The 60,000-nt window shown below is 38.8% G+C and overlaps 2 protein-coding genes across 4 annotated transcripts in view; both read right to left on the bottom strand.

Annotated features, from left to right (window-relative positions):
* Positions 1-10,134: 10,134 nt before the first annotated feature.
* On the bottom strand, positions 10,135-44,415 carry mfsd6a (major facilitator superfamily domain containing 6a). The gene is made up of 8 exons (XM_079807738.1): positions 44,162-44,415; positions 36,284-37,249; positions 29,002-29,597; positions 23,680-23,777; positions 18,835-18,996; positions 18,652-18,750; positions 14,793-15,073; positions 10,135-10,521 (listed from the first exon to the last, which is right to left on the bottom strand). Exons 2-8 carry the CDS (start codon positions 37,223-37,225, stop codon positions 10,342-10,344), a joined length of 2,358 nt encoding a protein of 785 aa, XP_079663864.1. The 5' UTR covers positions 37,226-37,249; positions 44,162-44,415; the 3' UTR covers positions 10,135-10,341.
* A 10,218-nt stretch (positions 44,416-54,633) lies between these two features.
* LOC307121020 (uncharacterized protein) overlaps positions 54,634-60,000 on the bottom strand; it is an 8,012-nt gene continuing 2,645 nt past the window's right edge. For 2 of the 3 annotated variants that reach the window (XM_079808395.1, XM_079808397.1), the window contains 2 exons: positions 58,056-58,165; positions 54,739-55,898 (listed from right to left, as the gene is read on the bottom strand). In XM_079808395.1, the coding sequence (XP_079664521.1) occupies positions 54,866-55,898; positions 58,056-58,165 (1,143 nt within the window). In that variant the 3' untranslated portion in view covers positions 54,739-54,865. Of the gene's footprint in view, positions 55,899-58,055; positions 58,166-60,000 lie in introns of all 3 variants that reach the window. The other variant, XM_079808396.1, reaches the window with a different exon arrangement.

The following is a 60,000-nucleotide window of genomic DNA, read 5'->3' as shown; positions in this document are numbered from 1 at the left end:
ATAACATATACATATGAACAGGGTTTTGTCAGGATATGGGCCTTCACGAGAACTGAGATATGACGCCCCTGAACGAAACAAAATATATAAACATAAGCAGTGACGTGTGTCAGATTACCATGGCGATGTCAGCGTTTGTGCAGTGCGTGGATCCTGTATACCGTGGCTTTATTTGGCAGGATTAGGTGGCGTGCCGTTGGCGTGTTTTAAGATTGTGGATGCCACAAAATAACCCTCAGTGTGAAATGGATTACCGGCTGGAGCTTTAACCACAGATTAGATGACAGTAGTTTACAAGCAGACGCGCCAACATCAGCACACGCGCACTCATACACACACACACACACACACACACACACACACACACACACACACACACACACACACACACACACACACGTGTCTGGTTATTAGCCCCCTTATGCAACGCAAGAACACCTCCACTGACCTTCAGTGCCCGATGACAACCGTCTGGGAGTGTGTGGGGGCGAGAGTGACAGACAGAGAGAGAGAGAGAGAGAGAGAGAGAGAGAGAGATCATGCCATCCTCTCTGAACTGTCAACGCCACAACAATGCCCACCCATTTCATACAGCACCCTTTCACTCACACTTGATGCTATGGGGGTTTTCAAAATCGCTAATCCTACATTTTAAATTAACCCGTCCCACAATGATTTGATGATTTTCACCTGCCAGACAATACAAGAGGGGGAAAATCACATAGATTTTCTTCATTGAAGGTGTGACCCAAGCCATATCCAGGAGCCAGAATATCCAAAAGACTAGGGCCAGTGAGCCAAACCCACGCCAGAACACCTTAGCAACGGCATAGCAACCATCCACAACACCTTAGCAGTGTGTCATTTCGCATTGTTGCATTTTGGAAAAGTATGTATTTTGGTAAAAAAAAAGAAAGAAAGAAAGAAAAATATTCATACTGGAACTAATATATAAAAGTTAAATTTTCGTCACAAAAATATTGAAAAAGCCGAAATAAAACCTTTTTTTTTTTTGTTGAGATGATGTGAAAACACCTCCTTGGTACACTTTCTTATATATACCTATACACACACACACAAACACACACACACAAAATATATATATATATATATATATATATATATATATATATATATATATATATATATATATATATATATATATATATATATATATATATATATATATATATATATATATATATATATATATATATATATATATATATATATATATATATATATATACATACATACACTCACCTAAAGGATTATTAGGAACACATACTAATACTGTGTTTGACCCCCTTTCGCCTTAATTCTACGGGGCATTGATTCAACAAGGTGCTGAAAGCATTCTTTAGAAATGTTGGCCCATATTGATAGGAGAGCATCTTGCAGTTGATGGAGATTTGTGGGATGCACATCCAGGGCACGAAGCTCCCGTTCCACCACTTCCCAAAGATGCTCTATTGGGTTGAGATCTGGTGACTGTGGCGGCCATTTTAGTTCAGTGAACTCATTGTCATGTTCAAGAAACCAATTTGAAATGATTGGAGCTTTGTGACGGTGCATTATCCTGCTGGAAGTAGCCATCAGAGGATGGGGACATGGTGCTCATAAAGGGATGGACATGGTCAGAAACAATGCTCAGGTAGGCTGTGGCATTTAAACGATGCCCAATTGGCACTAAGGGGCCTAAAGTGTGCCAAGAAAACATCCCCCACACCATTACACCACCACCACCAGCCTGCACAGTGGGAACAAGGCATGATGGATCCATGTTCTCATTCTGTTTACGCCAAATTCTGACTCTACCATCTGAATGTCTCAACAGAAATCCAGACTCATCAAACCAGGCAACATTTTTCCAGTCTTCAACTGTCCAATTTTGGTGAGCTCGTGCAAATTGTAGCCTCTTTTTTTCAGATAGCAGGACCCAAGGTTTCCCAGCAGAACATTGCCCAAAGCATCACTGCCTCCGCCACCACGCCTTCTTCCCATAATGCACCTGGTGCCATGTGTTCCCCAGGTAAGCCACGCACACACACCCGGCCATCCACATGATGTAGAAGACCACGTGATCATCAGACCAGACCTCCTTCTTCCATTGCTCCGTGGTCCAGTTCTGATGCTCACGTGCCACTGTTGGTGCTTTGGGCGGGGTCAGGGGTCAGCGGCTGTGCCACCCCATACACAACAAACTGAGATGCTCTGTGTATTCAGACACCTTTCTATCAGAACCAGCATTAACTTCTTGAGCAGTTTGAGCTCCAGTAGCTCGTCTGTTTGATCGGACCACACAGGCATCAATGAGCCTCAGCCGCCCATGACCCTGTGGCCGGTTCTCCACTGGTCCTCCATGACCCTGTGGCCGGTTCTCCACTGGTCCTCCATGACCCTGTGGCCGGTTCTCCACTGGTCCTCCATGACCCTGTGGCCGGTTCTCCACTGGTCCTTCATGACCCTGTGGCCGGTTCTCCACTGGTCCTCCATGACCCTGTGGCCGGTTCTCCACTGGTCCTCCATGACCCTGAGGCCGGTTCTCCACTGGTCCTCCATGACCCTGTGACCGGTTCTCCACTGGTCCTCCATGACCCTGTGACCGGTTCTCCACTGGTCCTTCATGACCCTGTGGCCGGTTCTCCACTGGTCCTTCATGACCCTGTGGCCGGTTCTCCACTGGTCCTTCATGACCCTGTGGCCGGTTCTCCACTGGTCCTCCATGACCCTGTGGCCGGTTCTCCACTGTTCCTTCATGACCCTGTGGCCGGTTCTCCACTGGTCCTTCATGACCCTGTGGCCGGTTCTCCACTGGTCCTTCATGACCCTGTGGCCGGTTCTCCATTGGTCCTCCATGACCCTGTGGCCGGTTCTCCACTGTTCCTTCATGACCCTGTGGCCGGTTCTCCACTGGTCCTCCATGACCCTGTGGCCGGTTCTCCACTGGTCCTCCATGACCCTGTGGCCGGTTCTCCACTGGTCCTTCATGACCCTGTGGCCGGTTCTCCACTGGTCCTTCATGACCCTGTGGCCGGTTCTCCACTGGTCCTTCATGACCCTGTGGCTGGTTCTCCACTGGTCCTTCATGAGCCTGTGGCCGGTTCTCCACTGGTCCTTCATGAGCCTGTGGCCGGTTCTCCACTGGTCCTTCATGAGCCTGTGGCCGGTTCTCCACTGGTCCTTCCTCTGAGCACTTTTGATAGAGACTGACCACAGCAGACCGGGAACACCCCACAAGAGCTGCAGTTTTGGAGATGCTCTGACCATCACAATCTGGTCCTTGTCAAACTCGCTCAAATCCTTACGCTTGCCCATTTTTCCTGCTTCTAACACATCAACTTTGAGGACAAAATGTTCACTTGCTGCCTAATATATCCCACCCACTAACAGGTGATGAAGAGATCATCAGTGTTATTCACTTCACCTGTCAGTGGTCATAATGTTATGCCTGATCGGTGTGTGTGTGTGTACGTGTATATACACACACACACACACACTATATAAAACCCATTTTGGATACATTGTGAAAATACCCAAACAGCAACATTTGTGGAACATTTTGTTTAGGTTAACAATCTAAGTTACATAATAACACCCCCCCCCCCCCCCCCCCCCTCAGGAAATGTAAAAGTCTAGATTCCTCTTATTGTCACCGCTAAAGCCCCCTCAAGACTATTGAAGTGAATGTATCACTTGGAAAACATCAGGACTACCTTCCACAGTTTTGACATTTCAAAGGTTTTATCTCGACATGAAAGCTTCCGCGTGCGACGTGAATAATGTGACATTTCTTCATGAACAAAGAAACGAGAAGGGAACAATGGAAACTCTGAGATCTGACAAACAAAGGACTCATTAGACGAGAGCAACATAATTGAAGATAATAAACTCAATCACCCCTTTGAAATGCAGTAAACACATCAGGCGTGATGATTATCATTCGGAGTCTTTGATGTTTGGCCCTTCAGCTTTGAAAATGGGGCCCATGAGAAATAGCCCCGCCCACAACTCCGCCCACCACACTGGAGGAAATCCTGACTCAATACATCAGTCCGAGATAGAGAAAATAAGCCATAGAGTCAACATGACTCGGAGTGAACTGAAACCCTGGCAGGCATCTCTGCACAAACCTTTCCTTGAGTTTGGCATTTGCACAAATCAGCCACAACCCACGATGGCAGCGAAATGTAAATATCTCACTTTATCTCAACACCCATAGTTTGACTAAACTGTCTCCAATTACACGATTCAAACAATATCTGCAGTCCAGTTCCTGTTTGTCTTTCACATACCAATGAGCACGACTCACTTTTCTTGTATTTCAGCCCAGCCTGCATAACAAATTCATAATTTCGTCTGTTTATATGACATCTTCTGTGGCCTATTCAATGCATTTTACTGTAATTGTATCATGTTCAGACAACCATCAGTGGTTTTCCTTGGCATAACACTTCCCTTTAGAGGTCAGGATGGCCATTCAGCGACCGCTCATGAGGACACTTTTTACACCATCCACATGACTTCCCTAGTTTCCCAATAAACCCTTTCCTCTAGGAATGTCGGAATAGGCGGCGACTGCCCACACTCGGCTGGCGTGTGGGAACAGTGTTTAAGGGCCGCTGAAATTTTCACACAGAATGCCACACTATTCTCTGGATCAGCACAATCTCAGTCGGAGGTTAGAAAATGGTGATTCAAATGAATTGTGAAAGGCCAATTTACACTGGACAATCACTGAAAACATGTCACTTCTCAGACATGCCACGAGCCATTATACCTTTTAGCGGCATCTGGTGGTGAGGTTGTGAATTGCAACCGCCCACCCCTCCCTTTCGAAGCTACAGTGGCCGACACAGAACAGATGTCGTCGTCGGAGAGAGATCATTCAGTAGGAGAAATAGCCATAGAATCACAACTAAACTCTTTCCCACAATTTCTCGCAAGACTGAACAAAACAAAAACAAAAAAGCCAACATGAATCAAAGCAAAAAACAAGACTTAACTGGACAAAACAAACAAATAAACAACAAACAAAAAAGCCAACATGAAACAAAACAAAAATATTGAACTAAACAAACAAGAAAGGCAACATGAAAAAGGACAAAAAAACAGTAAGTATACTAAACAAACCAGAACCACAAAAACTAACCCAAACAAACTATACAAAACCATACTACAACGAAACATTCAGTAGGTAAAAGCAGCCAGAGAATCACTACTACAGGCTCTTGGATAAATGCTGTTTTTTGCCCCAATTTCCTGCAAGACTTAACTGAACTAAACCAACAAGCAACAAACAAAAACAGCCAAAATGAAACAAAACGGAAAAAAACCCAGCCAAATGAAACAAAGCAAACAAACAAGACTTAAATGAACTAGACAAACAAGCAACAAACAAAAACAGCCAACATGAAACAAAGCAAACAAACAAACAGCCAACATGAAACAAAACAAACAAACAAAAACAAATGACTAAACTAAACAGCAACAAACAAAAACAGCCAACATGAAATAAAGCAAACAAACAAACAAAAGCTGCCAACATGAAACAAAAACAAACAAACAAACAAACAAACAAACAAAAGACTAAACTAAACAGCAACAAACAAAAACAGCTAACATGAAACAAAACAAACCAACAAAAACAGCCAACATGAAATAAAGCAAACAAACAAACAAACAGCCAACATGAAACAAAAACAAAAACAGCCAACATGAAACAAAACAAAAGACTTAAATTAACTAAACAAACAAGCAACAAACAAAAACAGCCAACATGAAACAAAAACAGCCAACATGAAACTAAACAAAATACTTAACTTAACTAAACAAACAAGCAACAAACAAAAACAGCCAACATGAAAAAGCAAAAAACAACACTTAACTGAACTAAACTAACAAGCAACAAACAAAAACAGCCAACATGAAACAAAGCAAACTAATAAAAACAGCCAACATGAAACAAAACAAACAAACAAACAAACAAACAAACACAGCCAACATGAAACAAAGCAAACAAACAAACAAACATGAAACAAAGCAAACAAACAAACAAACATGAAACAAAGCAAACAAACAAACACAGCCAACATGAAACAAAGCAAGCAAACAAACAAACATGAAAAAGCAAACAAACAAACAGCCAACATAAAACAAACAAATAAACACAGTCAACATGAAACAAAGTAAACAAACAAACAACAGTCAACATGAAACAAAGCAAACAAACAAAAACAGCCAACATGAAACAAAGCAGGCAAACAAACAAACAAAAACAGCCAACATGAAAAAAGGACAAAAAAAGCAACATGGTACCAAAACAGACAAAAATAACCCAAACAAACCACAAAACTAAACACGGGAACATTGAGCAGGTAAAGCAGCGGGAGAACCACCACTAATGGGTCATGTTTTCTTCTCTGCATGAGAAGCAGAGTCAGTGTGTTCAGTCTGAGTGTAGCTGCTGTCTACAATAGTTCAGATATGTAGAAGACCAGCTGTACTGCAGTCTCTTCACACCACTCCCTGCGATAACTATTACACTAGTAAATCCCACTGAGCTATTAATGTTCAAGCAGAACCTGAATTAAAAATAAACATCATCAAAATGACTGACTATACTATTCTGTTTAATCAGAACCAAACAACATCTGCATGATTAATGCAACAAAACACCAAACAAACTAAACTAAACCAACATGAAATAAAACACAAATGGGCAAAAACAAACAAAAACAACTGAACTGAAATAAAAATGAAAGCAACTCAAACAAAGCAAACATATCCCTGACACTTCAGATTAGCAAACAAGCATTTTGTCGTCATATTTCTTTACATCTTTATCTCGTTCAAATATTCTGATATCATAAATTGCTTTGAAGCAGTTTTCCGACATTTGGCAGAGCGTTGTTGCAGGGCATATTGCGTTAGTGACAGCGAATCCCACCGGAGATGAAATCGCTGCTGTGAGTGGGTGTGCGCTGCAAATAAGGTGTTTGATTACACCGAAAGAAATGAGTTCTGGGAATAAAAAAATAAAAAAGTCTAATCCTTGTAAATGGTGAGAAAACATTTTAGCAGGTAAAGTCTCTCTGGTCATCACCTATCAAAGCAAAGCATTATGGTCTGGTTTACATGGGAACAGGATGTCTGGCATCCAATGTTTGAGTGAGTGAGCGTGTGTGTGTGTGTGTGTGTGAGTGTGTGTGTGAGTGAGTGAGTGAGTGTGTGTGTGTTCGTGTGTGAGAGTGAGTGAGTGAGTGTGTGTGTGAGTGAGCGAGCGAGCGTGTGTGTGTGTGTGTGTGTGTGAGTATGTGAGTTTGTGTGTGAGCGAGTGTGAGAGTGAGCGAGCGAGCATGTGTGTGTGTGTGTGAGCGTGTCTGTGTGTGAGTGTGTGTGTGTGTGAGCGATTGAGTGTGTGTGTGTGTGTGTGTGTGAGTGAGCGAGCGTGTGATTGTGTGTGAGTGTGTGTGTGAGCGTGTGTGAGTGAGTGTGTGTGTGTGAGCGAGTGAGTGTGTGTGTGAGCGAGTGTGAGAGTGAGCGAGCGTGTGTGTGAGTGAGCGTGAGTGTGTGTGTGAGCGTGTGTGAGTGAGTGTGTGTGTGAGCGAGTGAGTGAGTGTGTGAGCAAGTGTGAGAGTAAGTGATTGAGTGAGCGAGCGTGTGTGAGAGTGTGTGAGCGTGTGTGTGTGTGAGCGTGAGTCAGTGAGTGTATGAGTGAGTGTGTGAGCGAGTGAGTGAGTGAGTGAGTGAGTGTGTGTGTGTGAGTGTGTGTGTGAGCGAGCGAGCGTGTATGAGTGTGTGTGTGAGCGTGTGTGAGTGAGTGTGTGTGTGTGATCGAGTAAGAGAGTAAGTGAGTGAGTGAGTGTGTGTGTGTGTGTGTGTGTGAGCGAGTGAGTGAGTGTGTGTGTGTGAGTGTGTGTGTGAGCGAGCGAGCGTGTATGAGTGTGTGTGTGAGCGTGTGTGAGTGAGTGTGTGTGTGTGATCGAGTAAGAGAGTAAGTGAGTGAGTGAGTGTGTGTGTGTGTGTGTGTGTGAGCGAGTGTGAGAGTGAGTGTGAGTGAGTGAGTGTGACTGAGTGTATGTATGTGTGAGTGAGAGTGTGTGAGTAAGTGAGCGAGCGAGCATGTGTGTGTGTGTGAGTGTGCGTGTGTGAGCGAGTGTGTGTGTGTGTGTTTGAGTGCGTGTGTGAGCGAGTGTGTTTGTATGAGTGTGAGTGTGTGTGTGTGTGTGTATAGCTAATTGTTGACCTGGGGCCTATACCATGAAGCCGGTTTAGCTGGCTAGCTAGATATGTTTAAAGGGTTAGTTCACCCAAAAATGTAAATTCTGTCATTAATTACTGACCCTCATGTCGTTGGACACCTGTAAGACCTCCGTTCATCTTCAGACACAAATGAAGATATTTTAGTGTAAATCTGATGGCTCTGAAAGGCCTCCATTGGCACAATGCACGGTTCACTCTCAAGACCCTTAAAAGGCACTAAAGACGTCGTTACAAAGTCCATCTCACTACAGTGGTTATAAAATAACTTTATGAATCAGTGAGTCGATTCATGATTCGGATCGCGTGTCAAACTGCTGAAATTTGGCGATTCAAACTGCTGAATCGACTCACTGATTCATAACGCTTCGAATCTTCATGAGGCTGTGTTTTGAAATCGTCATCACTATATAAGTCGTTATTTAGGGTTTTTTTGCGCACAAAAACTATTCTCGCCGATTCATAAAGTTATTGTAGAACCACTGTAGTGAGATGGACTTTGTATCGACGTCTTTAGTGTCTTTTAAGGGTCTTGAGAGTGTAAAGTGCCATTGTGCCAATGGAGGCCTTTCAGAGCATCAGATTTACACTAAAATATCTTCATTTGTGTCTGAAGATGAACGGAGGTCTGACGGGTGTCCAACGACATGAGGGTAAGAAATTAATGACAGAATTTTCATTTTTGGGTGAACTAACCCTTTAAGCTTAGTTTGTACCAATCCTGAGTTTTAGGCACCATTAAAGTGGTTTGGCTTTTAGCAGTGTTCATCTCCATAGTAACTTACGCTCCACGGCTAACCTGCTCCAGGGCAGGTTATGTTCTGGATAAGAGATCTCAAACTGAAATTAGACCAATCAGCTGTGAGCAAAGTGACACGCCTCTGATGCAATAAAGCCACTCCCCCTGTTTCTACTCCAAATTAAAGGTCACTATAGCAAATGGTTTTTAAAGACTTAAGTGTCTGGCTTTTAACAATGCTTATTTATTATAATAATAATTTTGAATGACTTAGATATCATTTCAGTAATTATTATACCCGTAATCAATTACACATGTACCATTTTAGTTAATCAATCATTAATAGGCACATAGTTCAAATTAATATAACTAGCCTATACAAATAAGCTTTAAAATCAATAAATAAAGCTATAAAAATGACTACATGTGAGCTTAAATGTTCAATTCTCTCTATATATCAACTAAACTAACTTCATAACGTTTACTTGCATTGACTAAGTAAGATTTTTCTTAAAGTTGTCCACTTTCATAGACAGCTCTTTTCTCCTTCCTGTGTAAATTTGTTTAAATTCTTAATATTTTCAATCATGTAATATTCTGCAGAAGAGAGAAATGAAACTTAGTTTGACTGATCCACAGCGTGTGATTGGCTGTTCACTGCTGATGTCACAGCTAAACTCAGGATCAAAGTCTGAGTTGACAGAGAAAGCTGATGATCAGCATCATAGGACCAACAAAGCCTGAATAGATCGGTTTGGTTTTGCCAACCTGAAACTAATCCTGTAACCCTGAGTTAGTTAATCTAGCATCATGGTACAGGCCCCGGGTCAAGTGAGATGATGATCTAATGCTGGTGTCTTTAATGATGAGGGCAACACGTGCAAAAATAAAAACACAATAAAATCCCCTCGCAAAAATTTCTCCAACTCTTTTACGCCTACATTACAAGCCGCAGGTGAAAGCAAATGTGTTATTTACAACAATGCAATGATGCAGTAATGACGTGATGATATTTCATCTGCACAAGTTCACTTATACTTATAGTGTTAGTATACACAGTTATCATAAGCCTCATAAATGCCCAGGCACTGCTGCCCTCTACCTGTGGAAGAAAGTCAAAACAGGCACACGTTACAGTTTAACACCTGCCAGGCTTTATTTAAAGCTTGTGCAAAACACCTGGAAATAAGTTAAAAATCATACAAAGGCACTTATACAGCAAAGTACATTCATCTTCCGTGTAGTTCCCCAAGTAGTTTTTTTTAAAAACTCTTCAGAAAGAAAACCAATTGAAGTCAGTGTGATAAAATACCCACAGGTCACTGAGTCAGTTTGTGGCATCAGCTGTTTGGTTGTAATACAGACTGTGGTGGGAATTCCAGCTGTGCAGTGGCCCCTGGGGGCCCGGGGTCCTCCTGGGACTGGTGTATGCTGGGAAAACTTTCCTGCCGCAACACATCGCTAAAGACTGGAGGTGATTGGTCGTCTTCTCTGGAGTCTGAGGGGACCTCATCTGTGTCCTAGTAAGAGAAACACACATTTAATGACGCTGATTCACTTCTGATGACACAATAAAAATAGGGCTGGCAAAAGATTAATCGCGATTAATCGCATCCAAAATAAAAGTTTGTGTTTACATAATATATGTGTGTGTGTACTCTGTTCATTATTATTTATATATAAATACACACACAAGCATGTATATATTTAAGAAAAAATATTATTTTTATATATAAAACATTTATATTTATATAGATTATATAAATGTATATACATGCAAATATTTCTTAAATATATACATGAATGTGTGTGTATTTATATATTAATAATAATTAACAGAGTACACACACATATATTATGTAAACACAAACTTTTATTTTGGATTAATCACGATTAATCTTTTGACAGCCCTAAATAAAAAGTCTGCTCAAAAACAAGAAAACATGCATAACTTAAAGGAACACGCTGACTTTTTGGGACTTTAGCTTATTCACCGTATCCCCCAGAGTTAGATAAGTCCATACACACAAGAGCTGCAACTAACGATTATTTTTTCTGTCGACTAATCTAATAATTCTTTTTTTCTGGATTAGTCGACTAATCTAGCAATTATTTTCCGCTTAGTCGACTAATCTAGCAATTATTTTCCGCTTGGTCGACTAATCTAATAATTATTTTTTTCTGGATTAGTCGACTTATCTAACAATTATTTTTCCGGTTAGTCGACTAATCTAGCAATTATTTTTCCGGTTAGTCGACTAATCTAGCAATAATTTTTCCGCTCAGTCAACTAATCTAGCAATTATGTTTCCGTTTAGTCGACTAATCTAGCGATTATTTTTCCACTTAGTCGACTAATCTAGCAATTATGTTTCCGCTTAGTCGACTAATCTAGCGATTATTTTTCCACTTAGTCGACTAATCTAGCAATTATGTTTCCGCTTAGTCGCCTAATCTAGCGATTATTTTTCCCGTTAGTCAGCTAATCTAGCTGTTATTTTTCCCCCACGATTAGTCGGCTAATCTAGCGCTTATTTTCGCTTAGTCGACTAATCTAGCGCTTATTTTTTGGTTAGTTGCTAATCTAGTGCTTATTTTCCCGATTAGTCAACTAATCTAGCGATTATTTTTCGTTAGCTGCTAATCTAGCGCTTATTTTTAGGTTAGTTGCTAATCTCAACTACCCCCCCCCCCCCCCCCCCCGTCGACTAATCTAATAATAATTTTTTTCTGGATTAGTTGACTAATCTAGCAATTATTTTCCGCTTAGTCGACTAATCTAGCAATTATTTTCCGCTTAGTCGACTAATCTAATAATTATTTTTCCTGGATTAGTCGACTAATCTAACGATTATTTTTCCGGTTAGTCAACTAATCTAGCAATTATGTTTCCGTTTAGTCGACTAATCTAGCGATTATTTTTCCACTTAGTCGACTAATCTAGCAATTATGTTTCCGGTTAGTCGACTAATCTAGCGATTATTTTTCCGGTTAGTCAGCTAATCTAGCTGTTATTTTTCCCCCACGATTAGTCGGCTAATCTAGCGCTTAATCGACTAATCTAGCGCTTATTTTTTGGTTAGTTGCTAATCTAGTGCTTATTTTCCCAATTAGTCAACTAATCTAGCAAATTTTTTTCGTTAGCTGCTAATCTAGCGCTTATTTTCCGGTTAGTTGCTAATCTAGCGCTTATTTTCCCGATTAGTCAACTAATCCAGCTATTATTTTTCGCTTAGTCGACTAATCTAGCGCTTATTTCCGGCTAGTCGACTAATCTAGCTGTTATTTTATTTATAGTTTATTTTGTCACTTCTTGAGCAGTAGGCTAGCTGGAGCCATTCACCTCCAGTCTTTGTGCTAAGCTAGGCTAGCTGGAGCCATTCACCTCCAGTCTTTGTGCTAAGCTAGGCTAGCTGGAGCCATTCACCTCCAGTCTTTGTGCTAAGCTAGGCTAGCGGTGGGTGCGTCAGACAGAGTTATGGCACACACTGAGATGAGAATGGTGTGTGTGGACTTATCTAACTCTGGGGGATACGGTGAATAAGATAAAGTCCCAAAAAGTCGGCGTGTTCTGTTAAAACTAAAGGGCATCATCGCAGAATTTTACCAAATAGCATAATGCGATTATTTTATAGGTTGATTTTTCATTGTACAGATGCTATTAGTTCAGCTAACTAAACTTTTTTTTCCCAATAATGAAAGTTTGTGTAAATAGTTTGTAGAAGAAATCCAATTTATACTTAAATGTTGCTTATTTGCATGTGTACTGATCCATTTTTCCCCAGAGACAATAAAAAGAGTGCTTTAACTATTGTAATGCTGAATTATGATGATGAAATAACACAAATGTGGACAATTTCGCTGTGAAAAACCATCCAAAAGTATTTTTGGTTTTGGTGCAGGATAAAATATTTACAAATGTTGTTGTTTAGTCACACTGAACTTGATTTTTTTCCTAAGTAAAAAAACGATAAGCAAAAAAAATGCGTTACCCTACTTTGTATTTTATACTTCATAATTTAAGTTGCATCAGACAAGACTTCAGTTCAAATTTGGGCTCAGTTTTTTTTAATACTTTTATTTAGCAAAGATGCATTAAATTGATCAAAAGTGACATTAAAGATTTGAGGAGGGAGGGATCATATGCTTTCAGTGCTATCAGGCTAAAGTTAGCATTTACCCAGGGGTCTGTTCTTCGTACGTCGCTAACTCCGTTAGCTGGATTTGGCGTGATCTTGGATTGTTTGGTTCTTCAACGCAACAGCTCTGTAAGATTAAACCTGCTCAGGAGCGGCTTATTTTATGTAAACAGGATTAGATTGCATCTTTTTAAGGGGGCGTTGATACTTAAAATTTGCCCCAACCACTGCTACTTTATTACAAGAGTTCCTTACTGAACCAGGGGCAATAATAATCATTTTAAATAATAACAATAATATAAAAATGCATTTGAAAATAATATTATAATGTTGTGTATAATACTATAGACATTTATTTGTGTAAAATTACTTTATTGGAGTCCTACACACGTCGTACAGTTACTCTAAGCCGTGCATTAATTTGAGTGGTGACAGATATTATGGGATGGCTTGATGCGGCACGTAACAAATCTGCTTCAAATTGAATAAAAAAATTTAATTAATTGCTAATTACAACATTGAAATAAAAATGTAAAGGGTGTACAAATACTATAAAATCGTGAATATAAATAATATAAAAATAAGGAATAAAAAAAAAAAAAGCACATTTCATTTATCTATTATAACTTTTATGTTGGTTTGGTCGTTTGGCTGTTTCCTTATAAAAGGTCCAGAAATTCATGTTTTTTTTTGTGTGTGTAATTAGTTAAGTTTTTTGCCAGGCAGCGTTTTTAATTATATGATGTCATTACGTTGTGTTGACGCCAGCCAATCGCTGCATTGCTAATCATGGTTTCGAGTATCGATGTGAACACAAGAACAAGCAGTAATCTCAGATAACTTAATCCAATCCGCAAATTCGTTTGAAGAACCAAATTAGCCAGAGATCTGGGGCCAGTTGCATAAACTAAGCCATTATGTTAAGACAGTGTCTTAAGATCTAGTATGAGCCACTAGCAGTTAGGCAAATGGCATTCAGTCTTACTTTTGTTTCAAATTAGGCCAGTCTATGTTTTGTAACTGATTTTAAAAAATTATGTCTTGAAGAAAAAACATTATTTCTAACTTGTAAGACTAGTCTTAATGCAACCGGTCCCAGTTATCAGGATTAGAAGATCTGGGATTTGTTAAATCATCTCAGATGTATTATGTGAGGTACGAAGAACGGACCCCAGGTCTACGGCCCCTTTAAGATTTCATGTTTTTTATGTTTCTTTTTATGTTTTTTATGTTATGTTTCTTGAGCATCAAATCATCATATTTGAATGATTTCTGAAGGGTCATGTGACACTGAAGACTGGAGTAATGATGCTGAAAATTCAGCTTTGATCACAGGAATAAATTACATTTTAATATATATTACAACAGAAACCAGTTAATTTTAAATTGTAATGTTTCATAATAATACTGTTTTTACTGTATTTTTGATTGAAAAAAATGCAGCCTTGGTGAGCAGAACAGACTCTAACTTAACTAACTTTTAAAAAAATACATAAAATATTTAATAATTTTCAACTAAATATATGCGTTCTCACCTTTCTGCCAAAGAATGCATAAAAAAAAGAGAGAAAACACTCAACATACAACATACCATTTTGAAAACATTTAGATTCATATTCATTATCATAATTTCCCATGATCCTCTGTGCTACCTGAAGGGGCTGGACCTCAACGATGGGGTGTGTCTTTGTCATGACGACCATCTCTCTGATTTGGTAAAAGAGTAGAACGACGGAAACCATCGGCAACCCGGAGGGAACCCAAGCAGGCTTATTCAGATCCTCCTGTTCTTCCTGGTGCCTCGTTTTCCGGGCTGGAAGTTTGGGCTCAGGTCGAGCTGGTGCCACCACGTCTGTTGTGTGCTGAACCAGGTCGATGGTCGCTATGGGAACAGGACTGAATGGGATAGGAATGTTCTCAGCTAGCATCTCCTCTGCGGGGGGGGGGGAAATGTACACAATTTAGAATTTTTTATTTTTTTATTTAACAACTTATGGTTACATATTCTACATTTTATTCAACTGTGATTGAAAATACTTTAAAAAATTAGGTTACACAAACCCATCGATTCACTTCAGAAGGCCTTTATAACCCCCCGGAGCTGTGTGGAGCACTTTTATAATGGGTGGATGTACATTTTTGGGCTTCAAATTTTGGGCTGCCATTATAAAACATGGATTAGCCAGGACATTTTTTAATATAACTCAGATTGTGTTCGTCTGGAAGAGGCATATACACCTAGGATGATTTGAGGGCAGTGTTGGGGGTCACGCATTACAAGTAGGGTTGGGCATCGTTTTGATTTGAACGATTCTGATTCCGATTCCTAGTTTCGATTACGGTTCTTTTCGATTCTCGATTCCGATTCTTTGAGGGGTGGAGTCACAACATGTCACAGACATTTTTCTCAGAGGAAAATTGTATTTTGATTCAATAATGAGTTTTAGTTTTGGGACTTTCTCCGCTGGCATTTTCACTTGCTTTGCTGCAAAGGTGAATGGAGTTTCACACCGAGTCCCGGTTTAACAATAGCATTAACAGCAGTCATATTAGGACTGCTACTAGCGTGGGCAATTTGCGTATAGCTACATTTATCTACGAGGGGGAAAAATAATTTCAGTAACGTTGTTGTTCACCACAATTCGCAATTTGGTCGAGGGCTTTGTTATTACACTACAATCACTTACCTGATTATGACGAGGTGGGATAATGTTAGTTCACCCTGAAATGAAAATAAAGCCATCTTTTACTCACCCAGCTGTTGTTCAAATGCGCGTGTTCCTGTGTGTGCGCACTCCAAGCCGCAATATTGTCATGACAACCGGTACACAATATTCACTTAAGGAGGTTATATTATTAGTATTATTTCTTATCATATACGTTATAGAAAAGACGAGAATCGCGTTTTTTTCTATTGAGCTTGATTTCTCAAAGTGGTGCATGTGTGTGTGTGTGTGTGTGTGTGTGTGCTTATCCTGGGTGCAATGACAACAGTGCGAGTTATTATAGTAGGCATGAGCGCCTCATAGTGCACACAGAGGAGCGCGCTCAGAGTAACGGCCGAGCTCAGTGTTTTGACTGAATAATACGGTTTCTTTCTCGCAAAACCTTACAGTGTGCCCCCTGAACACTTTCCATATGGCGCGCGTCTCCCTGTATCGTTGCGTGATACATTTGTTTATTTTTTGTAATGTTTTAGCTGATCGCCATTCACTGCCATAATAGGAAGGAGCGCGTGCAGGAACAGTATTTTAAATGTCATAGGACATAGGGCACTGGGACAACATCAGGGTAAGTAAAAGAAGGCTTTATTTTCATTTCAGGGTGAACTATCCCGTTAATAACGTTGGTTAGCGCAGGGTTGCCCGAGGAGGACAGACCTGCGCAGCATTTCAAACACGCTACACTCGTTAATTTATACACCACATATTTGTAGTGCATCCTCCCGTGCAAGAAATAAGTTTGTTATATGTGTTGCACTGTGCCGACCCAGGCTTTTTTTTTTAAGTGAAATAAAGCCACACTTTTGAGCGCCGCTTACCGTGCTCCATGGCTGCAACAGAACAAACGGGCGCGGCAAGCACTTCCGAAAACTTGCGCGTTTGGAACCGATGATCGGAAATCAAAAACAAAATTTCTAAACGATTCCAATGGCATCGTTATTTTTTAAACGGTTCCAAGTTGGAACCGGTTCTCGATGCCCAACCCTAATTACAAGTAACTTGAGTTACGTAATAATATTACTTTTTCTAAGTAACTAGTAAAGTAACGCATTACTTTTCAAATTTACAACAAAATATCTGAGTTACTTTTTCACATTAAGTTGACTGACAGCTCTCCTGTCCTCATGTTGAGAATAATAAGTGCAGAGGCGTGTGTGTGAACATGAGGGTTATTGTAGTTCTAGACTAAATGTGAGCATTTATTTATCTCACTTGCACAATAAAGATTCTGTACTCCTCAAAATGAATAAAATCAGTCAAATGCAAAACCAGAGTACTATGCAAACAGATAATTAAAAAGATAATTAAATGTTAAATAAAACAACTATTTTTATGCATAATCTACCTTTATATTTAATTTACCAATGTCTTGCTGCTGACCTTTGATGATGAAAATTACTAGATTTTTTGTTTTTATTGGTAAAAATGTTTTCTCCTGCGTCCTATTCTCCCATTATCCAGAGCTGCGCCCTCTACTGTTCATGCGGGAATCTGCATTTTTACCTCAGCCTGGGGCTTATTATTTAAATTTTGGTATGAAGAAGTCTTTACAAAAATATAACTTTTTTGTTATAAAAAAACAAAACTAGCCCAGCCCAGGTGAGAAAAAGTAACGCAAAAGTAACGTAACGCATTACTTTTCTTAAAAAGTAACTAAGTAACTCAATTAGTTACTTTTTAAGGGAGTAACGCAATATTGTAATGCATTACTTTTCAAAGTAACTTTCCCCAACACTGCTTGAGGGCGAGTAAACCATGGGGTAATTTTTTTGGGTGAACTATCCCTTTAAGTTAAAGGGTTAGTTCACCCAAAAATGAAAATTCTGTCATTAATTCCTCACCCTCATGTCGTTCGACACCCGTCAGACCTCCGTTCATCTTCAGAACACAAATGAAGATATTTTAGTGTAAAGCTGATGCTGAGAAAGGCTTCAGATAGGCCTCCATTGGCATTCAGTACATTTACACTCACAAGACCCATAAAAGGCGCTTAAAACGTCGTTACAAAGTCCATCTCACCACAGTGACTCTACAATAATTTTACGATGCGACGACAGTTTTTGTGCTAAAAAAAAAATCAAAATAACAAGTTTATCCAACTTGTTCTTGTCTTCCGTGTGTGTCTCCACGACGCATGCGTGAGAATATGAGCAGATCCGGCGTTCGGACAAATGACCCAGAAGCGATTTGTTTACGAGCAGAGGAAGACGCGCGTATCTAAGCTGTTGAATTCTACATTGATCGTGCTTTAGGTCTCGCCGTAGTGCTCAAAATGGGGTTAAAGTGTGTATTTCATGGATTCCCGAACGCCGGATCTGTGTCATATTCTCACGCATGCGTCGTGGAGACACACGGAAGACAAGAACAAATTGGATAAAGGTGTTATTTTGATTTTTTTTTGTGCACAAAAACTATTCTCGTCGCATTGTACAATTATTGTAGAGTCACTGTGGTGAGATGAACTTTGTAACGATGTTTTAAGTGCCTTTTATGGGTCTTGGAAGTGTGAATGTACTGAATGCCAATGGAGGCCTATCTGAAGCCTTTCTCAGCATCAGCTTTACACTAAAATATCTTCATTTGTGTTCTGAAGATGAACGGAGGTCTGACGGGTGTCGAACGACATGAGGGTGAGGAATTAATGACAGAATTTTCATTTTTGGGTGAACTAACCCTTTAATAGTGTTAATACTTATAGTTTCTCCCCAACAAATTCAACAAAATTTTTTCGTTGTTCTGCAGCTGTTACTTTACAACAATAAACAACGCATGAGATTGTGTTCCTCACCTTTTTTCTCGTTCTGGCCAGTGATGCACATAGTTAATGAAAAGAGCAGCAAAATTACAAGCGAGATCATTCCTATTCCTCTGAACGTTTCAGCAGCGCCTGAAAAACACGACAACATCTATTTATACACACACGGCATTCGCAATGTCAAAAAAAGACAAAAACAATCGTCAATGTCCATACCAAAGTAGTTGACGAATATCCCGCCGACCATCGCCCCGCAGCCCCTGCCCAGGCCGAGGTGGAGACCCTGCAGGATGCCCTGAGCTGACGTCCGAAGCGCTGGAGGTACGGCCGCGCTCAAATACGAGATACACGCCGCCCAAACGGACGCATGCGTTATTCCTGCGCAGGTACACAATGCGTTAACAGAAGTTATACAACATAATATAAAGCTTAAAGGACAACTCCGGTGAAAAATGAACCTAGGGTTAATTAACACATGGTTACCGAGTAGATCGTTCTCTGGGATGCGTTTTCATGAAAATCGAATGTAAAGAGTTTTATCTCTAAAAACAGATTAGCTTATAACGCTAGTATATGGGGCATAGAATAAGTCAAATTAAATGGCTAGTTAATACCACTAACAAGACTCAAAATAGCCTCACACTAACACGGGAGCATAATGAGGGTCCCTACATGCAAACCGAAGCAGTGAGAACTTTGTAAGTGTACAAACAGTTTAATAAGAAGATACTTTATAAAGACAGAACATTACGCGTATACAGACAGGAGCCATCTTGGAAAACAGTCTGGACGAGTCGAGCCACGGTTGAATAATCCGCCATCTCTTTAGTGTGTGTCCTTTGGAAGCACTAGTCTCTGTTGCGTTCAGTTTAAAAAAAAAATATTTTTATTTATTTATTTTCTCTGTTGCGTTCAGTGCTTTCTTCCGGAAACAACGGACCATATGAGATTCCAACTCACAGTTCATCTCTTAGCACAGCGTTCGTGGCTCGACTCGTCAAGACTGTTTTCCAAGATGGCTCCTGTCTGCATACACGTAATGTTCTGTCTTTATAAAGTATCTTCTTATTAAACTGTTTGTACACTTACAAAGTTCTCAATGCTTCGGTTTGCATGTAGGGACCCTCATTATGCTCCAGTGTTAGTGTGAGGCTATTTTAAGCCTTGTTAGTGGTATTAACTAGCGATTTAATTTGACTTATTCTCTGCCCCATATACTAGCGTTATAAGCTAATCTGTTTTTAGAGATAAAACTCTTTACATTCGATTTTCATGAAAACGCATCCCAGAGAACGATCTACTCGGTAACCATGTGTTCATTACCCCTAGGTTCATTTTTCACCGGAGTTGTCCTTTAAGTGTCTAAAACAAACAAATAAATACAAATAATGAATAAAAAAAATATGTATTAATCAAGCGGCTCCTCCCGCAGTTTCTCTTGAAGCCGATACGGAAGTGAGTTAAACTGCAGTTCATGGACTGGCCACTAGAGGCAGACTCCAGAAGGAGCAGAATCTCATTGAGCTCATGTTAAAATGGCCAACTTTACAGCAGAAGAACACATGTTTACAGTCTGGGACATTGTGGTTTTGGTCTATACGGCTAATTTTGCCCTTCATGACGACTGTGAGGGGGTGAATTTATTTATAACTCATTCGTTTACATTATATAAAGCCTTAAAGTCCTGCATAATTAAGGGCTCTTCAGAATCCTATGGGTGACGTCACGGACACTACGGCCATATTTCTTTTACAGTCTATGGTATCAATACATATGAAAAATTCTGCTGATATGAAAAAAAAAGGCAAGACACCCCAGATGAACAGGGGAAAAATGTAACTAATAGATTCCCTAGTTAATTGAATACATTGCAAACATTTATATACTACAGGTGTTTTTAAATAATTATGTATAAAAATGCAAATGAAGCATTATCTAATTTTATATACATACATTTGCATACATTTAATCATTGGATAAAGCCAGGTTCAAAATTCTTGATTCATTTTGTTGAGATTCAAAAAGTTTTACAGAAGGGATTTGGGATATCTCTTTTTATCATGCCATAAATCAGAAAATACTGTCAATAACAGCCAGAAAAAACTTGTTTTTAGGAATAAAATGCTACAATCAGGCAAATTATATATGAACAAACCCCTCATTTAAAACCTTCAGAATATAGAATAAAATATTCTGGGATAAACACGGGGGCGGTACTTCCGCCTACGTCTAGCGTGACCTTTCCGACATGTTTACGCAATCCGTGTCGCGCCTCAGAGCAGCGCAAGATGAGCAATTTAGGTTAAAAAATATATATCGTCGCTGTCCGATGAAAACCACGCATGTCCATTTTGCAGAGATTTTTCGACGGATTGAATGTCCAGGTTCATTTCCGTATACAGTATGCTTCACATATCTAAATGGCCAATGAAAAGTTGTGAAATCATGTCATCTGATTTTCACGTATATCCATTTGGTGTCAAAGCTGTCAATCACGCCGCGTATCTCCCGCCCTGTGGAAGCATCTCGCCGGTCTCGTGAAGTTGCTTCTTCCTTTTCACTTTCTTTTCTGCAATACATTGCCAAATAAACATAGCCTGGTGAGACAATGACTTTCCTTCATCGAGGTAAACGTTTCCCCCCTGACGCCAGTCGTACGTCTAGGAGTGACAAAATTACGGTAGGACTATACAAACAAAGTATCTGTCTAGCATTACCATGTCAGTGTATTGATTCATTGTCCCTTCATAGTTTGCAAGAGACATTTAATAAATGTATAATTAATATTACATAAACTAAGCGTATTTAATAAACTAAGACGTAGGCTATTTAATAAACTGAGCGTATTCCTCTGTCAATATGAAACGCGACTTGGCCATTCTAATTAATGATCGGAAGAACGCGTATCGACCACCGTTACTGTAAAATATGCACGTATGTCCATTTAAACTCAATTTTGGTCAAATGTGGATTATATCATTACACTGGCAAGAATATTGTTACATGTAAAGATGCCGTACCAAGTATGACAACGCTACATTCAACTGCTTTTGAAATACAGTGTTTTTTTCACTTCCTGAAAAGTAACCGTTTTCGACATACGTGAGTTTCATCGGGCAGCGACGATATATATATATATTTTTTGTAAATAAATGTCCGATGGTTTGGCTAGATCAGACCCTATTCCTCGTCTGGGATCGTGCAGAGCCTCTGAAGCCCTTCCTTAGAAACTGCATTGATTTGGACCTTCAACATTTTGGTTGCCATTGAAGCCCATTATGTGGAGAAAAATCCTGGAATGTTTTCCTCAAAAAACGTAATTTCTTTCCGACTGTAGAAAGAAAGACATGAACATCTTGGATGAAATTGGGGTGAGAAATAGGGCTGAAACGATTAGGTTGACATTGTCGACAAATATCTTAGTTGTCGAGTAGTCGTTTGGTCTCATGTGACCTAATGTAAGGGCCTGCAATATCGCGATTTGACCATTGTGTAATGCAGCCCTTACAAATGTTGCGGTAGAAGAAAACAGCGCGAATGACGGAGTGCAAACAAATCTGAACTAGCAAGATGTGGGAAAGTTTCACAAAACTTCAAACTAAGGCTGCGTCTCAATCAGCTCTAGTTCAGTAGTCAGGACACTGATCAGGGATCAGCCCATTGACTCGTGTCCTGATCAGTGAACTAGAGCTGATTGAGACGTGCAAGGCCAAACTTTTCACGGGAGCACAACGTGCATGTTGGAGGACTTAAACAGGAAACAACTAACTAACTAACTAGCGGTAAATCTCTTTATTAGAGAATGCAATACTACTAATAATTGTAATAATATTAACAATAATAATATAATTACAGTAATGTGATGATTTATTTAGCATAGAATAAAGTTTGATCGAGCTTGGAGTCAGGACTGTTTTTATTATTATAACACTATTGGGTATTATAGTCTCATCACTTGCCTGTATTTTGTTCCATATGCATGAAGACTTACAAAAGGCGATGTTAGGAAGAATATCATGTCAGTTACTTTTTCATATTGTCAATTAAAAGGTGAATGAGAATCTGTCAGCTCAATTGTCATGCAAGATATTAATATTATGTCATTTTGTCTGCAATGTCATTTGCAGATTAATATTTTTTTACCATTCTTTGTGTCCTGAAGTAAATGTCCTCTTTTTCTGTTTCAGTTCTAAGAAAAGCAGTGGGCCTATTATTGTTTTACAAATTAAGCTGCCAAGAGATGTTTACATTCAAACATCTATTTTTTTGTTGTTGTCTGTAATGCAGCTAATTTTTGTTTATTATTATTTATTTTTTCAATTGAAAGAGAACAGAATATTTAAACAATGCTTATTTGTGTGTGATTTGAGTTCTGAGAACGTGGCTGAAAGTTCATTAAAACAACCATTTCAAAAGCTGAAGTGATTTTCTTTTTTATATATTATAGTTAGAATACGTACAACTCAATGTTTTAACTAATTGAAAAAGCTGAATAATCGTTCAAAATTGTCGGTGATGTAAATGACAATAATCGATGATTAGTCGATTAATCGGTCTAATAATCGTTAGATTAATCGTTATTAAAATAATCGTTTGTTGCAGCCCTCGTGAACTAATAATGAACCTTGATTGTACTTTAAACCTTTAAATGTATGTGTGCAAACACACAAATCTGTCTCATGAGTCATGACATTAAAAAAAAACGTATAGTTTGGACTTCAAGGTACAAAGAAAGAGAAGGCAGATAGTACGTCTGTAACAGTACTGACGTTTCTTTGAACAGGCAAGACAATGTCAGTGTTGAATGTAAACAGACTTGATCCAGGGCTTCATTCCTATGTCTTCACTCAGTAATGCATCGTTTTGCCACAGGAAAGGGCGTTGGAACTGACAACGTCAAACCCACTTTTCTTCTTCTCCTAAACTGAACTCTGGCCTTATTGTGTTCTGCACATTTCTCTTTACTTTTATGACTAAATTTGATGGTTTAAAACACATTTTTTATGATTATTGCATCTGCTTTTCCCTAGGATTGAGAGTTTGATGACTGGTTGTTCATACCTTGTAGCACTTCCATGGGCAGCACAGTCCAGGCGTTCTCCAGATACGAGATGTAGAGGTAGCGTGCCGTGTTGCAGGCCAGGCCGATGTACAAAACTCTGACGAAGAAGAAACACAATACACAATTCATAAAAATTGTGGCCCCGAGAATTTACAGAAAAAGATATTTAAATGAAAGAAAACCGCACCCCATGAAAATAAGACTGCATAGAATTGAATTGTTGAGTTTCAAATCAAATGAATTGCATATACAAAACATTTTGATGGTCCGTTTCATTTTCTCTATGCATGCAAATGAGGACTCATTATCTTCCTCTGTGTGTTGAAACAAGAGCCTAGTTTAGTTTTAACAGCACAGTCATATCACAAATCTTCTTTATGGTCACCTTTTAAAGGAGAGTCTATAAAATACACAAATGTCGAACAGGAAATTCCTTAGATCTTTAACTGCCTTTTACAAGAAGTTGTATCACCTGAACTTTTCAACGGTGAGATACATATTTAGCTGTCAATCATTCAGTCATATGGTTTCTTAACTAGTTAAACACCAAAAGAGCAGGAATGGTTCCCTCTTTGAGGGGCTAACAGAAAAGGTTTTGTGTTCTTGAACCAGGCCTTTTAACCAAACAATGCCTCACTGATCCCAGTGCAAACCTAGAGTCGCCACGAAGGCTCGCTGATTCAAGGTCAAGATCCAGTGAGATGGTTTAGGTTACCCGGACTAACCTATGATGGTTTGATTCAGAAGGTAGATATGTGACGTCAAGTGTTCTGCGTGGCGCCTGACTAAATAGAAACCATCCAAAGTATTTTCCTAACTGACAGTGCACTCTGATTACTTATGAATGGGAGCAAGTGCAATGCCCAATAGAGACAGAGCACATTTAGGCCACGCCCACAATCCAACCCTCTCCATTGACTTTGTATTGCGTGAAGCGGGCTCCTTGTCATTTATGACTTATAACAAAAAAAAAACAATGTCTAAAAGCTGATGTGTGACCGGGTGTACAGCAAACAAGCTAAAAAACACAGAAGTTTTTATAAGGTGTCGACCCCACCCCAAAAAAACGAGCGTTTAAGGAGACAAAAGGGGATACAGGAAATGAGACGTGAAGCATCAGCTGGAAGAATGGGTACATTTTGGGATCCTGACACTCTACATGTGCATTAAACATGTTAAGTCAAATATCCAAAAGTCAGTTTTATATATTATATTTCCTGTCTCTGATTATGTTCGCCTCTAGTGGGCGTAGTTCTCAGTGTAATATAACATGTGGCACTCTCTCTCAATTGCCTGTATCCACTTTTGTGTCCTTAAACGCTTGTTTTTCTGGGTCAACAAGCTTATAAAAACTTCTGGGTTTTTTGTTCTGTGTTTTTTAGCTTGTTTGCTGTACACTTTGTCACACATCAGCTTTTAGACATTGTTCTGTTTTTTGTTATAAGTCAAAAATGGCAAGGCGACCGCTTCACGCAATACAAAGTCATTGGAAACGGTTGGATTGTTTTCCCCCAGGAACTTTACCCAGGAACTTTGGGGTGTTTCGAATAGTGATGCACCGATCATGATTTTACATGACCGATCCCGATACCGATTTTTTCAAGAAAACTGGCTGATTCCGATACCGATTTCCGATTTTTTTCTTTCTTTTTTTACACAATAAAAGAATGAAAGTGAGCAATATGAACAATATGTTTATTTGGTATTTAACAGGCTAAATTGGCTTTTGGCTAATGAAAACAAGTCCGCAATCTGAAATTAATGGGAAATTGAATTGGAAATGAAAAGGCTGAAAGGTGACATTAAAGGCAACAACTGCATATTCTGCAATCCAAACAAAGATGTTACTTAAATCAGCATTTGTTTTTTTAAATTCAGTGTAAAGAAAAAAAGTCTTTACCAGTGAAATTAAATAAAACCAAAGTATATAATTGTTCCAAAATGTTAAATCAAATAATGTTTAGTGCAACGAAAAAAACTAAGATGCTACAGCAGGTGCTAAGGTGATGTAATTTTAAGGTTAAATAAAACTGATCATCCTATAGGCTACTGAACTGATAGTATTTCATTTCTAAAGTGCAGCATGTTCTTCTTTAGGCTACAAAAAGAAGTATTTCGGCTTTGTCACAAGTTAGTCTGTTTCGTTCTCATCCGATCCAACATGTGAGAAGCTGAGCTGAACAAACGCTCACCATCTACACTTGTGCAGGTGCGGAGAGGTAAGATCGCGCAACTTCAGATCGCGCAACTTCAGCTCGCGCAACTTCAGCTCGCGCAACTTCAGCTCGCGCAACTTCAGCTCGCGCAACTTCAGCTCGCGCAGGAAAGCGGCTCCTCATTCCCTTCAGCGTATCTCGTCTCTTCCCTCAGTTCTCCAGTTTCCGTTTGTAACACACAAGTGACATGTTCGCGAATGATTGCAATATAGGCGTATGTGCACGCGGGCGCACTTCCGGATAAATTGACAGAAAAATACAAAGAAAACCGGCCGGTCAACCGGTGCACCCCGGGGTGGGCTCTTTTGATATGGGCCAGTGAACAACCGTCTAGCAGCCACACAAAACAGTAAAGATTAGTTTATCATTGAAAGATACTGGCAATGCTAGCATATATTTTTGAAAACTTAGAATTTTATAAGATAACTTAATTTTGGTGCTTAAAGGAACAAGCCAACTTTTTGGGACTTTAGCTTATTCACCGTATCCCTCAGAGTTAGATAAGTCCATACATACCACTCTCATCTCAGTGCCATAACTCTGTCTAACGCACCCACCGCTAGCCTAGCTTAGCACAAAGACTGGAGGTAAATGGCTCCAGCTAGCCTACTGCTCAATAAGTGACAAAATAGTCCCCAGCACGCTCCCTGTGCAAGCAGGTTGTCACTAGGGCTGTAATCTCCCAGTCGATTAGTCGATTTATTAGTTGATACATTCTGGCTCGACCAAAATTTTGATTGGTCGATTTTTTGCAGCGTTCATTTCATTAGTTTTGCCGCGTTCATTTCATCAGTTTTGCCGCGCCGCGTTCATTTCATCAGGTGGAGAGCACTAATTGCTAATGGGGGTGTTTTCAGAGCACCCCTGTTTCACAGGTAACAGTCTGTCTTCAGAACACCCCTCTTGTTTTCACTTCTTTTGGATTAGCCCAACCCACTGGAGAAGAGAGACAGATTGAAGAAGGCTAGTTTGCTGTATATTATTTATTTAATTGTGAGAGCGTTTTTTTCTGCTCTTGATCAGGCTTGTTTAATAAATATTCCTTTTTTATTAAAGTGGACGTGCCTTTTGTGTTTACGAGTAAAAGCTTTAAGTTAATAGTCTATTCGTGTCTCAGCCGTGAAGCTGAGCGGTGTCTGTCAGCTATTATAATACATATGACAAAAACAATTGTCTAAATTATGTTGCATATTCCTCAAAAAGGTCTTGTGATGATATCACTAGTTGACAACATAGTACTATATTTTCGGAAATCATAGGCTATGATGGTGCACGTGATGCAACGCTGTCAGAGCCGAAAGACTCGTGTGTCAGACTCATTTCAGTGCAAAATTATCAGGTCAAAAACTATTTAATATACTGCAAATAGCCTACTAGTTTTTTTATGTTTATTTATAATCCATTTAGGCAGACAACAACGCCACCAAGTTTTTTTTTTTTTCCTAAAGTAATTTTTTTGTCGATTTTTAGCGAAAATTTCAGGACTTCAGTCGACCAAGATTTTCTTCGGTTGATTACAGCCCTAGTTGTCACGTTGGTTATGTTGACGGAAGTTAGCCTATTTTCAGGCACTGTGTAATATCATTGCGGCGCTGCACTCATTGGACGGCTCATGTGGCGTTCACACCGGATGCGATTCGCGCGAATGTGGACGCTTGAACATTTTGAGTTTACTCGCTTCAATCGCGCGTGAAATTCATTGCACAACAGACGCGAATTCGCGTCATGGGCGGAGCTTCTGCCAGCGGCTCGTCTCGTTGAGAAATGGCTGACATGGGCTGTGTTTACACGTCTTTTTTGCTAAAATACTACTGTTAATGTGTGACAAAACGTAGTTTTAAGACTTTTTCAGTCGATAATGTAGTTGTTTAAAGCTCAAATCTGTGGTTTATTTATATAAAGAGTGCCTATTTGAACATTTTATCTGGTGTTTTCGGAGTAGTGAGCTCCAGTGGATCAGCGGCGCTCATTAACCCCGGCGAGGGCAACCTTTCCTCGGCCAGTCCTTCTGCCGCTGGCTCTGATGTCTCTGTGGTGTCTCGAGCTATAATTCGTCTTGTAACGGCCGATCTTTGGTCTCATGGATCTATAATTTGTTCCCTGGCAAATCGTTTAGGCTGAAGGCAAAGAGAAGTTTCATTACTTTATATTTTTAAGCTATAACTGTACGTTGCAGTTGTAACGTTAGCCTACTAGCACTGACTTTGAATGTTTGACTGAATTGTTTGCTTTATTTCATGTGTAGCTTATTATACCTTTTACAAGTAAATACTTTTGTATTATTGATCATACATAAAAACTTGCATTTAACAAAAAGAGACTGTGTTGTGTTTTATGTCATTTAATGTTATCACAGTGATAATCATATTGTCTGAACCAGATATTAATATACAGATTTTCTCCTCATTGTTGTCACTACTAGAGCAAGCTCCTGATTAGTTAACGCGGCGCGAAATATCCGCCAAAGTTCAGATTTTTCAACTTGAGCGTTTCGTTCAAAACGCACAATTCGCTCCGCCTCATTCGCGCGAATCGCGCCGCAGAATGCCATTTCTCGTCTCTGCATTGACTTAACATGTAAATCACTCGCGCGAATCACGGCCAGTGTGAACCCACCATCACAGCTCTTGATTATTACGCAGGAATGAGAGTATAGTTCCTGCCATATCGGCCTAGAAAATCACAACATCTCATTTTCTGTCTGCCTTAGTACACGATATAACTATACACATCACAACATGTAAATAGGAAAATGTTGGCATTTTTTTGTCACTTATTGAGCAGTAGGCTAGCTGGAGCCATTCACCTCCAGTCTTTGTGCTAAGCTAGGCTAGCAGTGGGTGCGTCAGACAGAGTTATGGCATGGAGATGAGAATGGCCTGTATGGACAGTGAATAAGCTAAAGTCCCAAAAAGTCGGTATGTTCCTTTAATATTTTATGGTTAGACCTTTGAACCATATGGAAAGTGTATTACTGTAAAAGATATTTGATGTCAATTGAAGAACTGATCAAAACTGAAATATAGCTGGACAGAATTAGAATGACCAATTCAGTTTTGAATCTGGATTTGGTTCAAAGATGGCAAAGAATCACAGGAACCTCACCTGATGTGTCCCACCAGTTCAATGAATTTATGGCTGGTGAAATAGGCAGCAAGCTCCGACACGTGACTTAGGACAGAGCAAACACCAAACAGCGTAGTAGTTCCTGTCAGGTCCTGTAAATGCCAGTAAAGGAAAGTAAAAACAAACCCATAGCCGAAGCCCATGAACCAGGCCACGAATAACACAGTGCCGTACTGTACGCCGCACAGCAGTCGCATCAAGTCCCAAAAGTGGAACTCCTCGGCTTGGACAATTGTTGGGGTCTCAGAGTTATTTGTCCCAGCTCTATGTTGGGTGTTTTGGGCGTGCTGGTTGCCAATCTCGTTTTCTTCACTGTTGTCTTGGAGATGAACATTAAACTTAAACTGAGTGGCAACGATCAGAGCGACTGCCATTAATACTCCGAACACGATGAAGGCCATCTGGTAGCTCTTGTAATTTTCCATGACGCATTCCATGTCCCCAATGACAAGGTTGGTGCTAGTGTGGTCGATCCAGATGCCGACGCAGAGCATGGCGATTCCCCAGCCTAGAGATCCCCACATTCGCTGGAGACCGTAGCGGTCCCGGTGCGGACCCAAGTACTGCAGCGTCACCTACAAGAAACCAAATACGCCTGTTTTAGACATAAATACATCTTTTCCACCAAAATGGGGCTGGAGCTGGTGCCAAAAACCTCTCTCAGAACCATGCTTCCGCTGATTTGAGAGCTCAACAGCAATGTAATCCCTACATTCCCAGGATACTAAATTTCCCAAATGTATACGGCACATAATGAATGTTCCCAGGGTTAACTCTTACGTTCCTATGTCGGGTTCGATTCTCAATACTGGCAGGAAATGACTGAGGTGCCATTGAGCAAGGCACCAAACCCGCAGTCCCCTGGGCACCACAGTAAAATGGCTGCCCACTGCTCTGGGTGTGTTGGTTTGCAGTGTGTGTGTGTGTGTGTGTGTTCACTACTCCTAATGTGTGTGTAGTAACTTGGATGGGTTAAAGGATTAGTTCACTTTTAAATAAACTTTTGCTGATAATTTACTCACCCCCATGTCATCCAAGATGTCCATGTCTTTCTTTCTGCAGTCGAAAAGAAATTAAGGTTTTTGATGAAAACATTCCAGGGTTTTTCTCCAAATAATGGACTTCAATGGGCTCCAAACGGTTCAAGGTCCAAATGACAGTTTCAGTGCAGCTTCAAAAGGGCTTTAAACAATATCAGATGATGAATAAGGGTCTTATCTAGCGAAATGATCAGTTTCTGCGAGAAACAGAGCAGTATTTATGTTATTATTTTAATAATAAAAATTTTTATCTTATTAATATTACTTTAATAAGAGCGTGGTCATAGAGATATCGATCGTAGATGCCTCATTCTATTGATCCGTGCGAGCGCTAATGAGGCATCTATGTATACATCTATGACCACGCTCGTATTTTGACCTCACTTTGCAGAAGTTATGGTGGAGCTCAGAGATGATCACGTTCGTCTGATAAGAGGTAAAATAATAACTTAAATACTGCTTGGTTTCTCGTAGAAACTGATCGTTTCGCTAGATAGGACCCTTATTCATCGTCTGGTATTGTTTGGTATCATTTAAAGCCCTCTAAAGCTGCACTGAAACTGTCATTTGGACCTTGAACCGTTTGGAGCCCATTGAAGTCCATTATATGGAGAAAAATCCTAGAATATTTATTTAAAAGTGAACTAATCCTTTAATGGCAGAGGGAAAAATTGCAAGTATGGGTCACCTTCACTTTCACTTACCAAAATTCACTGGGAACATGGACTACGTTTACATGGACAGCAGTAATCTAAATATTGACCATATTCTGAATAAAACAATATTCTGATTAAGGTGTTTACATGAGTTGCTAATAGAATATTCCGTTCATGTTCCCGTTTTACATGTTATAGAACATAGCTCGATTAATGGCACGTCATTACGTCCCCATGCCACGCTGTCCAACGTCCAATCATAACGCGACTTTGGCGGGTCTGTTAAAGGGATAGTTCACCCAAAAACGAAATTATGTTTATCTGTTACCCCCAGGGCATCCAAGATGCAGGTGTGTGTGTTTCTTCAGTAGAACACATATGAAGATTTTTAACTCAACCGTTGCAGTGTGATAGTCGTATAATGATGTCAATGGGGATATTTTACAGTATGAGAGCAATGAGAGTAAAAACACACAGACATACGAATCCTTATTAAACCATGCGGCTCGTGGCGACACATGGTGACACGAAACCATCAGTTTCTGTGAGAAACCCAACAGTATTTATGGTATTTGTTTACCTCTTATCAGACGAATGTCATCTAGTTTTCCCAGCGCCATAACTTCCGGCGAATAAGGTCAAAATACTGGCGCGATCAAAGATATATATACGTAGATGCCTCATTCGACCGATCCGCGCAGGCACTAATGAGGAATCTATGTATATATCGATGATCGTCCCGGTATTTTGACCTTATTCGCCGGAAGTTATGGCGCGGCTGATGCAGAGCCATAGAAAAAAATGAAATACATTTTTAAATATGGATATTTTTCTTACACAAACGCATCGATTCGCTTCAGAAGGCCTTTATTAACGTGTGGAGCAGTTATATGACGGACAGATGCATTTTTTTATGGACTTCAAAAACAGAGCAACTATTACTGCTATTATAATGTTTGGATTAGCCAGAACATTTTTAATATAACTCAGATTTTATTAGTCTGAAAGAAGAATGTCATACACACCTCGGATGACTTGAGGGCGAGTAAATCATGGGCTAATTTTAATTTTTGGGTGAACCATCCCTTTAAAATCAATAGGCTCAGGTAACCCGCTGTAATTTGACCTGCGGATGTCGATGTTGGACAGTGTTACTTTATAAAAATTAATGATTTTTATACTTTTTAAAGTAATTTTATATATATTATATATATATTATATATAGATATATATTATATATAGATATATATTATATATAGATATATATTTAGATATAGAGATATATATATATTATATATAGATATATATTATATAGAGATATATATTTAGATATAGAGATATATATATATATATATAGATATATATTTATATATAGATATATATTTATATAGATATATATTTATATAGATATATATATATATATATATATATATATATATATATATATATATATATATATATATATATATATATATATATATATATATATATATATATATATATATATATATATATATATATATATATATATATATATATATATATATATATATATATATATATATATATATATATATATATATATATATATTTTATATATATATATATAAAATAAAACAACGTATATATATATTATATATATATATATATATATATATAAAATAAAACAACGTATATATATATGTTGTTTTATTTTTGTAATATTATATATTGTCTCTTTCAGTTTTTTTGAAGAGACACTGTCCATCTTGCCTCTTTCTTGACAGCCTACATTTCGAATAATAGCTTTGATTAATGATGAAAAAGGTTTCAAAATCGTGATTGTTTGGATTGTTTTTTCCTGCCGTTGAGCCACAGGCGTTCACTGACCCCATATGGCTCGCGAGCCTAGAGGTTCCCGACCGCTGTTGTAAGCAGACAAATATGAATCTGGGATTACAGATACAAACTTATTGTATTTTACTTTTACAATGAGCAGAATAATTACAATAAAAAGAAAAATATTTACAGGAGGCAGTGTCAGAATGAGCAGTCAAGAAAGACACGCACCATAGCAACACGTCATGGCAACGACATTTCGTAAAAGATAAACAGGAATTTTCTGACATTTGAGCGGAAATATTAATATTATATATTAATGTTATATTAATTATAATTCAAATTCTGTTTTATTGGCCACAATATTATTGATGATTGTTGAGAGGGGCGCTTTTTATTACTTTTTAAAAAAGGGAAGGCTCGACTCGAGCCCCCAAAGCCCTCCCCTTTGCACTTGTCTAGTGTGTGTGTGTGTGTGTCCTGTCACAAAATGCGGCGAAAACTCCTACACAAAGTTAATAGTTAGATTAAGGTGTGTACATGTCTGTAAAGCGACAAATATAGGTATACTCCACATGTCTTAATTCGATTTGCATTTACTTCCAGTATGACTTTAACCGGATTAAGGTCATTATGAATCAGTCAGTACGTTTACATGGACAACAATACTCCGATATTAATCTGATTAAGACCATACTCTGATTAAGAAACTACCATGTATACAGCAATTTCTAATTACCTTAATCCGGTTAAAGCCATACTCGAATTAAACAAAAATCGAATTAAGACATGTGGAGTATGCCTATTTTAGTCGCATTATCTAAGTGCATTGTAACTATTAACGTCGCGTAGGAGTTTTCGCCACATTTTTTGACAGGACACACACACCAGGCACACACACCAGGCAAGTGCAGAGGGGAGGGCTTTGGGGGCTCGTATCAAAAGTATATAAAGTGCCCCTCTAAACAATCATCAATAATATTGTGACAAATAAAACAGAATTTGGATTATAATTAATATAACCGCGCGTACAAAACAGTAACAATGCGCTCAAATTCCCGTTTATCTTTTAGAAAAAAAAATATAGAGGAGGCCGTGTCCGAGTGAGCAGTCAAGCAAGACACGCAGTCACGCACCATAGCAACACGTCATGGCAACGACATTTCAGACTGAAAGATACGTAAAAGATAAACGGGAATTTGAGCGCATTGTTACTGTTTTGTACGCGCGGTTATATTAATTATAATCCAAATTCTGTTTTATTTGTCACAATATTATTGATGATTGTTTAGAGGGGCACTTTAAATACTTTTGATACGAGCCCCCAAAGCCCTCCCCTCTGCACTTGCCTGGTGTGTGTGCCTGGTGTGTGTGTCCTGTCACAAAATGCGGCGAAAACTCATACACGACGTTAATAGTTAGATTAAGGTGTGTACATGTCTACAATGCACTTAGATAATGCGACTAAAATAGGCATACTCCACATGTCTTAATTCGATTTTTGTTTAATTCGAGTATGGCTTTAACCGGATTAAGGTAATTAGAAATCGCTGTTTACATGGTAGTTTCTTAATCAGAGTATGGTCTTAATCAGATTAATATCGGAGTATTGTTGTCCATGTAAACGTACTGACTGTTTACATGGAAGCTTCTTAATCAGAGTATTGTCTTAATCCGGTTAATATCGGAGTTGTTGTCCATGTAAACATACTGATAGATATGCTCCTAGTGTAACTAGCTATGCTACATAACCTGCCCAAAAATAAACATTCTGACATAGAAAGACTTCTTGAAATCTTGTTTTGATCCACATCATCCTCTGCAAACTTTACTAGATATTATCCCACCCCACGGCCACCAACATTTGCTCCTGGTTCAAGACCAACTGGTTTTAGGGACTAGCATTGAGCCAATTTTTCAAGCCCAGAAGCACCTTTTCAGTGGTTGCAGATTGGGAAGTGGCTCAAGCACCAACACCCTTATAGTGGAAAATGGACTGTAGTTTGGTCTTATGTCTATAGATGAAATACAATTGACATATCGGTAAGCCCCTCCCCTCGAATGCAGATGAGCCAATAGCAGTTGAGTATCGAGTCGGAACTCGGACATCTTTAGGTTTCAGCGCCATAGAGAAACATTGGAAAATCCGAAGCTCTCATCGGTTTGATGGTGTTTATGCTGCAAAAATGCTCAAATGTCGTGCCTGAGGTACTGCAACACTGACTCCAGGGATCCTGAGAGGATTTTCTGTTTGTCAAACTCTCGTTAAGTTACGATTAAAGTCCCTGCTAACATACAAACCGAAATAACTAACTGTAACACTGTAGGTCAGAAACACGAAGGTCTACATTTCTGTGCCTCTCCATATTAAACTGGTTATACGTAAATTAATTTAATTTTAGATATGTTTCAGGTCTACATTATCTGTCCTACTCCTGTTTTGATGGGTATTATAGTGAAAGGAAGAGCTTGCACGCAGTTTATCGGAGTTGTTTTGCAGATACAAAGTTTACCAGTCATTAACTGCACCCCCGAAAAGTCATAAGCTCAGTGTATGTTTGTTTACTGTTAGTTGTATGAGTGTTTTTGTGTAATTTGCTGTGTATGTTAATGCTAAAGCAACGGAGAGAGAGAGTTTGTGAATGAGACGTTAATGCGCACTTCTTATGCTTTGTTTGTTCAGCTCTTACGATTATTTTTTGGAGTGAAAAAGGACATAATAAACTTGATAAACCATCAGTAAAGTTTGGCCATCATTCGGACGGGAAATACGCTACAATATGTGTCCAAAAACATCTTGGGATAAGGTTTTCACACTGACAGCTGTCATTGTAAGATATAGCAACTCTGTTTGTTTGTCCGAGTTAGCAACAGTAACTAAGGGGGGCGGTAGTGGTGTCAACAATAATCGATTCAGCGATGCATCGCAATGCGGGGCATGCACGATTCAGCATCGATGCGGCAAAGTGCCATAATCGATTATGTCACCGTTTATTTTCTGGCCTTGAGTTGGACAATAAAGTTGTGAAGTTTCAATTACTTCCAGGGTCATTACAACAACAATCAAGATGGCTGAGGTGGAGGGAGATGACTGCGATAGATGGGTAATTAAAAACACACCCAAAATTTTCCGGTCTTCTCCTCCGAGCCCCGTCTGTCTCGTGCTTTGATTTATGATGGGCAGCATATGCTGCAAATGCGCGCCCCCAAACACACATGTATATAACTTGTTGTATATAAGTAATTCACATGATAAATGTAAGTTAACATTAAAGTGAATATATGCTTCTAGTTTTAATCATTTAAACAGGCTTTTGAAGTTTGGGCAAAAACTTCTGGCAGTGTTGTGTTTTTAATTTTTTTAACAGCTCTGGATGTCATTTGGTGATTGTGAAACACACGGGGCACTTCACTACATGATTTCATGGTGAAATTAGTTATTTTCCATGTTAATCTGGTCAGTTTTGATCAAGAACAATCCACTGTGGCTTTAATTCAGCGTGAGCAGCGCGGCAAAAATAGACTCGGCGCCGAAACGATATAATTTTGATGCATCGTAGAATCGAATTGAATTGAATCGTTACCTGGTGAATCGTAATCTAATCGAATTGTGAGGGCAGTGCCAATGCACACTCCTAGGGGGCAGGGCTTACCAATTGGTCAATTGTAGTCATGGCCTATAAAATTGACTCTGCTAACTGATATGCCCTAATATTCAGTTTATTTTGAGGAGAAAGAGTTACGTACCGTATCTACGATTGTAATAGCTGGAGCGCTGAAAAACTCTCCAACGATGATGACGAGCAGAATCAGCAGGAAAAGGGCATGAACCTGGTCCATGTTATATACAGGAGGTGGCAGTTTTGGTTTCAGTGTGGTGCTTGGAGTAGTGCTGCTGGACGTTGTGTTTGTGCTATTGGGGGTTGATGTTGAGATGGATGTACTTGGCTCAGGCCGCGTGGTCGTGGTTTGGTCAGATTCTGTCGTGTTAGCCGTCGTGAAACTCGCGTTGGAATCCCGTTTGAACCGGTGTTCATAGCTGTAGCTTGAAGACTGGATCGTTTGCCAAGGGTAGTGTCCAATCAGATCCCTGCGCCGTCTCATCTGATTCGTTGTTGGGATAGAGCTGGTGTTGAGGTAGATTGTCTCGTTGGATGTGGTAGGATGGGCGGTCGTTACCATAGCTGTGGTCGATGGGACGTTCTCTTTACACTTCATGTCTGGTGGCTGCACAATGCCAATCCCACAATTGAAGAAGAGCCAACATAACATTGAGAACAATAAGACTGCTTTACCTTTCCTGAAGCGATCCGCAACAATGCCCCAAAAAGGGGCACTGCAAAACTCAATAAAATACCGGATTCCCACTAGGAGACCACTTTGGGTGGGACTCATCCCCAGCTGCTTGTAGTACAGAGCAAGAAGTGGATGGAGGGAACCATATGCAGCATAGAAGAATAAATAAAAGACTTTTGACACCAGGAGGAGCCGGTTGACCCGTAGGAACAATCTTTCGCAGCAGCCCATGTCGGATGAAGTTGGTGCAGAATCGTCGGGTGCATTGTTCTCAGATGGTTGGGATGGTTGATCGGTGTGAATCTCAAGCGACAGACGGTCAAATCGCTCAAGGTGTCTCCTTTTCAGATCCTCTTCATCATCAGTTAAAATGGCTACGCGGTCATCTGCCATCTTTGCTGGGGTGCTTTGATGTTTCTAAAGTTGGGTTAAAGATCATATTCACATATAAATGTTTCAAATGAACATGAGACACTGTTTATTAAAGCCACAATATGTAAAGTAGAGGTCGCTTATTAAAACAAAGGCGTAGATTGCTTTTCGCAGACCTTTTATTTTAGGCATTTTTGCATTTTTATAAAGCGTAAAGAAACAGAACAGTGAAGGGGATTCTAGTTGGGAAATAATCATTTTGAGACCATTTGCAAATAATATTTGCGTCAAATATATTGTTAGTCTTGAGATTCTTCCCGTTAGTGAATAAATACATAGATCCGCTGTTAACATGTGAATTTTTTGTAAGCCGTGTCGAAGGTTACATGTTCTAGTCCGCCCTCATTTCATTTTTTTTCTCCATTAAAATCAAAGATGTTCATCAATGATTGTATATTAAGAGCAGGGACACGTTTGTGTGCATTTTGTTTTGTGATTTCATCAGAAAGAATAGAGTCTCCGCAATGGCATTAAAGGGATAGTTCACCCAAAAATGAAAATTATCCCATGATTTACTCGCCCTCAAGTCATCCGAGGTGTATATGACATTCTTCTTTCAGTCGAATAAAATCTGAGTTATATTAAAAATGTTCTGGCTAATCAAAGCTTTATAATGGCAGTAATAGTTGCTCTGTTTTTGAAGTCCATAAAAAATGCATCTGTCCGTCATATAACTGCTCCACACGGCTCTGGGGTGTTAATAAAGGCCTTCTGAAGCGAATCGATGCGTTTGTGTAAGAAAAATATCCATATTTAAAAATGTATTTCATTTTTTTCTATGGCTCTGTATCAGCCGTCCCCGCGCCATAACTTCCAGCGAATAAGGTCAAAATACCGGCGCGATCATCGATATATACATAGATTCCTCATTAGTGCCTGCGCGGATCGGTCGAATGAGGCATCTACGTATATATATCTTTGATCGCGCCAGTATTTTGACCTTATTCGCCGGAAGTTATGGCGCTGGGAAAACTAGATGACATTCGTCTGATAAAAGGTAAAAAAATAACATAAATACGGTTGGGTTTCTCGCAGAAAGCGATGGTTTCGTGTCTTCAGACATCAATGTGTCGCCACGAGCCGCATGGTTTAATAAGGATTTGTATGTCTGTGTGTTTTTACTCTCATTGCTCTCATACTCTAAAATATCCCCATTGACATCATTATACGACTATCACACTGCAACGGTTGAGTTAAAAATCTTCATATGTGTTCTACTGAAGAAACACACACACCTGCATCTTGGATGCCCTGGGGGTAACAGATAAACATAAAAAGTTAGTTTTTGGGTGAACTATCCCTTTAAGCGATAGATTGATGCGCTTGTCTGTGAGAAGACTGAATGAGCCAAAAGAGAACGTAAACCCTGCCTACTTTGATTTGATTGGCCATCTCAATCATTTTGACATTGACGAGCGCCGTTAGACCTGAGGCAGACCAGACTAGAAATGTAACTTTTAAACCTTTTTGTCATTCTAATATACAGAGCGCTGATTAATGGAGTACAGTGCAGGAATTTCAAATATTGGGTGGGACAATATGGCCATTTTTAATTATTGGGGGGACTTATATTATGTAAACACAAACTTTTATTTTGGATGCGATTAATCTTTTGACAGCCATATATATATATATATATATGCATGCATGCGCCGTATCAAATTTTCATGTTGCGGTTAATTGCTGAAGCTTTTATCACGGTATACGGTATTACCACGATATTGAAATTCATTGCAAAAAAAGTGTTGTCATACTATAACAGGTTTAATAACTTTCTTATAACAAAAAGAAACAAAAATGTAAATACAATAAAGCAATACACAAAAATGTATAAAGTAAACAAATATTTAAAACAGATTAAAGTGCTAAAGAATTATAAAGAACAATAGGTAACACATTACAATAATGTCTCACCAGTTAATGCATTAACAAAGAATGAATAGCTACATTTTACAGTTATTATTCTTTGATCATGTTAGTTAAAAAAGCAACTGTTAGTGTTAGCTCAGGACAATTAAATAATACAGTTACAGCTTTTAATTTTAATAATGTGTTATTAAATGCTGAAATTTACATTTAACTAAGATTAATAAATGTTTTAGAAGTATTTTTCATTGTCAGTTTGTTAATGAATTAACTAATGTTAAATAATAGAGCCTTATTGTAAAGTGTTTGACTGAATAACAATATATTAACATATTCAAACAATATCTAGGGCATGTAATTTAGTCCAGATTAAAATATAAAATGTTTAAGTTTGAAAATCAATAGCCTTAAGTCTTTAAGTATTAGGCTATGTGATGAGCACCGTAGCGAATACAGAAAACTGTTTTGTTTACTGGGTTTGTTTATATCAGTGCGCGTTCCTCTTTGACATATTGTTCATTTTAAACGGTTGATGGGTAAAGTATTCTTAAATGCATTCTAAAAATCTGAATAATTCGTAAGAAATAATTATTCACGGTATTTTGAAGTGCCCACGATAACAATATTGTGCAGGTTATATATCGTATTACCGTTTACCGGCACATGTACATATATATATATAGTAATTCCACCAAATGTATCAATATCTTTGTAAAATGGCACAGCTTTTTAAATATCTGAACGTTCCCGCTTAACATCGATCAATCAAGCATTAGACTATGTTATGATATGATAATCAAGCACTATTTAATGATAGAACATTTATTATTAGAACTAAAACTGTTGGTAACCATGTATGAATGCATATTTGTCATTTAACTGAACTTTGGACTGGTGGTGGTGCTTAAGATATTGTTGGTGTTTCGGTAAAAAAAAAAGATAATAGCAATTATTATATTATTAAAAGATAATGATAATACTACTTCTAATAACAATATACAACACAATAAGGATTGATGAGCTTCTGGGTTCATGAATATTAATCACGTTGACAGCATTCGCTCAAACTGATTTGCTGAAATCAAAACAGGGACAGGAAAAGATGAGCGCCAGCCAATGAGATTGCAGTTTGCACATTAGCTCCGCCCACTACACCGGAAAAAACGGCATATCTTCTGCTTGTTCTTAAAAGCTGAATAATTCCAAATGAACCACGTTATTTTGACAAGAAAATACAACAAAGAATATTGTTAACATGTAGCGCGTCGATTGTGCGTGGTATGCAAGACTCTCGCGCACGCGCGCGTGTGTGTGAGAAACGCGCTCAGCAAAGCGACAGAGTTCTTCACACTAGAGTTTACGGTACGTCAGATGAGCTGATCTCTCAAGCGCTCATTCAGAGTGTTCAGCGAGTAAAAATATATTTATGTTAAACTTATTCTTAGCATCTAACACACACACACTGGCGAGTAAAATATGAGAATTTATTAGCCAATGGCTAATGATAGATATTATTTAATCGCCCAGGATGAAGATTTACTCGCATATGCAAGTGTTTTCCTCGCATTGTAGAGGGTTGCATATTATATACATTTGAGTGTAGTGTTAGACCGATATATCGGGCCGATATTTGAGATTTTTACGTGTATCGGCTGATACAAGGCTGCTGCGTTCGCCGATATTTTTTTCCCTGCATTATTTACAGACAGGCGTCCACAGGGCAGCTCTCACCGTCTTCAAACTGTCTTGCTCTCCCTCGCGCAAATTAATCAAAATCAATTGAGAATTGACACGATGGTAAAAGGTGGAAAGACTGAAGTTTCACGTGGAGCATTGGGAGATTTTTTCCTGAATTACCGCTGGTGTTGCTCTACAAGAGATTAAGTTCAGTGCACCTACACTCTAAACAATGCTGGGTTAAAAATAACCCAAGTTGGGTTGAAAATTGACTAATCCAGCAATTGGGTTGTTTTAAGCAAACATTTAACCCAACCCCTGGGTCAAAACAACCCAATTGCTATTTTTAACCCAGCATTTTTTAGAGTGTAACCATTAAATGACTAGGTTGTAAATAGTTTTAAAATGAAGTATAGTACAGTCAGTGTGCACTTTATTATGCTGCTTGCTTGTTGATACTGTGTGCAATAGTGTAATTATTTTATTTATGCTTAAATATTTATTTTCAGAATTTATTTTCACCACTGAACTCTTTTTTTTCCCTTCTTGTTCTACCTCACCCGTTTTTACTATTTGTTAAATATTGTTTTTTTTAGTTCAATAAATTTTCCTTTTTTAAATTGTAAATTTTAAATTGTTATCCTCCTGATCATTGTGTCATTTTTATGATGTAAATTGAGGGAGCAAAAGCAGTATCGGCTTCAAATATCGGCTCAAGAAAATCAGCAGCCCGTATCGCTCATCGGCTAAGGCTGATGAAAAAAAAAAAAATCGGCATCGGCACTAAAAAATCCATATCGGTCGATCCCTAATTTGAGTGTGTTAAAGTTATGTTATAATGCTACTATGTGCGTTCACTCGGCGGCTACTGTGAGACACTTGTTCACACTGCAGTGAGCTAGAGCGATATTAGGCACGGTAAAACATGGTACTCGCGGTAAATCAAGAAAACCAGGTTTAACCCTCTGGGGCTCTTCGGTCATTTCTGACCCAAATTTTTTAAAATAAAAAATGTTAAAAATTGTAGCTTCATCGGAATGGTCCGAAACTTGGTGACTTTATTGGTACTTGGTATATGAACACCCAAAAAAAATTGGGGACAGGATTTGAAAAGTGGTCGTAAAAAAAATAGTCACACTCAGGACCTTCGGGTCAAAAATGACCCCCATAGGAAATGAATGGGAAATTGGCAAAAATGTGAAAATACAGAGTTTTTTTTGTGCATACAATCTACAAATCAGCCAGGATGCAGAAAAAAAAGGACTCAACAGTGAAGGGGTGAATCTCTAAAACATCAAGAGTGCAAAACAGACAAAAAAAACACACACTCACAAAAACACAATTAGCTTTTGCAATGGCACGCGTTCATTTGTGTGTGCGTGTGTTTTTGTGTGTATAAGTGTGTGTGTGTGTGTGTGTAAGTTTTTTTGCCTGTTTTGCACTCTTGATGTTTAAGAGATTCACTGTTGCGTCCTTTTTTTCCGCATCCTGGCTGATTTGTAGATTGTATGCACAAAAAAAACTAATTTCCCATTCATTTCCTATGGGGTCATTTTTGACCCGAAGGTCCAGAGTGTGACTATTTTTTTACGACCACTTAGACTTTTCAAATCCTGTCCCCAATTTTTTTGGGTGTTCATATACCAAGTACCAATAAAGTCACCAAGTTTCGGACCATTCCGATGAAGCTACGATTTTAAACTTTTTTTATAAAACGCAAGATCCACTATAGAGGTAAAAATGTGCTATTGCTTAAAAAATTTACAAAAAATGCTCAATGTGTCCACCGGATGGCCCCGATCTCATTAAAAAAAATTGCTTACATTTTTGACCCGAAGGTCCTGAGTGTGACCCATAAATGAAGAACTCCAGAGGGTTAAACGATAAGTCTAACTGTGTTGAGCTGTATAACAATCATTGGTTTTATGTCTATGAATGTATCCAAACAGTTGCTCCCCTGTCTAATAAAACACATAATATATTAAAGCGTCTTTGGTGTTTCCATGGTTTCTACAAAATAAAACCGGAATGTCATTGATAGACGACGCACTGACACGATGTCCTGGTTAAAATTGCTTATTTCTCAGGATTTAAACATTCTTGGAAACATTTGGGATAAAGTACACAAGTAAACAAAATATATAACATTATTCTAGCGGTTTTTGGATATTTGAATCCCAAAATCTTACATATTGTGCCTTTAATAGCATATTCACAAAATATTTATGAAAATGTAATCGGGTCATTCCATGTTGACTTTTAAGTCACCATGAAATCAAAATGGACGATTCTTATTTATTTATGCAATATTGCAGTACTAATTATTAAACTATTCATCCGTGCGCATTTTATAAAATCCATGTGCTCTCATAATCTTGAATCAAAATAACTTCCCCTCCCTTTTGCAGAGACATCTCCACCCCATATTTTTTCCTTGTTTGAGAAGCTGTTTCACTCGTTTTATGTAACAATAGGGAAGAAGAGACTACCGCAACTTCCATGCCAACTTTAAAAGACTAAGAATAATGTTGAACAAAGAAAAATATACAGATATTTACATAGCATTGGCAGTTTTAGGAAAAGCTAACCAATCTGAAAACTTAGGCTATACTAATATTGTGTGGAAGAAGCACAAGTATACTATTCACAGTGTGCAAATGTTCTGTATGAATACCCATAACTACTATATTCGCCAAAATAACCTTATTTATTGTCAAAACAATAACATGGTAAGGTCATGTGACAACAAATACTGCTATTATGAAAGTATTGGTGGGCAGGGCTCACATATTATATCAAAATAGTAAGCAGGATACAGTGTGTCGTGTTCACTAAGTAGTAGTAACATATTCCAAAAAATAACGTATATTAAGTTTTTTTTATTATTATTGTGCAAGATACATACATTTACAAGTACAAAACCGACAGAACAATGAGGGTTACATTACATTAACGTAAAGCATATCATGCTATATTATATGTATTACACCATTAAAAAGAGTGTCTTAATTTTTAAATATAACTTATGAACATTGATCGTGACGTAAAATGCTGAATGACGTGGTTTATGGCGCGCCTGTCTCAAACTGACCCACTTTCACGGAAGTATAAGCGCTTCCTTAACTGAAATGTATTTTAATAATAAAGGATAAACCGTGTTCGTTAAAGTCTTTCAGCTATTTCCAGAAGCTTCTGCGTCTTATGAGAACCTAAGCGAACCTGTCACAAAACCGTCTTATATTCAAGAATGGCAGGAAACGCCGCAGAAAAAGCACAAATGTTGTGTACATAATAACATAATTAAAGTTAAATAACCGAACGCATGTAGTGAGAAAACGGTCATTGTGCATTTACCTGTAGTCTCGGTACTTTCAGGTGAGTTGGCTACTTTGGAACATACGAGTTTCGATGATGAAGTTGATTTTCTTCCATTTCCAAAGATTTTTTTTGTTTAATGAACCGTGTTGTGGTATTCTAGCTCCTATGCCAGTCCAAACAGGCAATTTCTCCCTTATTTAATTCCCTGTCATGGCATTTTTGTTGCTTGGTGGCAAGAATCCAGCGTTCACCTGAGCACAAAGTGACTTGGGGCTTACCTCATGAATATTAATGAGGTGCTGACGTTGCTAGCTCAGTTTCTTCTGGAGAAGGCGGGGCTTCTGAGGACTGGCTGATAGAAAAAGATTAAAGGGATAGTTCACCCAAAAATGAAAATTAGCCCATGATCTACTCACCCTCAAGTCATACGAGGTGTATATGACATTATCTTTCAGACGAATAAAATCTGAGTTATATTAAAAATGTTCTGGCTAATCCAAGCATTATAATGGCAGTAGTAGTTGCTCTGTTTTTGAAGTCAATAAAAAATGCATCTGTCCGTCATATAACTGCTCCACACAGCTCCGGGGTGTTAATAAAGGCCTTCTGAAGCGAATCGATGCGTTTGTGTAAGAAAAATATCCATATTTAAAAATGTATTTAATTTTTTTCAATGGCTCAGCATATATGAGCTGAGCAAATGCCATGTGTCGGTGTAAATGCCCTCTCTACATGTGAGTCTGTCCCTCTAAAACGTAAAGATCTCATCAGAAACTAACTTCTATGCATTTCTGATGAGGTCTTTCCCTCCACTCTAAACGATTGGAAGAAAGACTGAAAGAGAGAGAAAGAGGAGGAGCTCTTCCTCCTATTCTTATTTTTCTATAAACATATGCACATTTTATATATAAATTAGGGCTGTCAAAAGATTAATCGCGATTAATCTCATCCAAAATAAAAGTTTGTGTTTACATAATATATGTGTGTACTGTGTATAATTATTATTTATATATAAAAACACACACAAGCATGTACATATTTAAGAAAAATGTATTATATTTATATATAAAATATTTATATTTATATATAATATAAATGTATATACAGTATATACATGCAAATATTTCTTAAATATATACATGAATGTGTTTGTATTTATATATACATAAAAATTATAGAGTACACAAATATATTATGTAAACACAATCTTTTATTTTGTATGTGATTAATCGCGATTAATCTTTTGACAGCCCTAATATAAATATGCACTTAATAAAAAAAAAAAGTTTTTAAATCGCACCTAACAAATGTTTTTGTTCATGTATTGTGTGTACAGGTGCTGGTCATTTAATTAGAATATCATCAAAAAGTTGATTTATTTCACTAATTCCATTCAAAAAGTGAAACTTGTATATTCTATTAATTCATTACACACAGGCTGATATTTTTCAAATGTTTATTTCTTTTCATTTTGATGATTATAACTGACAACTAAGGAAAATCCCAAATTCAGTATCTCAGAAAATTAGAATATTGCTTAAGACCAATACAAAGAAAGGATTTTTTTAGAAATCTTGGCCAACTGAAAAGTATGAGCATGTCCAGCACTCAATACTTAGTTGGGGCTTGAGGAGATCCGTTTGTGGCAGTGGCGCAAAAAGTGGGTATATTTTGGTATTTTCTATATGTAGCTGCTGCTGTGCGTTTCTAAATAATTTCTGTATTTCCTCAATATTATTTAACATTTTAGAGGACTAACAGGCTAGAGTATGCGCCCTCATAAGATTCCATAATAGAATTTTGGATAATAATGGAATATCGCGAGTGGGCTCGCCTGGCGCCGGTGGCAAGCCAAAGTGTTCATATACGGGCGGTCATAAGCGTCAAAACGTCAAAAGCGTCCGATTTGACAGCAAAACGCACGTCCTTGATGCGTGATTTACCACAAAACGTTCGTTTTTAACGTGCGCTTTGGGGTCAAGGAAAACGCGCGTATCCGATGCGTGTTTTTATATCAAAGCGCACATCCTCGACGCATGATTTGCTATTTAAAAAATGCGCGTTTCCGTCGAGGACGCGCACTATTAGTCGGACAAAACGCACCTTATTATTAAAGGCTTAGTTCACCCAAAAATGAAAATTCTCTCATTAATTACTTACCCTCATGTCGTTGGACACCCGTTAGACCTCCGTTCATCTTCAGACACAAATTAAGATATTTTAGTGTAAATCTGATGGCTCTGAAAGACCTCCATTGGCACAATGCACTTTACACTCTCAAGACCCTTAAAAGACACTAAAGACGTTGTTACAAAGTCCATCTCACTACAGTGGTTCTACAATAACTTTATGAAGCGACGAGAATAGTTTTTGTGCGCAAAAAAACCCTAAATAACGACTTATATAGCTAGTGATGACAATTTCAAAACACGGCATCATGAAGCTTCGAAGCGTTATGAATCAATGAGTCGAATCAGCGGTTTGAATCGCCAAATTTCAGCAGTTTGACACGCGATCCGAATCATGATTCGACTCACTGATTCATAACGCTTCGAAGCTTCATGATGCCGTGTTTTGAAATCGACATAAAACAGACTAAAGAACGTGCTCTTTCCTTGGTGTTCTCAAAATTGCATGCTTACTTTTTAGGGCGCACCTCTTATAAAGTAAAGTTACATATTGTTGACCATCTTTTTAAGTCATTACACTATTTACCACGATACACTATGGCTGTTATAAGAATGAAATGAAATCAGTATCAACAAAATCCATCTTACCATTTATCAAAATCCACTTACACTGTAAATACAATTGCCTAAATAATGTAATGAGAATTTTAGATTTATGTTCTAAATATAATATTTTAATTATAGATATATGAAATTATTCCAGGCCTATGAAACTATAAAACTGCCAGTATATTTGGCGGCGTGAGTGCATTTCTAGAATCATTCAACTAATTCGTTCTAACCTGTTCAAAAACGGTGAATTATTCGAGAACGAAACCTATACTTTCTTTGAATCTATTTTTGTTGGAAAAATAGAGCAAAACTGTAAAAAATTACAACTTGTTGTTTATTGAACTGTTGTATAACATTAATATCGCATTTTGCAATCGTGCTGATATATAGGCTACTCTGGAAAATAGCACTCTTGCTCGTGATATTGCTTAACTCATAATTTCCTCTTTAATTACTTTCAAATGAATGTTTATTTTTATGTTTGTTATTAGCCTATTATTAATGAAAATACAACAACAATACAATAGTACAGAAAAAAACTCCAAAATTGTTGCTGCATACCCCTCTGGCACTGGGTAGTTGCGCCCCTGGTCTGTGGCACTGCTCAGGTGTTATGAGAGCCCAGGTTGCTCTGATAGTGGCCTTCAGCTCTTCTGCTCTTCTGCATATCGCATCTTCCTCTTCACAATAGGTTTTCTATGGGGTTAAGGTCAGGCGAGTTTGCTGGCCAATTAAGAACAGGGATACCATGGTCCTTAAACCAGGTACTGGTTGCTTTGGCACTGTGTGCTGGTGCCAAGTCCTGTTGGAAAATGAAATCTGCATCTCCATAAAGTTGACCTTGGACCTCAGAAAACACAGTGGACCAACACCAGCAGATGACATGGCACCCCAAACCATCACTGACTGTGGAAACTTTACACTGGACCTCAAGCAACGTGGATTGTGTGCCTCTCCTCTCCTCTCCTCTCCTCTCCTCTCCTCTCCTCTCCTCTCCTCTCCTCTCCTCTCCTCTCCTCTCCTCTCCTCTCCTCTCCTCTCCTCTCCTCTTTCTCTCCTCTTTCTCTCCTCTCCTCTCCTCTCCTCTCCTCTCCTCTCCTCTCCTCTCCTCTCCTCTCCTCTCCTCTCCTCTCCTCTCCTCTCCTCTCCTCTCCTCTCCTCTCCTCTCCTCTCCTCTCCTCTCCTCTCCTCTCCTCTCCTCTCCTCTCCTCTCCTCTTTCTCTCCTCTTTCTCTCCTCTCCTCTCCTCTCCTCTCCTCTCCTCTCCTCTCCTCTCCTCTCCTCTCCTCTCCTCTCCTCTCCTCTCCTCTCCTCTCCTCTCCTCTCCTCTCCGACCCGACCCGACCCGACCCGACTCTGGGACCCTGATTTCCAAAGGATTGTGACGCCTACAGAACTAGACTGAGAGACAATTTAAAGGCCTTTGCAGGTGTTTTGAGTTCATTAGCTGATTAGAGTGTGGCACCAGGTGTCTTTAATATTGAACCTTTTCACAATATTCAAATTTTCTGAGGTACTGAATTTGGGATTTTCCTTAGTTGTCAGCTATAATCATCAAAATGAAAAGAAATAAACATTTGAAATATATCAGTCTGTGTGTTATGAATGAATACAATACACAAGTTTCACTTTTTGAATTGAATTAGTGAAATAAATCAACTTTTTGATGATATTCTAATTATATGACCAGCACCTGTATATACTGTGTGCAGAATTATTAGGCACGTTGATTTTCTGATTATATTTTTTTGGCACATTTTACCAATTTCAAACCACATTAATCTTAATAACCACTGTTATTTGTATTTAATCATTTATAAGTGATATATAATTGTTCATGAAGGCTGGAAATGAAAAATGGCTTATATTCAGGTGTGCAGAATTATTAGGCACATTTTCTTTTGCAGATAAAATGAGCCAAAAAAGAGATTTAACTCAGATTGAAAAGACAAAAATGATTAAATGCAATTCTAATGCACTACTAGAAATTGCAGTTAAGGCATGACCATTGGACAGTGAAATGCTCGTTGGGTCAGCAGGGTCAGACAAAAACAGCTGGTGAGGAAAACACACGTTAACTGCAAAAGAATGAACCCTCTATGGTACGCAATATGATTTCATATTCATATTCATACAGCTTTCCTGTAGCTCAAACAATAGAGCGTGGTGCTAGCAACGCCAAGGTCATGGGTTCGATTCCCAGGGAAAGCAAGAACTGACAAAAATGTAAAAATGTGTACCTTGAATGCAATGTAAGTCGCTTTGGATAAAAGCGTCTGCTAAATGTAAATGTAAATGTAAAATTTCAATGAGGAAAATAATATTTGTTGTGTTTTTCCTGCTTAAAATAGGAAACCATTACAATAGCAATAAAAATTTATTTATTTTTTAAAAGTTTGTTGCCTCAAGGCAGCATTGTACCACAACGGACAAATTGAAACATTTTCATGTAGAAAAAAGAAATATATTTATTGAAAACATAAATTTCTTTAACCAGACATCTGAACAAACACATTCATCTAGTTTATAATATATTGCAAATTTCATATTTAATAAAAAGTAACATTTCAATTGTAAATGTACCATCGTGGAACACAAGTATTACCAAACTATCACATCAAGTTATCATATTCATCTTCATCCTCATCTCCATCTTCAATCTTCCTCATCACATGACTCCTCACCCTCATCACCTGCAGTTGTGTTTTATACCTTTTTTAAAGTGCAATAGAAAATGTTCAGATCATAATATGTGCAGTTATAGTATGTGCATTACTATTCTTAAATGTGCATTACAAAATCATGCAAAAATGCAAATATATATCCAATATATCCAATCTAGTGTGTCTGGCCTTATGCGATTCCATTATGGTACAATGTTGCCTTGAGGCAACACAGTTTTTTGTTATTTACTCTAAAACGTTTGATGATATATAATGTAACATTTTTGAAAAAAACTTCTTTACTTACCAGTGAAGGTGACTCATATATTTTTGGAGGTGATTAACTGGACGTAAATGAGTGAAAAATGCACTTTTCATTGGAGAAAATATGTGACCTGTGCACACATGGACACAAAATGGACCCCTGTGGGTCATGTGACCACTTTTTTTGCACTTTCATTGATTAGTATTTGAGTTCTTCTTCCCTGAGATAGTTTTGAACAATACATTGGTGTTTCATTTTATTAAAAATAAACTAAAATAGACTATGTTGCCTGGAGACAACACCGTACCATAGAGGGTTAAGAATTAAGTGTGAAACCATCAAGAACCCTTTAGTCTCCAGCGCCACCATTTTCCAGAACGGCAAATCTTCTCATGTCTCAGGATCTCAGAGACTTAAGTTCCTAAATCCTAAATAATGACCCCCACTTTATAAGTGTTTTGGTTTGCTTTCCATCATGGGTTGGAAAGTCATTATTTGAAATGATTACATAGTTCAATCGCAGCATTAAGACTGCTCTGCATTACCAGGGCTACTTTGATATTTTGCGTATCACTCCACCGTTTATTTTCTCAAACTAACCCTTGGTTTCACAGACAAGACTAAAATGCATGTTTGAACTGTTTTAACTTAAAGCAACTTGCACTTACAGATCGCCATTGTTTTGTCTCAAGATGTACATGTCCTAATAGAGCTAATCCTGGCTTAAAGGGATAGTTCACCCAAAAACGAAATTGTTTATGTTTATCTGTTACCCCCAGGGCATCCAAGATGCAGGTGTGTTTGTTTCTTCAGTACAACACGAATGAAGATTTTTAACTCAACCGTTGCAGTGTGATAGTCGTATAATGATGTCAATGGAGATATTTTAGAGTATGAGAGCAATGAGAGTAAAAACACAGACATCCGAATCCTTATTAAACCCTGCGGCTCGTGGCGACACATTGATGTCTGAAGACACGAAACCATCAGTTTCTGCGAGAAACCCAACAGTATTTGTTATTTTTTTACCTCTTATCAGACGAATGTCATCTAGTATTCCCAGCGCCATAACTTCCGGCGAATAAGGTCAAAATACTGGCGCGATCAAAGATATATATACGTAGATGCCTCATTCGACCGATCCGCGCAGACACTAATGAGGAATCTATGTATATATCTATGATCGCGCCGGTATTTTGATCTTATTTCCCGGGAGTGATGGCGCGGCTGATGCAGAGCCATAAAAAAAAAAAGAAATACATTTTTAAATATGGATATTTTTCTTACACAAACGCATCGATTCGCTTCAGAAGGCCTTTATTAACACCCCGGAGCCGCATGGAGCAGTTATATGACGGACAGATGCATTTTTTATGGATTTCAAAAACAGAGCAACTATTACTGCAATTATAATGCTTGGATTAGCCAGAACATTTTTAATATAACTCAGATTTTATTCGTCTGAAAGAAGAATGTCATATACACCTCGGATGACTTGAGGGCGAGTAAATCATGGGCTAATTTTCATTTTTGGGTGAACTATACCTTTAAAGTATAGTTGACTAGTATAGTATTTTTTCCCCTACACTCAAAAAAAAAAAGGTATGGTTCCTTGAAGAATCCTTAATATCCAAAGAACCTTTCCATTGCACAAAAGGTTCTTTGTAGCGCAGAAACGTTCTTTAGACTAAAAAAAAAAAATTTTCTTTAAAGAACCTTTCACAAAACGGTTCTTCGGGGAACCAAAAATGGTTCTACTATGGCATCGCTGTGAAAGCCCCTTTTTGGTTCTTCCTGGCACCTTTACTTTTAAGGGTGTACTATGCTAGTCAATGGTTGCTCTTTCTGCTTGGTTACAAACATTCTTCAAAATATCTTCTTTTGTGTTCAGCAGAAGAAAGAAACTCATACAGGTTTGGAACAACTTGAGGGTGACTAAATGACGGAATTTTCATTTTTGGGTGCACTATCCCTTTAATAAGCCCTGTCTGTGAAACCAGGCCAAAGCTATTTAGCGCCATCTTGTGTAAACATTACATTTCAACATGTATGGTGAACACTGAACATTTAAAGGGGTATTTCACTGCTGGAAAGATGATTGTGTATTTAAATTGGGTCATTTATGTAGTAGAAATGTGGGCCCCACTTTATATTAGGTGACCTTAACTACTATGTACTTACATAAAAAAATAAGTACAATGTACTTACTGTCTTCAAATTGTATTGCAAAACACCTTTGCTGATATTGAGGTGAGATACGGGTAGGGTTAGGGACAGGTGTGGGTGGTGGTATGGGTAAGTTTAAGGGTAGGGTTAGGGACAGGTGTGGTGGTATGGGTAAGTTTAAGGGTAGGGTTAGGGACAGGTGTGGTGGTATGGGTAAGTTTAAGGGTTGGGTTAGGGACATGTGTGGTGGTATGGGTAAGTTTAAGGGATGGGTTAGGGACAGGTGTGGTGGTATGGGTAAGTTTAAGAGTAGGGTTAGGGACAGGTGTGGTGGTATGGGTAAGTTTAAGGGTTGGGTTAGGGACAGGTGTGGTGGTATGGGTAAGTTTAAGGGTTGGGTTAGGGACAGGTGTGGTGGTATGGGTAAGTTTAAGGGATGGGTTAGGGACAGGTGTGGTGGTATGGGTAAGTTTAAGGGTTGGGTTAGGGACAGGTGTGGTGGTATGGGTAAGTTTAAGGGTTGGGTTAGGGACAGGTGTGGTGGTATGGGTAAGTTTAAGGGATGGGTTAGGGACAGGTGTGGTGGTATGGGTAAGTTTAAGAGTAGGGTTAGGGACAGGTGTGGTGGTATGGGTAAGTTTAAGGGTTGGGTTAGGGACAGGTGTGGTGGTATGGGTAAGTTTAAGGGATGGGTTATGGACAGGTGTGGTGGTATGGGTAAGTTTAAGGGATGGGTTAGGGACAGGTGTGGTGGTATGGGTAAGTTTAAGGGTTGGGTTAGGGACAGGTGTGGTGGTATGGGTAAGTTTAAGGGATGGGTTATGGACAGGTGTGGTGGTATCGGTAAGTTTAAGGGATGGGTTAGGGACAGGTGTGGTGGTATGGGTAAGTTTAAGGGTTGGGTTAGGGACAGGTGTGGTGGTATGGGTAAGTTTAAGGGTTGGGTTAGGGACAGGTGTGGTGGTATGGGTAAGTTTAAGGGTTGGGTTAGGGACAGGTGTGGTGGTATGGGTAAGTTTAAGGGATGGGTTAGGGACAGGTGTGGTGGTATGGGTAAGTTTAAGGGATGGGTTAGGGACAGGTGTGATGGTATGGGTAAGTTTAAGGGTTGGGTTAGGGACAGGTGTGGTGGTATGGGTCAGTTTAAGAGTAGGGTTAGGGACAGGTGTGATGGTATGGGTAAGTTTAAGGGTTGGGTTAGGGACAGGTGTGATGGTATGGGTAAGTTTAAGGGATGGGTTAGGGACAGGTGTGATGGTATGGGTAAGTTTAAGGGTTGGGTTAGGGACAGGTCTGATGGTATAGGTAAGTTTAAGGGTTGGGTTAGGGACAGGTGTGATGGTATGGGTAAGTTTAAGGGATGGGTTAGGGACAGGTGTGGTGGTATGGGTAAGTTTAAGGGTAGGGTTAGGGACAGGTGTGATGGTATGGGTAAGTTTAAGGGTAGGGTTAGGGACAGGTGTGGTGGTATGGGTAAGTTTAAGGGTAGGGTTAGGGACAGGTGTGATGGTATGGGTAAGTTTAAGGGTAGGGTTAGGGACAGGTGTGGTGGTATGGGTAAGTTTAAGGGTAGGGTTAGGGACAGGTGTGATGGTATGGGTAAGTTTAAGGGTAGGGTTAGGGACAGGTGTGGTGGTGTGGGTAAGTTTAAGGGTTGGGTTAGGGACAGGTGTGATGGTATGGGTAAGTTTAAGGGTTGGGTTAGGGACAGGTGTGATGGTATGGGTAAGTTTAAGGGTTGGGTTAGGGACAGGTGTGATGGTATGGGTAAGTTTAAGGGTAGGGTTAGGGACAGGTGTGGTGGTATGGGTAAGTTTAAGGGTAGGGTTAGGGACAGGTGTGGTGGTATGGGTAAGTTTAAGGGTTGTGTTAGGGACAGGTGTGGTGGTATGGGTAAGTTTAAGGGTTGTGTTAGGGACAGGTGTGGTGGTATGGGTAAGTGTAAGGGTAGGGTTAGGGACAGGTGTGGTGGTATGGGTAAGTGTAAGGGTTAGGGTTAGGGACAGGTGTGATGGTATGGGTAAGTTTAAGGGTAGGGTTAGGGACAGGTCTGGTGGTAAGGGTAAGTTTAAGGGTTGGGTTAGGGACAGGTGTGGTGGTGTGGGTAAGTTTAAGGGTAGGGTTAGGGACAGGTGTGGTGGTATGGGTAAGTTTAAGGGTAGGGTTAGGGACAGGTGTGATGGTATGGGTAAGTTTAAGGGTAGGGTTAGGGACAGGTGTGATGGTATGGGTAAGTTTAAGGGTTGGGTTAGGGACAGGTGTGGTGGTGTGGGTAAGTTTAAGGGTAGGGTTAGGGACAGGTGTGGTGGTATGGGTAAGTTTAAGGGTAGGGTTAGGGACAGGTGTGGTAGTATGGGTAAGTTTAAGGGTAGGGTTAGGTGTAAGGGAAGTGTCAACTGTGTAATTACAAACTTCTGGATAAAAACCCTAAATAACGACTAATATAGTGATGACGATTTCAAAACACGGCATCATGAAGCTTCGAAGCGTTATGAATCAGTGAGTCGAATCATGATTCGGATCGCGTGTCAAACCGACAAACTGCTGAAATTTGGCGATTCAAACTGCTGAATCGACTCACTGATTCATAACGCTTCGAAGCTTCATGATGCCGTGTTTTGAAATCGTTAGCGTGTTTTGAGGGTAAGTAATTAATGACAGAATTTTCATTTTTGGGTGAACTAACCCTTTAAGCGTTTGGGTCTTGTTTGTTAGTTTTGGGTTTATTTCTCTTCGCGGAAGCTTTACGCTCATTTCAAGTGAGTACATACTATATCTAGCTGGTGACACATATAGTTCACATGTCATTTTATTAAATCTTTTTATAAATTAGTAAGACATTTGAGTATGAGTATAAAGCAAAGAGATAGAATATTAATGTTCCTTTTTAGCCGATTGTCATTAGTTCAATTTTGCGGTGCGCAGGACAACTCGCTGGCTTGCGTCCAATGCTTTTCTTTGTTCTTTTTCCCCCTTTTCTTCTCCGCCATGACGACGGCAGCCACAACGGTGATGACCACCGTGATCGTAATGACCAGGACGGTGATCATCTCGCCAACGCAGGGATCCAATTCATCCAAATCTGGGCAGATTTTGGTGTAGTCGTCCAGGAAAAGCCGTTTGACGTTGCAGAGCTTGCGCAAGACTCGCTGCAGATCGCAGTCACACTTCCACGGGTTTCCTTGGAGCATTATGTGCGTGCTGTACGTATTGAGACTCAAGAAGGTCTTGAATTGAATAGTGGAAAGGTTGTTGTTGGTGAGGTCCAGCAGAGCGAGACCGGTCAATGGCGAAAGCACGCCGACGTCCAGGCAGTCTATCTGGTTGTGCTGTAAATTTAGGACTTCGAGATTTCGTAGCATGGAGAAGACGCCGTTTTTGAGAACCGTTATGTTGTTCCAGTCGAGATGTATCTGGCGTAGGGTACTCATGGACCCGAACGCCCTCATCTTGATCGTTTCGATAGCGTTATGGCTGAGGTTGAGTCTTTGGATGGCGTCCAAGTGGACAAAACAACTGCTGTCCAAGCTGGTCAATCTGTTCTCAGCCAGCGACAGATCTCGAAGAGAACCAAGACCCTGTGAAAACCCTTCACTCAGAGATGAGATTCGGTTTCGGCTCAGGTCCAACCTCAACAGATCTTCCAGCATTGTAAACGCTCCATTGGCTAACGCGGCTATGGCGTTGTCGTTGAGGAGCAGGACGCGAAGCCTTCGTGTGGTGTGGAAAGCTCGGGGCTGGATGGCACTCAGGTGGTTGTGGGACAGGTCCAGTTGCTCTGTGAATGGTGGAAGGGTGGCGGGCAGGCGGGTGAAGTTGCTGTTGGTGCAGTTAGCGCTTTTGAGCTCCACATGGCAGCTGCAGTCACAGGTGAAGTTGTGGGTCATGGAGATGGACTGGACCTCCAACACGAAGGGAAGCACGAACAACAGATGCATCCTGTGGAGAAGCAAAAAGAGTTTTTGTAAAGCCACGAATGTTTCTGTCAAACCTATAAACTTTCGGATGTAATATCCCAGAACATTACACTGTAAAAAATGTCAGGTCTCCAATTGAAAATGTTCTAGTGACTGGTCACATCTAAATTTTTTAGTTGGCCAAATTGAATTTCTGTGAATAAAATTGTTGGCCAACTAAAAAATTTAGATGTGACCAGTCACTAGAAAATTTTCAATTGGAGAGGCCGGAATTTTTTTACAGTGTACCGAGTAAATGTCTGGGATTTTATATGCATGTTTATAGATTATTTTTCATTGAAAAAAATGTTTTAAACACACTGTTAAAATTTTTTTTTTAAAAGTTACCTGGTTGCCTTAAAATTTTGAGTTCATTGAAATTAAAAATTTGAGTTAATACAATTAACATTTTTGAGAATCGACAACATCACCCGCAAATATTATTAAAAGATTTTGTAAGCATATTGCATAATTGTGTATTTTAATTGTGATTACGCAGTGAAACATGCCAAATGCCATTTTCATGATTTAAATTTTTTATTTATTTATGTGCTTAAGATACAATAATATTTTGAGTTTCTATTTATTAAACCAATTTCCTTCATTGTATTAAATCAACTTTTTAATTTCAATGAACTCAAAATTTTAAGGCAACCAGGTTACTTACTTTTTTAAGTTAAAATTGAAAATTAAGTTTGAACACAAAGTGTCCATTTATGAATTGGACTAAAAGGGCAATACATTAAGAAATGGAAAGGGAATTTACCATGTGATATGTATTTTAGACACTATTCATATGTATATTTTTTAAATGAATAAATGGTCGCACCACCTGACATTTTCTGGGTGGTAAAATCAGAAATCGTGTTTAATAATGTATTAATGTTGTCTTAAAAGTTGTAAAACCAATATGAATCAACACTATACATTTTTTTTGGACAAAAATACATTTTAAAACTGTTTTGCTTAAAATTATAATTTTTTTATCTTAAAAAACTTTTTTGTCATTGACCCATATATATATATAATATTATAATATATATATTATAAAAATGGAAATATACAAATATTTCTTTATATGTATATATATATATATATATATATATATATATATATATATATAGAAAAAATTATAATATATTACCATATGTATTAATAAAATATAATAATATAATAATAATCATATCTAATATATTTCTATATAATCTAATCTATATTATTATTTTCTAAATATATTACATACACTCTAAAAAATGCTGGGTTAAAAACTACCCAAGTTGGGTTGAAAATGGACCCAGCGATTGGGTTGTTTTAAGCACACATTTAACCCAACCGCTGGGTTAAAATGACCCATTCGCTGGGTTGGTCCATTTTCAACCCAACTTGGGTTGTTTTTAACCTAGCATTTTAAGAGTGTACATTTGCCCAAACTCAACTATCAGTTACGCATTGTTTAGAATTGTTCTTTATTATAATATAATTTGAATATGAAATTGTTATTTTGATGCACTGTGATATAGCATTCATGTCATTTTATATTGTGAATATATCCGTTATATGCTCCGTTAGATCATTATCAGTTTGAATTGTGGATCCAGCACAGGTTTGTGGAGCTTTTAGACGCTGAGACACAAATGTTTCCCAGTATAAACTGTATGAATACAGGACAATTACATGATGAGCTGTTTCCATACAGGTGAGCAAACGAACGCTCAAAGCCTGTTACACAATTACTGTTCAAGGACGGTTCAGTACTGAGCGTTGAACTTGTTTATATGCGTCCACAACATTTATTTGATCAAAAATCAGGGTTAAAATTTATAGGAATGAAAAATCACAGGTTCTTTTCCCCCTTATAACCCAAACTAAATCGTTTTAAATGGTCATGTGGGATGACAAGTACAAATATTCCAATAGTTTATCAAATATGATATCTCATTTACAATTACAAAAGAGCAATTTATAATATATAAATGCATAATAAACAACACAGAATTGTGTTGTGATATCGTATCGCACATCCTCAGGACACAGATCTTATCGTAAAAACCCTCTGCACTCTGGGTTTACTTCAGCTCGGAAAACTTAAGTTTACGCAGTCTACTCACATAGTCAAAAGTAAGTATAAATCGCCTCTTACCTGAGTTTAGTGTCTGTCATCAGAGTTCGGTGTCTGTCTGCAGGTGTGTGTCTGCACACGAGACGGTGTGTGTTTGGAGCCAGGAGGGAAACGCTATTGTACGGGAGCAGCTGTTGGCAGAGAAGAGAAAAGAGAAAGAGCAAAGTGATTAATATTTCACGCCAGCAGCGGAGACACAGCGAGGGGGGTGCAAACCGCATCACTTCAGGAGGGCAATTATGAATTTTGCATTATTCAAAACTGGCAACACATATAAAATGAGCCTAACGTGGAAAATAAAGAAGTGACATTACATGAATTAGCGGACTGACTACTTTTTTTTAGGAGGATGAACTATTTTTTCTTTATGTAAACAGGCTACTTGTTTTCAAAATGTACAGGGTTTCCTGGTTTACATGGTAAAGACGAGGTTGATTGGATATATAGCAACAGTTTCTTCTTCTTTTATTTCGAAATACAATATTGGCCAAAGGTGATAGTTGTAGTTGACGGGTGGTTGACATTTGATATTTATTATGCACTTTTTGTGAAAAGGTGATTAAAAATGCACGCTATATAGCATTAAAAGTGGTTATTTGGCTCGTAATCATAGGGGAAACACTTTAAGTGCTATAAAGCACCATATGTTAACAGGTTCTGTATACGGTAGCGGTGCTATATAGCACCTAGTCATCCCAAAGAACTGCTGAAGAACCAAGATTTGGTGCTATATAGCACTTAAAGTGGTTCCCCTATGAATACACTCTATAAAAAAAATGGTGCTATATGGCACCAAAAGTGGTTCTTTTTCATAATCATAGGGGAACCACTTTTGGTGCTATATAGCACCAAATCTTGGTGCTTCAGTGGTTCTTCAGAGGTTCTTCAGCGGTTCTTTGGGATGACTGAGGTGCTATATAGCAACGCTACCGTATACAGAACCTGTTAAAATATGGTGCTATTTAGCACTTAAAGTGGTTCCCTTATGATTACGAGCTAAATAACCACTTTTAGTGATATATAGCACCAAATCTTGGTGCTTCAGTGGTTCTTCAGTGGTTCTTCAGCCGTTCTTTGGGATTACTAGGTGCTATATAGCACCGCTACCATATACAGAACATGTTAAGATATGGTGCTGTATAGCACCAAAAGTGGTTCCCCTGTGATTACGACAAAGAACCACTTTTATATAGCACCAATCTTGGTGCTTCAGTGGTTCTTCAGTGGTTCTTCAGTGGTTCTTTGGGATGACTGAGGTGCTATATAGCACCGCTACCGTATACAGAACCTGTTAAAATATGGTGCTATATAGCACTTAAAGTGGTTCCCCTATGATTACAAGCTAAATAACCACTTTTAGTGATATATAGCACCAAATCTTGGTGCTTCAGTGGTTCTTCAGCAGTTCTTTGGGATGACTGAGGTGCTATATAGCACCGCTACCGTATACAGAACATGTTAAGATATGGTGCTATATAGCACCAAAAGTGGTTACCCTATGATTACGACAAAGAACCACTTTTAGTGCCATATAGCCCCATTTATTTTAGAGTGTAATCATAGGGGAACCACTTTAAGTGCTATATAGCACCAAATCTTGGTTCTTCAGTGGTTCTTCAGCGGTTCTTTGGGATGACTACACTCAAAAAAAAAAAAGGTTCTATATTGCACCAAAAATGGTTCTTGGTTCGTAATCATAGGGGAACCTTTTTTAGTGCTATATAGCACCAATTCTGGTTCTTCAGTGGTTCTTCAGCGGTTCTTCAGAGGTTCTTCAGTGGTTCTTCGGAGGTTCTTCACCGGTTCTTTGACTAAGGTGCTATATAGCACCTCTGAAGAACCGCTGAAGAACCACTGAAGCACCAAAATTGGTGCTATATAGCACTAAAAAAGGTTCCCCTATGATTACGAGCCTTTTTTTTTAGAGTGTATGGTATCATAGGGGAACCACTTTTACTGCTATATA

This window comes from Gobio gobio (assembly GCF_949357685.1).
Source record: "Gobio gobio genome assembly, chromosome: 24".
NCBI lineage: Eukaryota > Metazoa > Chordata > Actinopteri > Cypriniformes > Gobionidae > Gobio > Gobio gobio.
The sequence above is the reverse complement of the archived record's forward strand: the minus strand, read 5'-3'. Positions and strand labels throughout refer to the sequence as shown.

Coding starts and splice junctions, on each gene's coding strand:
- mfsd6a (XM_079807738.1), bottom strand. CDS start 37,225: ATGGCAGATGACCGCGTAGCCATTTTAACTGATGATGAAGAGGATCTG. Junction 23,778..29,001: donor GAACTGGTGGGACACATCAG/GTGAGGTTCCTG, acceptor CTTCTTCGTCAG/AGTTTTGTACATCGGCCTGG. Junction 15,074..18,651: donor TGGCCAGAACGAGAAAAAAG/GTGAGGAACACA, acceptor CCCCCCCCGCAG/AGGAGATGCTAGCTGAGAAC.